The following is a 62322-nucleotide window of genomic DNA, read 5'->3' on the forward strand; positions in this document are numbered from 1 at the left end:
ACACCAGTTCCCCTTCCTCTTCTGCCATGAGTGGAAGCTTCCTGAAGCCCTCACTAGAAGCAGATGCTGGCACCATGCTTCTTCTACAGCCTTTAGAACTGTGAGCTACATAAATCTCTTTTCTTTATCAATTACCCAGTCTCAAACAACACAAACAGACTAAGACACCCCCAAACCCTGAGAGTATGAGTTGGTTTAGCTCACGTGGCTTGTGTTCATCAAGGATCAGCTGCATGTTTTCACAGCGTGGTCTACTGTCAGTTAACACCTTCCTGGTCTAAAAGGAACTGCCCACCTTCTTGGTCTCCCAGAACAGCTCCTCTCCTTGACACTCCGATGGCACCATTGTCCCCAGCACCTCCAAGACATCTTCTGGATGTGTGTGAAAGGAGCCCCTAATTTACAAACCCTTACCACGTGATTTCTCCTCCTTCCACTCTACCGCCTCTGCTAGCTTATTCTTCCTACTTCCTAAGTAGGTTCCATGGAGACTTTTATTAAAAGCTTTTCTGGCTTCCTGATCCCAACAGGATTAATCAAAATTTCTTACCCTGGCACCCAAGAACCCTGGTGTCGGTGCACAGACGTTGTTTGCAGCATCTGTACTCACTGCCACCCTGACTGATACTGAAGTCAACAGGATTTGGATTTCAAGCTGGACTTGGTCTCTCAGTGGCTATGTGGGCTTGGGCAGGTTACTCAGCCTCACTCTCATCAAAGACCTTGGGTGGCATAAGTGGGATTTCCTACATGTAGCCTGTATGTGTCAAACGATGAAGACCCTCCAGTGATCAAGGATCTTGCTTGTTGAACACAGATGTGGAACGTGGCTACACTGTGTAACAGTAATGGTAACACCTCTGGACTTAAGAAGGTGAACAAACGGGCTCCCCTCCCTTCCTTCTTCCATCTTCTCAGAGGTCAAGACAGGTACCCTCCTTTGTTTCTTCTCTGCTCGTGGAGATCAACAAAGTGTTTCTTCCTTTCTTATTGGTCACCCCTTTTGACCCATTGGAGCTATTTATTTCTTGGCACCCCCAAAATGACCATTACATGTAATAGGTGTTCTGTAAGACTTTCTAAATGAATTGTTGCATGAGACCACCCATTCGTTGTATAGAGAAAAGATCACTGAGAACGAACAGATCTTGGTTTAGGTTCAGATTTGCCCTATTCTGGCTGCATCACATTCAACAACTATATAACCTTGCTAAGCTTTAGTGCCCTAAATTTTCATGGGGTGCTCTGGTCAGTGTTCAATAGCCACACGTGGCTAGTGGCTATCATTCAGACAGATAAGATACAGAATATTCCCATCATTCGACCAGAAAGCCCTATTGGACAGTGCTCATAGATAAAACACTACAAGAAGCGTGGTGTGTCTGCCAATAATGTCATTAAATACTATTTATGGGAAATGCCTAGAACAGAAGCTACACAGACAACAGAAACACTGCATTTGGCAGAGGAGACAGCCACTGTCTCTAGATTACTCCAGTGTGTCCATGGAACTCGATTAGTAGGGATTCAGACAAACAACTGAAAGACCCCATTGCAATCATCTGGGCTCATTGAATGATAGGAAAGAAGAGGAAAAGGCTACCTTGGAAAGGTAGACCCACCTTACACAGGAGCCCCTAGTGTTCAGCCAAAGATACCAAGCAATTCTGAAAGATAATCCGAGGCTTCAGATGGGAAGTTATGGCTTTCAGGTTTTTTGTTTTGTTTTGTTTTTTGTTTTTTGTTTTTTGTTTTGAGACGGAGTCTCTCTCTGTTGCCCAGGCTGGAGTGCAGTGGCGTGATCTCGGCTCACTGCAAACTTCACCTCCCGGTCCGCGCCACTCTCCTGTCTCAGCCTTCCGAGTAGTATTTTTAGTAGAGGCGGGGTTTCACTGTGTTAGCCAGGATGGTCTCAATCTCCTGACCTCGTGATCTGCCCCCCTCGGCCTCCCAAAGTGCTGGGATTACAGGCGTGAGCCACCGCACCCAGCCGGCTCTCAGGTTTTTAAGCTTCTTAACTGATGTAAGAAATCGAGCCTCCAGTCAAAAAGGCAAAGGGAACTGCATGGTGTTTAGCTCAGGGAAAGAGATTGGGAGGCAATGTATAGGAGCTTATAGCTTATCCCAACGAGGGAATATTATCAGATGACTGTTGGACCTCCAATTTCCCCAGATCCTCTTCAATATATTTCTATAATGTGTTACTTTTTTTTTTTTTTTTTTTTTTGAGACGGAGTCTCGCTCTGTTGCCCAGGCTGGAGTGCAGTGGCGCAATCTCGGCTCACTGCAAGCTTCGCCTCCCGGGTTCACTCCATTCTCCTGCCTCAGCCTCTCTAAGTAGCTGGGACTACAGGCGTCCGCCACCACGCCTGGCTAATTTTTTTGTATTTTTAGTAGAGACGGAGTTTCACCATGGTCTCGATCTCCTGACCTCGTGATCCGCCCGCCTTGGCCTCCCAAAGTGCTGGGATTACAAGCGTGAGCCACCGCGCCCGGCCTATAATGTGTTACTTTTAACAAATGCCTTGGCTGGATTTGGCATTACCAGCCTTACCCTTAGTTCCTCGAGGGCAATACCCATGTCTATCTTTTCATTCTTCACAGCACAACCACAGTGCTCCTGTAGGACTTGAGATTCATGTCACTCCTTGCCTTAAAACCCTCCAAAGTGTTCCAGATCCCACTCACACACCCAGGATTGGCTACATAATTTGAGGTGCCCAGTGCAAAATGGATATGCAGGGCTCTTTGTTCAAAAATTATTAAGAATTTCAAGATGGGCCTGGCATGGTGGCTCACGCCTGTAATCCCAGCACTTTGGGAGGCCAGGGTGGGAGGATCACCTGAGGTTAGGAGTTTGAGACCAGCCCGGCCAACATGGCGAAACTCCGTCTCTGCTAAAAATACAGAAATTAGTCAGTGTGGTGGCACGTGCCTGTAATTCCAGCTACTCAGGAGGCTGAGGCAAGAGAATCGCTGGAACCCAAGAGCAAGAGGTTGTAGTGAGCCAAGATCGTGCCACTACACTCCAGTCTGAGCAACAGAGCTAGTCTCCATCTCAAAAATAAATAAATTAATACATAGAATTTCAAGATGGTGAGAATAAAGCACTAAAGCAAGCATAGACCCTTCTGAGTCTTACACCAATGAAGCTGGCCCTGCCCATATATAACTCCTATAGATAGCTACTCAAATTTTCAGGGTCTTTTAAAATGTGTTTCTCTCTATCTTGAACACCCATGGGGGCTCTCCCACTGCCATCGTGTTGCATATTGATTTCTCACCTTTCAGATAATTGCTTAAATGTCCCAACTTTGAAAAGCCTCCTGAGGCCCAAACACTCAAGTCCTTATAAATTCTCATAATTAACATAGTTCTTTGTATGATTATTGGTTGCCAATCTAATCCACTGACTGTAAGCTCCATGAGGACAGACACCATTTCTGTCTCACTCATCATATTATTTTCCTGGTCTCATAAAGCACTAGCACGTAGAGGGTGTTCAGTAAAAATTCATTTATTGAATCCGTGAATAAAAGGATGAATTGCAATTTTCTACAGACCATCTCTTCAAAGGATTGGCAGGGGGGACAGGAGGAGGATGACTCTGGAGGTTAGCATACCACAATTCCCAGTCCAAATCCAGTTTCCAGCCTAGTGTCACTCAGGACACCTGATTCAACCAGCCCGAGACAGGGAGACAGTAAATCTAAAGGTTTGGATCTATTTATGTATTATTGGACCATCCTATTGTTCCTACTGGGTCTCAGTGTATTCTTCTCACTTGCCACGGAATTTGACTTGCTTATATATTTTTCAGGGAGTTTTATTGATTACGAAAAAAGACTTCATTAGATTATGCCTCAAAGTCTTACGGGTTTCCAACCTCTATTTTGAAAGACATAGCAATGTCTTCCAAAAGGCCAAGCAATGCAGTCTTTACAACTAAAAACATAAGCATGTCTCATCTGACTGATAACAGTATTTAACTGAGGAGAGAGAGGCTATGACTGGGGGGGAGGTCAAAAAAGAGTTTAGCCTGATCTGTAATGTTTCATCATCTTACAAGGGTAATATATTTCTATGGTGTCCTACAATTTTATATAATATTAAGATATAAAATATAAGTCATTTGCTATACAGGTAATATGGACAGAGAAAAAAAGAAAAAAGTATATATAAATTAATATTATATATTTGCTTCACCTTCTTGGCCATAAAAAAATTAAAACTCAAATTCTTAAAAACAAGGATGCTGTACTCAAAAATATCCATATATATATATGGATATACAGATATAAATATATAGATATGGTTTAAATGTTAAAATAAGCAGCTACCTTGATTATATCCATCACATAACTGACGCTACAGAGCTTCTCATTCTCATCATGGGATGGATTTTGTTGACTAGTATAATTCTCTAGTTGTTTTGATCTCTTTACTCAGCCAGAGTATTTCACTAATGCCAATCTGGTTATTAAATTTTAATTTGATGTCTCTTCAACTCAAAATTACACTCTAACCGCGCAGCATTCTGTAAAATCATGCAAAGGTAAAGAATCAGAAGACTATGTGCCGTCAAGTCCTTTTGTATTATCCATTTGGAATTTGTAGTAAGGCCCATGTCTTCAGCTCATACGCCTCTTCCTCTGCTTGCCCAATTGACAGCTCAAATTTTGTGTTAGAGAATGTCAAGCTTCTTTTATTTTTTATGAATAGAATTAAGCTACACTAGAATGCTGCTTTTGTAGACACGGATGAACAGGCATTGCACTATGGGTTAGGTCATATTTCTTGATTTTTAACAACATATACTTTTAAAGTTAATTTTACAGGTCTAGGTCCCCCAGAATGACTCAATCTCCCATTTTCTATTGGACTGTACACTAGTGCCATAAATTAAAACCACATCATGTTACCTGTCCCAGCTGGTACATTCTTGCATCTCTGGGCCTCAGTTCATCTCAGGCCCAGTGTGGCCACCGACACTGCAATTTAAAGTATGAATAAAACAAACCTAAGCTCTAGGACTAAACTGGGGCTCCCGTCTCTACTGTTAGCCTTCTTAAGTTGGTTTGTAAGATAAGCATCTGAAGACATCATAGCATTATTTCAATCTCCAAGCCAGAGCTTTCTGTTTCCTACCAGGTTTTCAACAACCTCAACAGCAGGGTACAGCAGTTCTAGCCACACAGGGCACATTCCAGAGCAGAATAGAGGCTCCCGCTGTAGTCTGGGCACACGTTCTTCAGGCCTGCTTATTTGAGGTCTGCTCTCTGCTCCCCTAAAACTCCTTATTGTTTCTCCAACCCAGCAGCTGAAGTTCAGCTGCCACTGAACCTCACTGTTGTTTCTGTTATAGCAAAGTGATACTAGGAAAGCTGAATAACCTTCGCTTGTATCTCCTGGCTGGCCCCATAAGCATTTGAGCTTGCCATCCCCACTCTATAGCTTCTGAGGGTTTTAACACTAAAGCGCCTTGGGTTGTTTTGGCTCTCATAGTCTTAGAAATACCTGCACCTCTGGGCTGGCTATTCTGTGCTTAGAGGGCCTTGCTTTGTCTTGTTTCCTAAATAGGTAAAAACTTTTTTTTTTTTTTTTTTTGAGATGGAGTTTCTCTCTTGTTGCCCAGGCTGGAGTGTGATGGCACAATCTCCACTCACCACAACCTCCGCCTCCCAGGTTCAAGCGATTCTCCTGCCTCAGCCACCCGAGTAGCTGCAATTATAGGCATGCACCACCACACCTGGCTAATTTTGTATTTTTAATAGAGATGGGGTTTCTCCATGTTGGTCAGGCTTGTCTCAAACTCCCAACCTCAAGTGGTCCGCCCGCCTCGGCCTCCCAAGGTGCTAGGATTACAGGCATGAGCCACTGTGCCCAGCTGAAAACTATTTCATTTTAGCCTGCTATTTCTAGGGATGGGATGTGCTCAATTGCCCAGCCAGCACTACCTGCACTCTGGGGAACTAAACAGTCTGAATTTCAGAGTGGAAAATGACCATTCATGTCACCGTCCCTGCATTCAGCTGTTTCTTCTGGTTGGTGCATCAGTCAGGATAGGCTAGGTTAGGCTGCAGTAACAACTCCATAGTGTCCATGGCTTATGACTACACGACTATATTTCTTCCGCATGTTGAATGGCTGCAGTGGGTCAGCAAGTAAGTTCTGTTTATTGTGGTGGCTCAGGGAATATCTCAAATGTTCTTGGTTGTCATGTCAAAAGGAAGAAAACTTTGGACAATCTCACACTGGCAATTAAATATGCAAGTCTGAAGTGACTCACATCCCTTCTGCTCTGTCAAATGGATACTCATCCACAAGCGACTAAGGAGGTGGAAGGAATGCTGTAAATAGTTTAGTAGTCTAGGCCACTAATGGCTACCAGGGTTGGTTTTCAATGACAGAGTTCTGGAAATCAAATAATTGTACCTCACTCAATCTCTTCTAGCATCCTGTTGGCAATACCCATTGACATTGATGAGTTGTGGGACTAGCCTCCATATACCTTTTATCAAATTGTCAGGGAATGGTTTTCTCTATCTGAAAAAACAGAGTACATAGATACTCAGCTCTTATACTTAAATTCTACTTAAAGATAGAATCAAAGAAGTTTAGAGCTAAGACTTGGCAATACTATGGTAAAATTTATTGTACTGATGGTATTGATTATTTATAATAAAATATTACACCTTCATGAATATCGGTTGGGATATTAAAACATTGGTTTTAAAATAATTTTCCTTTAAAAACACAACTTTTGAGGATGTCTAATTCATTCTAAACAGCTTAGAAGAAGGCACTGTAGGATAATAGCAAAGAGCTTTGGAAGCAAGCTCATCTGAGTTTAACTCCTGATTCTGAAATGTGCCCCTGTTTGGCTTTGGGTTATTTTCCTTCCCTAAGTCTCAATTTTCCCATTTTAGAATATAAATAATTAAATGTATGTACCTTAGCCATGATGTTGAAATAATACACGTACAGTTCTTCTGCTCAGGAAAAGCTGGCTATCATTATCATTACATGTATCAATCTCAGGATAGGATCAATGACACAGAAGCTGGACCCCACTCATGTTTTAATTTTATACACATTTTCCAAAAGTAAAAATTTCTTAAATGCCTCTGTCCTCAGTTCTAATTCCAATAATACAATCATTTTACACATTTTTTGTTGTTGCTGAGAAGGGAACCACTGTCTGGGATTACTCTTCTCTCAGAGACCAATTAACAGTGTAGGATGGTAGTTAAGAGCTCACATCCTAGTATCGGCCAAGAGGACTCAGGAGATTGTCATGTTATATGATGGGATCATAGTAAGCACTCCACAAATGTTAGATGTCCTTCCTCTCCAGGAATTTGATTTCTGAGAATCCAGTGAAAACTTTAGTTGTCTATTGTCACGTAACAAATTACCTAAGAACTTAGTAGTTTAAGACAACAATCTATTATTTCTTGAGATTCTGTGGGTTGACTGAGCAGCCCTTCTCTCTTGCATGGGATCAGCTGGGGCACTAGGAGAGTGAGAAGATCCCAAATGGCCTCAATCACATGGCTACCAGTTGGTGCCTGCCTAGTCTGAGAGCTCATCTAGGGCTGTTGGCTGGGGAGCCTCTCCATGGGCTGCTTAAGCTTCCTCACAGCATGGTGCACTCAGGCTAGTCAGATTTCTTATATGGCAGCCAGCTTCCAAAAGCAGAAGCTTCCAGGCCTTCTTAAAGCCTAGACCTAGAATTGACACAGTGTTACTTCCGTTGCACTCTATTTGTCCGGAGAGTCCGCCTGTATTCAAGGAGGGAAGACGTCACAAGGACGTGAGTATTTGGAGGCATGGTTATTTTCCCACAGGTATTTCCCACCAATATCTATGATATCTACCTGAGGGAACTGGGAAATTTGGTCGCCCCTTCCCGCACTGCTGCAAAGCACCGATATGTTAATCTTTCAGACTGTGCTACAAGTGGTGCTCATGGGTGTTGTCTGTGGACCTGGCTTATTATTTTCCTCTCAGGTTGCCTGTCCTCCTCTCTCTTCAGGAGCCCCTGTCTTTGCTACACCCATGAAGAGCACCGGGGTTGAGAGATGAAGACAACCAGCTTGTTGCAAATAAATGGGTAGCCCTCAATACAGATATGGATTTTCATTATCAGAAAATACACAGTTTTGCTAAAGAGCAGGTTCTTGGGCGAGCAGGGCATCATTTTTATGGAAGTAGAGAAGGCGTTCTTATGTCTGAGTGACTGCAGGGCTAAAATGCCAAAGACGGGAATGTTGAAACTTAGTCCGAAGATTTCACGTCACCTTAAAAATTAACCTTTACTTTACAGGGAGGGAAAAAAGTAATTGCAAAATAAAAGTTATTTTTATGGTTCCCACAGCCCTATGCATACACAAGGGGATATTATTTAGAATAGCTATGAAAAGCTCCCTGTTCCCAATAAGCTCTCCCCTCACTCTACCATGATGCCATCTGAGGTGTTTAGGAGTCATGGTGATGTATTTAGGGGTCTTTCCTTGCTAAACGGAAAGCGTGGGCTGCAGAAAGGGTCTCCTTCTAGCTCCTAGCAAAATTAGCAAATGGGTAGGTCCTATGGGAATGAGCCAGAGGTCACAAGACAGATCCTTCTGATGTTGAAAGCCAAGGATCTATCTGAGCTGAGAAAGAATTCAGAGCTGTTTAGAGAGAGGGGTGAGGGAATGTATGCAGCCACTTCCCCATTCGGGATTCCCTGCAGATGGAACTGTCTCATTCTGTAGCCCAGGCTGGAGTGCAGTGGCATGATCACAGCTCACTACAGCCTTGACCTTCTGGGCACAAGTGATTCTCTCACCTCAGCCCCTCAAGTAGCTGGGACCACAGGTGTGTGCCACCATGCCTGGTTAATTTTTTTTATTTTGTAGAGAAATGGGGTCTCCCCATGTTGCCCAGGCTGGTCCTGAACTCTTGGCCTCAAGCAATCCTCCTGCCTCAGCCTCCCAAAATGCGGAAGTCCTAAGATTCTTACACAGGACCACGCTTCTGAGCCTTGGAGCTCTTGGACTTCAGCATGAGCCACAGCACCCGCTTCATATGGCACTATCTATTGACCTCTCAGGATCTGTCTCAACTCAACCTTCCCGATGAACATTCCCAGTGGTCTAGGATTGGCCCCCAAGGTGAATTGATTCACTATTCCTGGGGAAGAGATTGAGTATTGTTTATTTTCTCCATGAATGCGTGAATACTTATCAGACCATATATATTAATATAGAGCTCAGATAATATCAGAGCACTCTGCATAGAAGGCTGGTCTTGGCAGTTGGTGCCAATGGTGAATCCAGCCCTGCTGGGAACAGTTTCAGGGCCGGGGCTAGAAGATGGGAGGCTGCAAGGGAAGACTCAGGCACAATGATGAGCAGCAGCTTCACCTCCTCCTTTGTGCTTTGGGTTAGCCCTGCATACAAAGGGAAGGAATCCGCCCCTGTTTTTGGTGCAAAACAAAAATTATAACCTAAAATCAGACCCCACACTTCAGCTATTTACAGCATGAACTCAGGACTCAAAAGTGCCAGGTGAGGTGTTTATGACAACACTCTCTGGAGACATAAATGGAAATTACTAAAATTATAGGCGACTCGGTTATTTAGGGGCAATTACACACATTTCTAAATCTGAATGATGCTTGGGTAAGTGGAAGCCTTTGACATTCCAGCAGCCCTTCTTAAAGCCACATGATATTAAAGATAGTTTGGGCTTAAATAAATAAAGCCAGATCATGTGCCAGTATTTGTAGTGCTAAGATTCTTAAACAGGACTACATTTCTGAGCCTTGGAGCTCTTGGACTTCAGCATTAGAATATTTACCCTCCTGGAGTAGCTGCAACATTTTAGATGAGAAACCAAATGTTTATTTGTGGAATTTAGCCTTGCCCACGGTTTACCAAAATAACAAAAAAAACTTTCTATGTCTGAATTACATTTCCTTCCCATCACAGTCTTTTAATGCCAGGAATATATATGCCTCAGTAAAAGGACTATATAAGCATATATTCCTAAAAAAAATACAGTTCATGAAAGAAGTCAGAAAGGTTTTACCCCAAACACATAACAAATAAGAGATATGCTGAATTTATGTTTATTCCCACTATTGTCTAAAAGTCATAACTACCAACATTTGGTTACTCTCATTGCTAAAAATTTTAGTGGAATTTATATACCTTTGTTTCCATTAGAGGCAAAAACAGAAAAACTAAACCTACAATTTGATTTCTAAAATAATATACTGAGACCACAACACGACCCCAATACAAGCTTCTCATCTGAACGTCCACTCTTCTGGCATTCTGAGATGATTTGTGAAATTGACTAACCAAGGTCTTAAAACACTTTTAAGAAACAGAGAGAGAGAGAAGGAAATGGAGTTGGGGTTAATGGACAGTGGTTAAGGCAGAGCAAGGAGAACACAAGGATACAGAGAGAAATGCTAATAAGAGAGAGAGACACACAAGCGTGAGAAATAAGAGAGAAAAGAAAGAAAACCTTGCTCCCCTCCTGGTTCACCTTCCCATTTCAGAGCTCCCAGACCAAAAGGATTCAAAACTAGCATGCTTTCTACACCATCTAAACATACATTCCAGGTGATTAAATGCCACTTTTAAACATATAAAATAATTAGAATAAATTATAAATAAATTATCTTGGGATACAGAAGTGCTTTCTGAGCATAATTCCAAAGGCATAAATCATACAGAAAACATTGACACATTTTTACTTCTGTACTTTAAAAAACCATAAACAAAATGTAAAGGTAAATAACATACAAAGAATATATGGTCAGTACATAGGACAAAAGTGTCACAGATGAAGAAATACAGTGGGCGAAGTGCCTGGAGAAGTGGGCAGCGGGTGTTCAACTCCAGGTTCAGGGGCTAAGGGAACTGAGGAGTATCTCTGAGCATGGAAATGGCTTTATGAAAGCAATGCTCAAGTAATGAAAGTTTGAATTGGAGAGATGAGAGTGTAATAAAAAGAGACGTGCAGAACACATTATGAATTATGCATTATGAATCACAGCCAAGCTGGCCCTGCCTACTATTGTTCCAAATGCACTCTGTATTTCTCTACCTTTGTTTTTGATCAAATTACCCCAACTACCTCATACCCAGTGGCCTTTCCCCTTCTCACTGTGGATCCTTTAAAGCAAAACTCAGAAACCACCTACTTCATGATTCCTGACTGCCTCCGAGAGAATACAGTCCTCCTTTCCAGCCCATTCGGATTACACACAGAATGACAAGAATCACACCAGTTATCCTTTTTACCTTCTCTACTAGATTGATTATATTTCTTCATATCCTTCCCATAACCCAGACGCCTAGTAAATAGAAAATTAAGGTTTGGATGCAAACAAAAGGCTTTCTGAGACAGGAGGTTGGTACATTTCCATCAGCATAATCCTTTAATAAGTGACTATATTAGCACTTGGTTCAAATGCTGAGACAGCGCTCTGGCTCAGCCTTAACTTAGGGATATCAAAACCACACCCGGTGGGGTCCCCAGCAGAAGCCGACCAGCCGGAGGGTGTTGGGTAGCTCTTGCGCATGCTCATGCATTTTTCCTGGTCAATGTACAGGGAATTGGCCTTGACAGCCTGATCACACTCGAGGATGGCTTTGGTGTGGACCAGCCCCTGCAGGGTGTCCTCTGCATCCCTCAAGCGCTGCTGCAGGGTCTGGATGGTGTCGTCAACCTCGTGTACCTCGTTAACAAGGCTGCAGCATAAAGGAATCAGCATGGTTAGGTCAGCCTGTAGCTTACGCAACTCCAAGTACATCACATTGTAACCAGTGATGCAAAGCTCACATTTTCTTTACTTTAGGATATATTTATCAGCAAATGAGAGGTGCATGAAATTAATAAAATATAAAGAAATATAAAGAGAATGGTGACAATGAACCAATGGGAATGTAGATGTCCCAGGAGATAGAAAAGGATTTCATAATTATAGAAAAATATCCAGACCATTTTAAAATCATTATGCCAAGGCAATTCTATAGTTTCACAGAAATTCACAACTGGAAAACGAATTTAGAGAGGTCACCAAGCCCAACTTCCTTGTTTTACAGACTAGGAAATAGAGCCCAGGGGTTCATAAGCTGCCCTTTCCATCGACACGGGGCCCACATATGTTTGTAAGCTGTACCTGCTTATCCAGGAAGCTAAGAAGGAAATACAGAGATTCAGTGGCCATAATAAGAAACTGGGTCCCATTTCCTGGCCCCATTCCCCTCTCAGCAACTTGAGACAGAAGAGTAGAAGCAGAGACCCAGGAAGACCCATCTCATCATCCGCAGACACATCCTGGAATATGCTTGCAATTTCTCGGACCTCAAGGGCTTCACTCTTGCTGTCCCCTAAGCTCAGAATGCTCCTAACCCATTCTTCATCCTGCTAATTTATCCCATCTTCAAATCCTAGGTGAATTAACACTTCTTCCGGAAGTCCCTCCCTTAACCCGGAGACCATCTGCTGCCCAGTGCTGTGACTTCCAAGAGGACCAAGCCTTTTACGGCACTCAGGGTCTTGTGATTGTCTGCTTGCAACATATGCTGTCCTTGCCCGGGGCTGCATCTACAGCCGCTCCTGCAAAAATACAGGTGTGCAAAAATTACTGTTGGGTGAAGACCAACTTTCATGTCCTAGGTGAAACGGAGGACGTCTTGGGAGGCAGGGAATTGCCCAAAGGTCTGAATCCATGGGATCTACTAAGAACAAGACCCAGACCCAAGGCAATAAAAAGGAAGGAAAGGCAGGATGGAGCCTGGAGCGTTCGCTTCCAAGCCACTTCTAGGTGGCCTAAGAAGAGGAAGGCGCTGGTAAAGGCCCCCACGCGAGCTGATTGAAGCAACAGGCCATGGGAACATATCCACGCTGTGCAACACCTTTCATCTTACAAGCTCTACTATCTCCTGCTTTCCAATGGGGAGGGGAAGAATTAAAGTTTAAGTGCCAAAGTTTGGTTTTGTCTGGGGACGGTAAACACAAAATCTGAGAACTCATCAGAAAGCAAATTTCTTGTTATTGTTTAGGTCAAACTGAATTTAAAAAGAAAGCCTTTTTAAAGATCCCAGGGTATAAAATATCACTAGCAAAGAAACAGATCTTTGGCGAGGCTGCCGCAGATGGCTGGTATTGGGATTTTTGATGGTGGATTGTTTACAATCACACGGGGCCTGCCTCTTGTCTCCCACCCTCCCTGGCTTCAACAGGAACCCTGAACCCCAACGTAGGAAACAGAGCAGGATGACATATGTGTCTTTACTCCTTTCAGCCAAATACGAGTCTAGTGGAAATTTTATCTGGGAGGGAATGTTTGAAAATATACATGTCAAAACATCAATGCTAAAAAAGAAAAAAAAATCAAGAGATATAGAACGTAGGCAGTTAGAATACTTGTTTTCACACTGCTGCATGGACACAGCTAGGGAATAACATGCTTCCACTTCCCTCAGCGTTAATTAGAAATATGTTGTTCATCATCTTCAAGGCCCTATTTCACTCCCAGTTTCCTTGTTCTTGGCTGATTGCAGAGAGCTGTTCTGCTGAAGTCACTCTTTCTCTTTCTTTCTTTTTTTTGGAATTACAGAACCACAAAATGTCTTGCATTCAAATACAAATAAAGCTACCACAGTTTATATATATAAACTTATATATATATAAAATGATTATTTAAGCAGAGCAGAGCCTGGTCTGTCTGGCCTGCCACCAAAAATGCCAAGAATGTTTAGAATCACTTTTGAAATAACTCGTTTAGAACATTTTTAAATAAAAGTGAGTCTTCCAATGAAAACAGCAATTTTTCTCAGTCCCCACTCCCCTTAGTTTATGATCTTTATTTTTTCTAAATCTAGACCGCCGAAGGGCTGCTCTCAGAACCATCCATTTAAAAAGGAAAGTAATCCCCTCCCCCAATAATAATCCTAAAGATTTTTGGCAAGGATATTTTAACCAGAAAACTTGACAGAAACAAAAGTAGGTTTTGTTCAAAAGTCAGTAAAGGAGCAGAGGAAATAGACATACCATGAAGTCGGCAGGAAGTGAAAGAAGCAAATTCTGTTTAGCAGGAAAAGGAAAAAAAAAAAGAGTAAAAATCTTTCAGCTCCTCAGGAGAAGCTGTGAATGCCTCATTGTTTGATAATTCCAAAGTCCTATTAGACCACTACCCAAAACCCATTTTAAAAGCAACCCTGTGTTTGTCTAACAGCAGTATAAACAATTTATTTGTTCCCATCTCCACTTTTGATGACTCTGCAGAGATTTTTGGAGAATGAAACATCAGCTTAGCTTCTCCTAATAACGTTTACATAAAGTCAAAACTGGTGATCTAACTCTAATAGGCCAAGTGGGTGTGCGCTCACTGCTGGGTTCTTCTAAAGCAGAGAGGTGCCTCCAGCTGGCTGTCTAGGGGCCCATCTAGTCTCTGGAGTGGAGAGCTGCTTATCCTAAATAATGAGCTGTGCATGAAGAGGGGTTCTATGGAACCCACTTTGAAAAACATGCAGCCTGAGTGATCTCTTCTGTGGCTATGGCCTAGATAACAGCTCCACCAGGAGAAATACAACTCATCCTGGAAATGAAGATCATGTGCGTACAACCTAAAGCATGCTTCATGGCACTCAACACAGACAACATGCGTGCTATACACGTAAGGTGTTTCATCATAATGATCTCCTCTGTGACCTTCAGTTTCATCCTCTGTGTGAGAGAGAGGAGCATGCAGCATTTACTTTGCCAACTCTTCTCAAATGAGATCAGGTACCTGACAGGGGGATGGTAAATGCATTACATGATGTAAAAGACAGGAGAAAGAGAAGCAAATGGCTTGGTGGAATAGAACTCTGGGGTGAGACAGGCAAAGACTCAAACTGCAGCTCTCTCACCACTAAATGTGGCCTGGGCCAAGCCACTCACCCACTCCTGCCTCAGTTTCCTCACTTGTAATATGAAGGTAATGAATGAGATAGTATAAAGTGCTTAGGGCAGTGCCCAGCATCAAGTCAGGTTAAGAGATGGTAGCAGCTATTATTATCATTGCATTGATTATCGCCATCATTATCTTTACTATTATTATCATCATCAATGTTGGCCTCACAAGATCCCCCTTCCTTCCATTTCAGGAAATCCACTGTCTCAAACCACCACTTATTTCTTTATTTTATCCTTAGGATTAATCCTTCAAGATAAGAGAATTTTATCGTGGAAGCAGAGCGAGTGGCATCTCCCCACTGCACCAGAAAGGCTTCTGGAGTTCACGCACTGCCACTTGGCTCCTGCAGTTGCTATCAAGTTGATTTACTTCTGCATGGAGTATTTTAGGACCTAACAATAGCAATGATGAAACCCAGAAAGAAAAGGCAGACTCACAGGTATTGGGAAATTGGAAATGAAGCCAGATTGTGGCGGGGGTGGGGAGGGAATCTTGGCCAGTTCCTTACAAGTCCATCCCAAAATGAATCTTCAAAGTGAAAATAATAATAAAATCCATGTAGTGTTTAGTAGATAAACTGTGGGGTCAGATTCCTCCTGCTGTGTATATATAGGAGCTGTGCTCGATGAAGACCAGCTTGCTTTGATTTCTACTGAGAATGAAACACATTGAAATAAACCTAAATGAGATCCTCAGTCACAAAGACAGCAAATGAGTAGATAGGAGTCAGTGGAATTGGTACTGAAAGTCCCTTTTCTGTTGCATTCCCCATGCTGAGAAATACACAGAAAGTCACAAACTGCTGCTTATAAGACAGGAGTTCTGGAAACTCCGAAGACTCCAAGGACGTGAGAAGGAACCCAAACAGCACCCTGGCCTCCCTGAGTGAGTTAAAGGCTTAATAGCACTTTTTTTGTGTGTAGCGTTGATGTCCTTTCCTTTTTTAAGGATTTGTGGTAAAATACACATAACATAAAACTTTAACCAATCTTAAGTGTACAGATCAGTGGCATTAAGTACATTCACACTGTTGGTGCAACCATCACCGCCATCCATCTGCAGGACTGTTTCATCATCCCACACTGAAACTCTTCTGCATTCAACATCTCCCCATTACTACCATTCTCACAGAAGGCTCCTACATGATGTGTATGGCCAGAAAGCAGCTTTCTAAAGAGCCTGGCACCACAGTTGGTCTGGTGGCCCTCCGAGCGAGCCCCGAGCCGTCCCCTCCCACCTTAGCGTAGCTGAGCCATGTCTCGGCACAATTCAATATTCGGCCACCGTGTATGCTCGTCCAGTCTGGACTGAGCCACCTTCAGGAAGGCAGTCTTGTCCTTAATGGCCTTTTTGATGGATTCTATGGTCATTTCAGTCTGGAAAATCTCCTGCAGGGTCTGTGACAAAGAGAAGCAACCGCCTGAGGCTTTGGTGTGGTCCCTTCAACAACCCGCCTCCCACCTCTTGCCTGCCCACTCCATGTCCAGCACCTGCCTCGACCTCACTGATGAGGAGGTCCCTTCACCTAGACCCTCTATGCTTCCTAGTCCTGCCCCAGGGAACCCACATGTCTCACTGGAGCTGACATGCACCTGCTCTGGAGAGCGGGTGGCGCCTCTCTCCCCAACCCTAGGCTCAGCGACCTCATTCTGGTAGCTGGAAATCAGCCAGAGTGGGAGTATTTCAACCAAAGAAATTGGCAAATGCTACAAATCAGGGGCTCCCTGCAAGCAGCCCCCAATTGCTGTTGTTAATTACTGACCAGCACACATCTGTGTTCTGATAAAAGTGAGGCTTTGAGTGGCCCTGATCTCCCTCCTCACATCTATATATCTGTGCGTCTCTTCCCACTTCCTCTTCCTACCAACTTGAGCGTTGCTTTCCTCCTCACAGAGGATTTCCCTTGCAGCAAATCCGGCTTAAGTTTCAGGGTACCTCACTTGCGACAGAGGAGTACTGGCAGTTTTGTATTCCTGATTTTGTATTCATTTTTTCTTAAAGAGGCCACTACCCCAAATTGCATAAACATGGATCCCCCTTTGGTTCTCCCTCCTCTTTCTCTGTAAAGAGAGTCCCTGTCCTATGCTCTGAAAAGCCTCCCTTCTCCTCTCATCTTGATCTCTGCACTCCTATAGCTCCACATCCTCCCCATTACTGTCCCTCTTCCTGGGTTCCCTTCCGTGGCCTGGAGACACAACCAAGAATCATCTTTTTTTTTGAAACCCTATGTTTTTACCACCACTCTCCCATCCAGTCCCAACTGAGTCCTCTGCCAAATGTATTCAACCATGGCTGTGCCCACTCCCTTCACTTCCCACCCACCCAGTTTCCCGGTGGCCCCTGGATCCTGTCTCTGGCCCTAGCTGCTGTTATGAAACTTCAGTTTCAAAGCTGACATCGAGGCCTCTCTGACACCTCCCTCTCCTTGAGACCCTCGTCTTGTTTTCTCTGGCCAAGTGCTGTTCCAACTCCCTCCTTTCCAACTACTCCTCATTCCCTTCCAGTGCAAGGCTTTGTCCTTGGGTGATGTCTCTGCAATATCCTTTCTACACTACAGAGACCTCATGCAATCACAGATTTAGCACTTGTGTCATCCAGGCACTCTTCAGTCTGTCACTTGAGCTTTGACCTCTCTCCCAAGCTAAAAATCATTTCACTGTTTCTATCACTAAGGCCTTCTTCAGATACTATGTGCTCCATGAAACCATCTTGATCTCTTGCCAATGGAAACAACTGCCCCTTCTTGTAAACTGTGTTCACATTTCATCTGTGTTTCCAAGTTCTTTCTACACCTTTCTGGTGCAACTTCCCATTTTCTATGTGCATGTCTTGTCTCTAAGACATGAGATGTATGTACATCCCCGAGTGCCTAGAACAATACCTTGGGTGTACCTGTTAGGGCTGAATAGTGCCTCTTCCCCCAAAATTCCTGTGTTGAAGTACGAATCACCAGTGCCTTAGAAGGTGACCATATTTGGAGATAGTGTCTCTGTGGGGGGTGATTAAGTAAAATGAGGTCTTTAGAGTGGCCCTAATACAATACAACTTTGGTGTCTTTATAAGCAGAGGAAATTTGGACACAGACACACACAGAGGGAAGATGATGTGAAGACACAGGGAGAAGGTGGCCATCTACAAGCTGAGGAGAGAGGCCTCAGAGAAAACCGACCCTGCCGGCACCTTGATCTCAGACTTCCAGCCTCCGTTAATTAATTTCCTCTCTCTCCAGTGAGAAAATTAATTCCTACTGTGTAAGCCACACAGTCTGTGGTACTTTGAGTTAGGGCAGCCCTAGCAAACTAACTTATCAGTAAACGAAAATTTGTTGAAGAAGGAACTCTGTCACACCGGCCTTCTAAAAGGCCTTTAGAATGTCTTCTTACAATTGTCTGACCCCATTAACCTTCTCATCAGCGTCTTCTACAACCTGTCTTCAACCTACTTTTCCACGTTCCTCTTCCAGGACACAAACCATCTACACCAGCCACACACCAGACTCTTTACAGACCTCAACTCATCCTCTGATTTGCTGTCTCCAAGGCTTTCTTCAAGATGTGGCCCCACCTGGAATGTTCACTTCTCCCTCCAAACCCCCAAAACACTTTTGTATTTGTTATTTGATAATCATGATTTGCAATATTCTGTTTGTATTGTTTATGAGCTTTTCATATGCAAGTATTTCTTCTCTGTAATGTAAACTTCCTAAGAACAAAAACTACATTCGATGCTTCTCTCTGCCCTTCACAGCATGGAGCACACTGTCTGGCTCAACTAATATTTGTTGCCTAAAGCAGGCACCATGAGAAGGAAAGGCAAATCACTGCAGCCTGAGAAAATGTGATGCCCTCAACTGGGTAAAACCATCATAGGCAACATGGCTCACAGTGCAAGGTTCTTAAAAATGAGAAACAGCATTGCTTGCTTCAGCAGCACATATACTAAAATTGGAACGATACAGAGAAGGTCGGCATGGCCCCTGAGCAAGGACGACATGCAAATTCATGAACCGTTACATATTTTTTACTATAGGTAACAACAAGACATTATATAGTTTCAAATAGCTAGAGGGAGGATATTGAATGTTTCCAACACAAAGAAATGATCGGTGTTTGAGAGGATGGATATGCTCGCTCATTACCCTGACCTGATCACCATACATTAAATGCATCAAAACATCACCCTCCACCCATGAATATGTACAATTATTTTTTGTCAATTTTAAAAAATAAGACACAACAAACTATATGCAGCATAATCCACAGAAACAGTAAGAGCTCCAAGACTGATATTAAGGAAAGGAAGAGCTCCTTGTTTATCTTGAAACATATGAATTCTGCTGGACTCCTTCATTTTATAGTCATTGTAAAACTCTTAGGCTTACAGCACTTAAAATTTTTCAATATCAGAGACACTTTGAACTACCTAACAGTTTCCTGTATTTGGTTTTGTATTCCAGAAAAGGGGTCTGAAATAATTTAACAGAAAACATTTCTACCATATGTTCTAATAATGAATTCACTTCCTAGCTATATACAGTGATTCATTAAACTTTAATAATAATATTTTTGTTTCTATTAAAGACTAAGAACCTTTCATTACATAGTGCCTTCTTTGTGTTTCAAATACCAGTGGATTCCAATTTCATTTTGACACCTGGCTACCTGGCTGAAATAAATGGCATGCTTTGTGCTGTTTTAAATTTTTCTTGCTCTGTGTGGCCCGGCTGTCACATGCCTATGGTGCCTCTCTGGGAGTGGTAAGAGATTTGTGGTCCCAGAGCGCACCGCTCTGTCCAGGTCAGCTAAGGGGTACCACTGGCGGTTGATTTACCTTTGCCAAGTGCATCTGAATCTCATTCTTAGCATCTGCAGTCTCAGCAATGCGATTGGTGAAAGACAAGTTCACTTTGTTGAATTGATTCCACATCTCATTGGCAGTCACAACCAAGAGGTTTTCAATGTCATCTCTTAGCTTAGTGGAAGCTGACCGTTCACTCTGGAAGCGGAGAATATTGTCATCTGTAAATTTGGCCCAGGACTCAGGCAGTGAGACACTGAAAAAGAGAAGCAGAGGCAGACAACGGTGAGAGTGATGAATCAGCCTACAGGATCGCTAGGCCACTATTTATCCTGTGAGAGAGAAACCCCCAGGTCGCTGATCCTAGCTTCATTATATAAATGTAAATATCAGAATGAGGCTTATTTTAAGCTTTCCTTAAGTATTCCTTATTTTACTGCTAATCAGTTTTCTATATATCTAAAGCATAAGCTAGTTCTTCTGCCAGTTTCAGGGGCAAAAGGATTAATGAATGATGTGAATGTGCAGGTTCATTATAAATGTGTCACACATCACATCAATAAGCATATGACAAAATACTCAACCTCAGGGGTAATCAAAGAAGCATTAATGAAAACAGCCTACTAAGGAAATATTAGCAAAAGTAGACAGAATGATCATTTGCAGTGCTGGCGAGCATATTTAGGAAAAGTTTCTCTCGTATCCTGCAGATGAGAATGTTGAATTAGTACAACCTTCCTGGAGGGTAAAGAGGCAACACAAACCAAGAGCCTTTCATTCAAATGTGGAAAACCCAGAAATTCCACTTCTAGAAATGTATTATAAGGAAACAATGTACCCAAGGATATATGTGTGAGGATATTCCTTTCAGCCATATTTATGCTGATCCCTGAAAAACGAGAAACAACCTAAATGCTCAAAAGTTTAAAACAAAAAGGTTGATTATGGTACATTCAAAAAAGTAATCCATATACCAGGCAAATTCATGTTAAAGTAGAATATTTATTTTACAATGTTACTGAAAAATCAGACAGGCTATATTTCAACTGCGTGCATTGTATGGTATGTGAATTTCACCTCAATCAAGTTAACTTTTTTAAGGGAGTGGCTGGAAGAGACCATGGATCCTGCCCAAAATTGCATCCAGGGGCCTGGCAAAGAAACCACTGATGGGGTAAGCTGAACAAGCTGTGGTAGGAAAGGCATCAAGCTGTTTTCAGCCTGTATCCCACAGCATCCAGGGCATGCTATCCAATGGCAACGTGTGGCTTGTCTGTGTTTTTCTTTTTTTTTCTTTTTTTCTTTTTTGGAGACAGAGTCTCACTCTATCACCCAGGCTGGAGAGCAGTGGCACGATCTCAGCTCACTGCAACCTCTCCTCCCAAGTTCAAGCAATTCTCCTGCCTCAGCCTCCTCAGTAGCTGGGATTACAGGCACCCACCACCACGACTGGCTAATTTTTGTATTTTTAGTAGAGACGGGGTTTCACCATGTTGGCCAGGCTAGCCTCGAACTCCTGACCTCAACTGATCCTCCCACCTCAGCCTCCCAAAGTGCAAGGATTACAGATGGGAGCCACTGCACCTGGCCTTGTCTGTGTTTTTCTAGGACTTCTGCATCAGGCAGCGTTATTTTCATAGTTAGAAAATATAAACAACAAATATTCCTTTACAAAAGAATTCAGGATGCAATGATCAAGGCCTGACCACAGAACGTGCTTGCTTACTGGAGACTTGTCCAAAGCTGGGTGTGTTTCCCACCTTCAGATATCTTACCATGCTTTCCCTTCTAACCTGTAAGCTGTGTGCTTTCGAGAGGAGAAAGAGTTAAATGTCATCGAAATCACGGCAGTAGCATGTGCCTGACTTACGTTGCATCGACCCTCTCCACTCCGCGGAAGTAGCCAACACCATCTGACGTGTTGTGCAGGTGGTGGCATTTGTTGTCAATCTGGTAAGCCATCTGCTTGTCACTCAGGTCCTTCTCCAGCTCATGCTGGGACGCTCTGTCAGCCCTATAACACAGAGTCAGGAAGTGGAGCTTCACACTCAGGTGACAATGTCCTGCAAGGACACATGAGTGACCTTCCATATTGGGACCTCTCTCACTGTTGCTCTCACCATCTCTCCCTCTTCACACAATGTTCAATTTCTCAGTCAAAACGAGTACTCTCTGGACATGCCCATACATGTACGTCACTGGGACCCTAACTCCCACCTTGTCTACACTTCTTTCATAGGGTGGGATGGAAGTGGATAGAGCAGGTGAAGATAAACAGGGGCCCAGGATCTGCAGCCCCAGCTGGGGCCCGTCTTCCTAACACACACAAACTCTTCCAGACAGGACACGGGTTCAAATTAATCTGTCCACATCTGTGCCTTCCATTCCTTCCTTTTCCTTTTCCTCTTCTATATCTCAGCCCCCTTTTCCTCCATTATTTGAATATAAATCCCCAAGAAATCATGAGGTCTTTATAGCCGAGCCTCCTGCCATCCATTGGTAACCTTGGTTTGTAGTCGTGCAATGGCTAAGAAGTTTGCCGGGAGATAAAAACCAAGGATCAAAATTAACCTCCAGGGCAGGAGTGAGAGAGGGCTTCAGCAGAGATCGGGAACTAATGGTCCACCCAGGCTCACACACTCCAGCAACCACCCTGCTGGAAGGAAGAGGCCTCGGTGAGCTCTGAGATGTGTGGTCTTGCCTGCACTGCCAGGCAGACAGGGGACCCACAGCTTATTACCAAAGACAGACTCTGGGGGCAGGCATGGGTGACAGGTGAGCCACATGGAAGACTTCATTGGACAAATAATTACTGAGTGCCTCCTATGTGGCAGACACCATTCTGTGAGCCCGGGATGCATCAGTGGACAACACCAACATCTCTTCTCTAAGGAGCCGACATGCTTCTGGGAGGAGACAGCACATTCAGTGCATCGGCAATTTGTGTGGTTCGAAGAACAGTGCTAAAAACAAGGCAGGAAAAAGGAGACCAGGACTGTGGTTATGATTTTAAAGAGGATGGCCAGAATAGGTCTCAGTGACATTGAGCAAAGACATAAAAAAGGGGGAATCAGATCATGCAGGGCCCTAATGGACATGGGAATGAGTCAGGTTTTCCCTTGAGTAAAATTGGAGGCCATTGACTTACAATTTAAAAGGATCATTCTGGTGCTGGGCTGAGAACAGACTGCCGGGGGCAGGAAGACCCATTAGGGGGCCACTGCAGTTACTCAGGTGAGAGATGAAGGCGGCTTGGACCAAGAGGATGAAAGTGAAGGAAGCAAGAAGAAGTAATAGAACCAAGAAAATCTCCTACGAAATTGAACACCAGTGAGAAAAAAAAAAAGAGCTTGAGTCGTTGGAATAATGGAATTCTATCAACTAAGAGAGGGGGTTGGCTGGGGAGGGAGAAGCTAGGGGAGAAGATGGAAGTTCAGTTGACATAGTTAAACTTGAGTGTTCACTGAACATCTACATGGGAGACATGAAGGAGGTTGTTGGAATTTGAAAGAGACGTCTAGGCTGGAGATAAAAAGTAGGGAGCCACTGGCAGATAACTAGTATTTGAAAAGGTAGGACAGCTGAATGAGCTTGGGAATTTCTATATTCTCAGCACCTAAAAACGGTTTTGGTAAAGCAAAGCCGTTCACTCAGTAAAGGCTGCATTGAATGGAATGAGTCAATTCTAGCTGCAGGTTCCCTTCAACTTAGCCTGTGCTTTCGAGCAAATCACTTGACCTCTCAAAGCTGCTTTTCTTATTTGTAAAGTGTAAATGAGAGTAGCAGCATGCAAATGATCTGCACTTTGTGAATTCTAAGACAGTATACATGTGCGAAGGATGAAAATGAAAAAGCTCCCTTCCCTTGCCACTTCTGTGCTGAGGCTCTTGCCTTAGGTGATTATGTTGAAGTTCTAGAACTAGAAGGCCTTTCTCCTTTGATCTGGGACCAAGATGTCCCACAAGCTTCCTGTCTTAAGCTGAGACCCTGTTAGAGAAGGGGCTGAAATGTTCATGAAGCATCTGTTGTTACAGTTCACCTCTTGGGAGGTGGGGCTTGGGGAGGTGGAATAGAGACTTCACAGTCTTTTACTTCCCATCACCTCAAGTGAAAATCCCTTCTCGTGCACACTCTCAGGTCTTAGCTGGAACAGTGGTTGAAAACATATGCCTTGAGAGTGTGGAACGATGAACAGTGGGACTCACAGGAGGGGAGGGAGGAGGGTGGGATGTTGGAAGTTTGCTTAGTGGTTGCAATGTGCATTACTCCAGTGATAGATGCTCTGAAGGTCCTGATTTCACCACAGTGCAATAAATCAATGAAGCAAAATTGCACTTGTACCCCATGAATATATACACATTTTACAAAATTAAAATGTTAACAAAAGCCATATGCTTCAGCATCAGACAGCCCTGGTTCAAATGTCTTTGCTACTTGCTAAACCTGACCAGAGGCAAGTTATAAACTAATGGTAATAATACCCATCTTTCCAAGCTGTCGGGAAGATAATTATGTGCCTAGCAGATGCTAAGTGCTCAGTGTTAGGTCTCGTAATATTGTAACATGGGTGATTTTTATGACTTTAGAACTGGGGCTGCCTGAACACCCTCTGAGCTGGCCTCAGAGACGGCTTGGGCAGGCATTTAAGGCAGCATCCCATCACCACGTCTTACAGCCCAAGATGGGAAGACCTTGGCTGCCCTGTTAGTGCCTAATGAGATTCTATTTTCAGCTGAGATCCAAGCTGAGGGTTTCAGTGCTCCTTCTGAAACAAGTGTAGCTGATAAACTCTCTTCCAGTCATCTGCCCTGGACAGAGCACAGTGGCCCCTCACAAATCCCGGAGAAGCCATCCCAGGAAGTGAGGTAGGCATTATGCCCACTGTGTATTAAAGGAAAGCCAATCTCCTTAAAGGATCGACAACAAAGATTCCGAACAGGTACATACACACAGCACTTTCTGCAAAGGTCTGCAATGCAGCCAGTATTCAGGCAATTTGTAACAGGGATTTATATGAGATGAGGCTGTTCCACGGTAGAACAATCTAGGCCAAGAACACAAAAGATGGGCAGCAAATTCCAGACTATGAAATAAAATCTGAATTAGGAACTAGAACCAATGCTTTGAACCACACTAAACATGTTTCTAAAATTCCTAGGGAGCAGAAACCACGTACAGTCATTCTTAACTACTCTTTTGCTTCTCCTCACCAATTTCCAAATTAAAAAACCCTTCCAGTCACAGCTCGAGAGAATCTCAGCATACAAACCTCGCCAACCTTCGTGGTGTTCAGATCCTGACGCATGGGGTGGGCAAATTAAGTGAGCAGCACGGACGCTTTTATAACACACATAATCATCTCTCTTATTGGGTGGCATATTCGACACCACTTCCTTCTGTGGCCATAAGCAAATGGCACTGATCGTTCTACTTAATGTTTGCCAACAGTCTTGGCCAATACTTTTCCTATGCTGACAGCTGTGATCATTGCCTGAGACCTTCTTTATTATTATTCTTCCCCCTCCTCATTCCTCATCCCACCCCCAACCATAAATATTAAGTACCTACTATCTGCAAGAAAAGAGAGCCCATCCCCTGGAGGAATGTATATTCTAGTGAGGAATAGGATGGGTTAACAATTACAATGCTGTGGGATGCAGGGAGCATTGCAAGGGTGTAATCATTGCAGAGGTCAGATCTTTTTTTTGTTTTCTTTTTTTTCTGAGACAGAGTCTCGCTCCGTCGCCCAGGCTGGAGTGCAGTGGCACGATCTCGGCTCACTGCAAGCTCCGCCTGCTGGGTTCACGCCATTCTCCTGCCTCAGCCTCCCGAGTAGCTGGGACTACAGGCGCCCGCCACCACGCCCGGCTAATTTTTTGGTATTTTTAGTAGAGACGGGGTTTCATCGTGTTAGCCAGGGTGGTCTCAATCTCCTGACATCGTGATCCGCCTGCCTCGGCCTTCCAAAGTGCTGGGATTACAGGCGTGAGCCACTATGCCCCGTCGCAGGAGGCCGGATCTTTAAGGAGGTATGGAAAATAAACATCCAAGTAAACCACCACTCATTACCTTTTCAAATGTTAGAGCTGAACAAGTGTAAGTCAATTTCTTATGTTAAAAAATGCCAGTCTTTTGAGTTAAAAGAAATCTTAGTTACACTCAAGTGAGGGCAAAAATCCTTCCCACAGCATCTCAGAATTATTTATTTAAATAAAAATTTAAAGCAAGTACTCCATGTACTTATTTTTTAAAAATATATATTTTTTGAGACAGTGTCTTTCTCTGTTGCCCAGGGTGGAGTGCAGTAGCACAGTCAGAGCTCATCACTGCAGCCTCAAACTCTTGGGCTTAAGCAATCCTCCCACCTCAACCTCCCAAGTAGCTAGGACCACAGGCACCCGCCACCATGCCTGGCTAATTTTTATTTTTTAACTTTAGAGATGAGGTCTCGTTATATTGCCCAGGCTGGCCTTGAACTCCTGGGCTCAAGCGATTTTCCTGCCTTAACTTCCCAAAGTGTCTATTTGTATTATTTTAAAAAATGTTTATGGGTACATAGTGGGTATATACATTTGTGGGGTACATGTGATTTTGATACAGGCATACAACGTGGAAGAATCACATCAGAGTAGCTGGGGTATCAAATAATCATCTTAATTTTTGAATAAAAATATGTGTATATGCCTGTGTGTGTGTGTTTGTCCTTATAAGAAATTTGAATGAGAGGCATGAAAGTATAGTTCAATGATAGATTTAGAATTGTATAGAGACATAAAGCACTTCCGCAAGTTGGGCAATAGCCTTATCCAAATGTAGCTTCGTTGTTTCTTGACAACACAGAATAGTATCAACTTCCTACTCAATTGGAAAAAAAACACATTAATGTTTTCATTATTGAATATAACACTTAAAATCAGCAATGTAACAAAACATCAATGAAGGAAAATTTTGTTTCTTATAATACTGTGAAGTTAAACAAGAAAACCATTTTGCTTCCAGTTATTTCTCTACATGCTCCGTGATACTGCAATCTAGATATCAGACTAAGATGCAGCCTTTATAGGTCGGTCCATGGGGAAATTATATTATGGAACAAGTGGGGACACGGTTAAAATTTTAGGATTTTTCTCTCTTTTTATCCCTGTCCTTAATTAAAACAGTAAAAAAAAAAAAATTCTGGTAATATACAAGGTCAAATTTAAATGCACGGCTTCATCTATAATAGCTATTCTTCCAAGACAAAGTAAGTCAGGGAGGAAAAAACACAGCCAAAAGAAGCTTCTCTCTGGCAGTACACGTATCCTCCAGATGACAGTGCTTGGGTCCAAACATGGAGGCTGACTTCCACCCTGGGAGGTCGCCCTCCCGTCCTGCTTGTGTACTGCAGCCCAGGGCCTGTCCTTGTACAAACACCTGTGCTAGCCAGGCCTCTCTACTGGACCACACACGTTGCTTTTGATGCTGCTAGGATGTATCCACTAGCCCATAACATGTCAGAGACTATTAAATCAACATTTATTTCCCCCTTGAAATTTCTATGCACATTAGAAAATGTAGGAACTCAGAATAGCACCAAGATATTTAAAAAGTGCACATCGTTACTGTTATTTTCTCAGCCAAAAAGTTGTCATACTATGCATACTGTTTTGGGACATTTTAAACTTGAACATTTTCCCGTGGTATTAAAAAATACTGTGATGAATGACCTTGATCAATATTTAGACACCATGGAAGAGTATGCCTTTTTCCAAGGTTTTGACAAGTACAGCCAAATTGCCCTTCAGAAAAGTGGTCCCCATTTACAACAACAAATGAACATGTGTTTTCTTGTCTTGCCCAGCAAGTGGCCACTGTCGCTCCTTTCCATCTTCACCAATGTGATGGAACCACACCCCCACCGCCCCACCAAAAGCAGCAAACCTGCCTAAATTTGCAAGCCGATATTATGAGTATTCATTTGTTCACCATTTGCATTTTTTGCTTGTGTCAACTGCCTGTTCACATGCTTGTCCGCTTTTTCTGTCATTTATTTTTTCTTTTTCATTTGTGAGGGTTATAAACATGTTTAAAATTCAATCTTTTGTATTATATATGTCACAATTTTTTTTATCAATTTGCCTTTGCTTTTATAAATGTGTGTGGTGCTTTTGATATAGATGTTTCTGATTTCTATGATGTCAGATCTATCAAATATGTCTCCTTTTGGTTTCTGCCTTTGTTACTTAGATAATAAAGGCCTTCACCACTCCAGTATGAAGTATTACTCACCTATGTAGTGTTCTTCTTTTATTGTTTAATCGTTTAACATAAAAATATCAAATATGTCTCGAGTGATCACCCTACTGTCTGGTTGTTTGGTATCTGAATTAATGGAATAAAGGAAGAGCTAAATTCCCTTCACACATTGACACCAACCTTCTCCCTGCCTTGATAAGCAGGCAAGATTTCCCAGCCTCACAGTAGGTTGCGCATCAGTGTTAGTATTTTTGTGTTCTGTTTTTATCTTTCTCAGTGCCTCGTGTGTATGTGTACCTGTGTGTACTTTGATGAGATTTTAACAAAAGATGCATGGAGTCCTGCTTAGAAAGGACCATTTAAAACCCCAAATTGTGTTTTTATCCTTTGTGTACATAAAGCACAGAGTGGAAATTCTTAGGACTTTTAGTGGGAAAAAAAATGCATTTAATGAGACTCTTGCTGTAAAAAATTCCTATAACAATACTTTTTTTTTTTTTTTGAGACGGAGTCTTGCTCTGTCTCCCAGGCCGGAGTGCAGTGGCGCGATCTTGGCTCACTGCAAGCTCCACCCCCCCGAGGTTCACGCCATTCTCCTGCCTCAGCTTCCTGAGTAGCTGGGACTACAGGCGCCCGCCACCACACCTGGCTAATTTTTTGTATTTTTAGTAGAGATGGGGTTTCACCATGTTATCCAGGATGGTCTTGATCTCCTGACCTCGTGATCCACCTGCCTCGGCCTCCCAAAGTGCTGAGATCACAGGCGTGAGCCACCGTGCCCGGCCAACAATAATTTTTATATGTGAATTTAAATAATGTCATATGATGAATGTCAGATGGTTGGGGGCAGAAGGGTTCATGAGAATACAAGAAGCCCAAAGCCAAAGGCCTCTGGGACTGTCCCCAATGCCATCTTTTCCATCCATCTGTCCCCATACAGGGAGGTGGCCTTGAAATACCACAGTACAGCAATAGAAAGACAAAGTATTCCCTCACCTGCCCATGGGAAGAAAGTTTGCAAGAAGGTGGTGGACACACACAGAAAGCAGAAGCGTAGGAAGAGCCTTCATCTAACTAGATTTCTGGCTGCTGCCTCACACCTAAGGAAGTGAACTGCACATTTAAGAGCCTGGAAAATGGGTCCAACATTTCCAGATCCCGGACTTAGGGAGAAATTACAGGCCCCATGAGTTACAGGGTCACACTGACTTCATTGAGATTCTCAGATTGCAGTGACCAAAGTGATTAAAATGCAGTTTCATTTGCGGGGCTTCGGATGAAAACAAAACATGGAATCATGTCCAGTTGCTTGAAGAACCTTGAATGCATCCTACTATTTGAGCGGCTGAAATGTTCATGAAGCATCTATTGTTACAGTTCACCTCTTGGGAGGTGGGGCTTGGGGAGGTGGAATAGAGACTTCACGGCCTTTTACTTCCCATCACCTCAAGTGAAGCTCCCTTCTTGCGCACACTCTCAGGTCTTGGCTGGAACAGTGGTTGAAAACATATGTCTTGAGAGTGTGGAACGATGAACAGTGGGACTCAAAGGAGGGGACGGAGGAGGGTGGGATGTTGGGAGGTTGCTTGGTGGTTAAATGTGCATTGCTCCAGTGATAGATGCTCTGAAGGTCCTGATTTCACCACAGTGCAATATATCAATGAAGGGAAATTGCACTTGTACCCCATGAATATATACACATTTTTTACAAAATTAAAATGTTAACAAAAGCCACAAGCTTCGGCGTCAGACAGCCCTGGTTCAAATATCTTTGCTACTTGCTAAACCTGACCAGAGGCAAGTTATAAACTAATGGTAATAATACCCATCTTTCCAGGCTATTGGGTAGATAATTATGTGCCTAGTAGATGCTGAGTGCTCAGTTAAGTATTAGGTCTCGTAATACTGTAACATGGGTGATTTTCATGACTTTAGAACTGAATCCTCATGTAAGATGTGGGCTCTGCTGTACTCTCAGCTGAGGAATATGCACCACATCACAGAAACACTGAGTTTCAGCCACAAATGCGGATGAGTGCTGACCCTGCGCCGTGGCCTGAATTGTGGATATAAAATCATTACTTGGATGTCCTTGTTAAACTGAGACCCTGCTCCCACAAGTTGAGGCTTTATATGTGGTTCTATTTACCTGTGTTAATTGAGTCTTTTTAAGTTTTGGGCAAGTGGGTAAACCGCCTGTCTAACAGGTGAATGGGCTACTGAAATCAAATCTTCAAAGTCAAGCTGCAAGCCTGAATTGAATCTAGCTAATAAGCGAATACCACCTATAGGTGCAGATATTTCGTTTCCACATACAATGTTTTTAATGATAGATTCACCAAATATTCTTGTCTTCTCACTTATCCTTGAGTTTAGTGAGCAGAGGCATTTCCTTTCATTAGAGATCTGCATTCTCAGTATTTGTTTCTGAGTTCAGCCAAGATGACCCGTCAGCTACCCTTTCTGGCATGGCTGCTTGTGAGAAGCTTCTGGTCCCACAACCTGCTTAGAGGCAGAAACCTAGGTGAGGAGTGTAGTTCTTATTGCTGGAGGTCAGAGCCCACCCAGATCCTCTTTCCATGCTGGTTGCAGAGTTTCTATTCAATCCTGTCCTTAGAGGAGAACCCCCTTGGGCTGGACTGGGCTGAAATGCTGAAATGTCTCTCCAGCAGCAGGTCTGACATCTCTGGAACTCATTGGTTGCATTCTCAACAAACCTCTGAGGCTGGAGTATTTTTGCTTTCTGCTTCTGCAACACGGAGGAAGGAAAAGCCTCTTGTGGGAAGGAAGCTGGCCAGCTGGGGCCAGGCCCAGAGCCTCAGCCTGAGTTCTGAGCAGCTGTCTCAGTCCCCATCCCAGAGCCAGACCAGGGCAGGCTGCAGGGTAGATGACTTTGCAGATTCATTTGGCTCTGAAGTCCAAGGAGTCAGCATGGTCTGAGAGTGCTAAGATAGTACCACGATTGACTCCTCAACAGAAGCCATTCTGTAAAAAGTTATCAACTATCACTGACTGAATGTAATAATCAACAGAATTCAAAGAATTCATAAGAAAATATTTCGTTGCATCCATGTTTTTCAAAAGTAGGCCTTTTAAGGTTACTTCTTTCCTTTGCTAATACACAATTAATTACTCTAAAAATTAAGACCTATTTTGGTAAAAAATAAAACATATGCCAATATCACTACCTTGAATAAGCCACAGAATACATTCACTACTTGAATTAATTGGCAATGACCGAAGCACCTCCCTCAATTCGTGAACGATTACTCTAATTGCACATTCAGTTTTTTGAGACAAAGCCACCCCTGTCAGTTTTTTGAGATAAAGCCCCCCACTGCTACTGACCTAGAAACTGGAAACCTCTAATGCAGTGGTTCATGTTTTTAAGAAACAGCTTTGTTGAGATAGAATTCATAGACCATATATTCACTTGTTTAAAGTGTGCAGTTTGATGGCTTTTAGTATATTCACAGAGTTGTATAATCAGCACCGGAACCAAATTTAAAACATTTCCATTACCTTCCAAAGAAATCATGTGCCCATTAGCTGTCACCCACAATTTCCAATCCCCCAAGCCTCCTTTCATAATAAGCAACCACAAATCTACTTATAGTCTCCATAGATTTCCCTATTCTGGAAATTTCATATAAATGGAATTACCGTATGTGGTCCTTTGTGATGGCTCCTTTCATGTAGCGTAATGTTTTCAATATTCATCCATGTTATAGCAACAGATCAGCACATCATTCCTTTTTTTGGCAGAATAACCTATTGCACAGCTATCCTACATTTTTCTTTTCCATTCATCGGTTGACAGACATTTGGGTTGTTTCTACTTTTTGGCTGCTATGAATAATGTTGTTATAAATATCCATGCACAAATTTTTGTTTGGGCATATGTTTTCTTTTCTCCTGGGCTGACGCTTGGGAGTAGAACTACTGGATCCTATGGATCATACAGGGTCATTCATGCTTAACCATTTTCCAAAGGATCTGCATCATTTTACACTCCCACCAGCAATGTATGAGGGTTCTAATTCCTCCACATTCCAGCCAACTTGTTATTTTCTGTATTTTTTATTATAACTATCCTAGTGGGTATGAAGTCATATTTCATTGTGAGGTCCTTTGCCCATTTTTAATTGGGTTGATTTTTTTTAATTGTGAGAGTTATTTATATATTCGAGATACAACTCTTTTCACTTTGTTGCTAGTGTTCTTCAAAATACCACATTTTTAATTTTGATGATGTCCAGTTTATCAGCTTTTCCTTGTGTTGTTTGTGCTTTTGATATCACATCTAAAAAACTGTTGCCTATTCCAGTGTCATGAATATTCATGCCTATGTTCTTTGCTAAAAGTCTTACAGTTTTAGCTCTTAGGTATAGGTCTTTGATCCCTTTTGACTTAACTATTTTGTATGTTGTGATTTGGAATCCAACTTCATTCTTTCACATGTGGATATCCAATTGTCCAAATGCCATTTGTTGAAGACACTTTTCCCATTGCATTGCCTTGGCACCGGTTGTCAAAGATCAATAGATGGTAAATGTGACGGTTTATTTCTCAACTTTCAAATTGTGTCTATTGTTATGCAGGTACTACACTGTCTTACATATTGCAGCTTTATAGTAAGTGTTGAAATCAGGAGGTGGGAGTCCTCCAACTTTCTTCTTTTTCAATATTATTTTGGCTATTCACTATCCCTTGAATTTCTATATGAATTTTAGGATCAGTTCACCAATTTTTACAAAGAAGTCAGCTGGGAATTTGATAGGAATTGTGTTGAGTCTATGAATCAAGTTGAGAAATACTGCCATCTTAACATGAACATCCATGTTTATGAATGTTCCCATCCATAGACACGATATGCCCATTTATTTAGATCATCTTTAATTTCTTTCAGCAATATTTTGAATTTCTGAGGCACTCGTTCTTAACTCTGCCTAGTCATTAAGATTACCTGGGGGATATTTTAAAAAGATCAATGCCTAGTCCCCACTGCAGATTTGAATCAGCATCTCTGGGTGTGGGATCCAGCCATTGATATTTTTAAAACCTTTGCCAGGTGATTCTAATGTGTAGCCAGGTTTGAGAGCCACTACTCAAGTAATGGAAACACTAACTGTAGCTAAGTACCAAAAAACTCTGTTGGAAATATCGTAGTGTGTTTGTGGGCAAGCTGATGAAGTTAAGCTGTTAGAACTGCCTTGTAATTTATTTCATACAGAACGTCTCAGGATTAGTGAGAACAAAAGGCCACGGGAGAGACGATGGTAAATTCCTATCCAGTTAGGATGACAAAGTAGATGACAGATTATTTTAAGACTTGTGAGATTCATCAAAGGCTGGGAAAGAAGAACCAGAAGAGTGGAGACCCATCACTGCAAAACTATTTCATTCAGAATGTTCTCCTTCTAACCACTCCTGTCCGGCAATAGGGACAGTGACTTTTACAGTAGATTACAAAACCTCTCCGTAGTGGCCAAAGCTTTCCTGAGTATATTATTTCAACTCAGGGTTCTCTCAGAGAACCAGAGAGTAAAGGAAAGGAAAGAGCAAAGAAAAAAAGTCTGCTTGTCGTCTTTAATGTCATGGGTCACTAAGAAAATTTAAGCGATGTTAAAGCAGGGTGTTGATGCCGTGTGGGGATAAAATTACTCTGAGGACTCGGCTGCTACCTTGTCATACTTACCTTCCTATCAAGGACTCAATTCTCACCAAGGACCAATTAAAAAAAGGCAAAGAGGTGGGACCCTGCAAAGCTTGTGCAGGGACAGAGAAGATGGATTCACCGCAGCAGAAATTCTGTGAAATCAGGCAGGGAAATGAAGCTGAGAAATGAGGAGGGAGTCAGACAAGAGAGGCCTTAGTGGATTTTTCTCCTGCAGAAATTAGGAAGTCAAGGAAGAGTTCGTAGCAGAGGAAAGAAACTCATGAGAATGCATAGGTTAGATCCAAGGGAAACTTGGGGAAGGAAAGGTGCTTTGGAATTTCTTATTAACCAGGTGTTTTTTTTTAAAGAGCTGGAAATGGATTAAAGGAGTTTGGGAGACAACGGGCAGCAAGCCATGGTGATGAAGGAACACTGGTACCATCAATAGAAAGGGACAGGCAATAGGCTAAGCAGGCTTTATGAGTGTGAACCAGAAAAAAAAAAGTTACCAAGCTAAAAAATGTTTGGCAAGTGCTTAGGAATGAAGAACTAATGCTCTATAAAGTGCCTGGGCTGAAAAAAGAGATTGGGAAGGGCTCCAGGTACATGATACCTGAAATCCTAAGAAATGCTGGAGATCTGTGGTAACAAGTCTAAGAAGTGAAGATCAGAGAAATTAGAACTAAACCAGATTTAATTGGTGGAAGGTGGAAGAGAGATTAGTGGGAGAATCAGCGGAGTAGTGCAGATGCAACTGTAAGTTTCTGGATGGCAATTTGGCTACACATCAAAAGCTTTCAAATGCATAGAACCTTTGGCACATCAATTACACTTCCCAAAATATATTCTAAGGAAATAATCAGAAGTACCTACAGTTATCAATAATAATATTTTTGTATACTGCAGTGCTATTAAAATAGGAAAACAAAGGAGTGGGATAGGGAAGCAACCTAACTATATAAGAGAGGATTGATTGAAAAAAAAAAAAAAGATAGCACTTTTCACTGTAGAACACTGCGTAACCATTAAAAATCATGTCTTAAAAGAATATCTAGGCTGGGAGCAGTGGCTCATGTCTGTAATCCCAGCACTTTGGGAGGCTGAGGCAGGCAGATCATGAGGTCGGGAGTTCAAGACCAGCCTGGCCAACATGGCGAAATCCCATCTCTACTAAAAATACATAAATTAGCCAGGCATGGTGGCAGGTGCCTGTAATCCCAGCTATTGGGGAGGCTGAGGCAGGATAATCGCTTGAACCTAGGAGGTGGAGGTTGCAGTGAGCCGAGATTGTGCCATTGCACTCCAGCCTGGGCGATAAGAGCAAGACTCCATCTCAAAAAAAAAAAAAAAAAGTATCTAATGATATGGTAAAAATTACCCCAGTATAATTTTAAATGAGTATACACTATTCAAATTTATAAATACAATGATTTGAATCTTGGAGACATATCTGAGCATCATTGTGTGCGTTAGGTGGTGCCTATCTAAGAATGATTAATAAAAAGATGCAACGGAATGGTAGAAAAAAAAGCATGATTAATAAAAAGACTGAAATATTCCAAAATTAATAGTGATTTCTGTCTAATAAAGCTTCAAGTGATTTTTATCTTTATTTACTCTTGTTTGCATTTTCATATTCTCATTGAATATGTATTATAACCGAGAAAAACATGTCTTTGCTAAATGCTATCAACATCTGATACGATAATGCTTTACTTATAAGTCATTTTATGTAACATCCTTTTTTGCTTCTACATATTCAACACACATTTACAACTAAGCTGCCTGTGACTGATGCATTTCCCCCATATTTACGGTCAGCAGTTGTTTTTCAACTTCATCATGAACTAGATCGATTCCCATTCTCTTTTCTCGTTGAAATAGACATTCTTGGGCTACCTACAGGTACACAGATAATGGAAAGCACTAATAAAAACTGACAATCCATGACTAGCAGCTCTAATAATTTGTTTCAAAAATAAGTCAATAGATGCTCCCAGTACCAACTTTTCCAGCCCTTTTGTGAAAATCTAGCCTGAAACAGACTGTAACAACTAAATGAATCTCTGCTGCTAGTTAAAAGGTAAAGAGGTAGCTCTTCAAAATAGTTTGAAAGTATTCCTAACTTGGAAAGTTGACAAAATGAAGCAGATGGCATTTACTTGATCCCCACAAATTAGCATTTGAGGGCATTAGTTGGCATTACTTTCTTCAGGTGAGATAGTTCAATAAGATGAGACACAAGTCTTCAAGATATTATTTCTAAATATTTTCTACTGAGAATAGGAAGAAATGAATGATTATCTTTAAAAATGCCAAAATATTTGTGTTGCCAAAAGTCCCAGTGATTATTTTTAAAGTGTCATTCATTGTTTTCCCAATTATCAAAATAATATGCTTTTACTCACTAAAGAGAAAAAATATAGAAAAGTAGAAAATATGATTTAGCCATACTCCTATTACTACTTTGTCCGTTTTAACAAGATAGAGGTTATAATGTTCTTACAAGTTTATATTATGCTTTTTAGTATTGACATTAAATAGTAGACCCAAATCATGAAATATTCTTTGAGATAAAGTATGTTAGTGGCTCTAATGGAAAACAGCTTAAATTTCTAACAATAAATTATGTATGAAAGAACATTATGTAGCAGTTAAAATGCTTTTCTCAAAGACTATTCCATAACATAGGACTCCCAAATAATATTAAATTTTTAAAAGCATAAAATATAATGGTACGTATATTATAATCCAGATATACTATCAGTGAACAAAATCTTTGAGTGAATCTCTAATTGTTTAATAGTATCACTCACCAGAAGAAGAATTAATGGGTAGAGGGGTACTGATTATTTTAATATATATTACCAAACTGCGTTCCAGGAAATTTCTACCAATCCATAGCCCCACCAGTAATATATGAAAGTGCCCATTTTCTGCTCTTATGCCAGCTCTAAATGTTATGCATTTTCATTATTGCAAGTTTGATAGGCCAAAGGTAGTTATTTCATTGATTTAATTTGTATTTTGTCATTAAGCTTTAACATTTTTTCTTATATTTGTTGATCACCTGTATTTTCTCTTTGGAGGCTTATCTGTTCATGTGACTAATTTTAAAAAGGACCCTCTAATACTGTGTTGACAATAAATTTTTGAAAAATGGTGCTAGCTGCACTCATCAAAATGTATACTTCTAAAATAATTTGTATAATTTGCACACCTTCAAATGTGGAAAGTCTTCTTTCAATGGAGGAGGGTGGAATGGGGTTGGAGGGCCCATCGCATAGCCTGAGGGTTAGAGGTGATCTGAGGCCGGGCGTGGTGGCTCAAGCCTGTAATCCTAGCACTTTGGGAGGCCGAGGTGGGCGGATCACGAGGTCAGGAATTCGAGACCATCCTGGCCAACATAGTGAAACCCTGTCTCTACTAAAAATACAAAAAAAAAAAAAAATTAGCAGGGGGTGGTGGCGGGCGCCTGTAGTTGCAGCTACTCGGGAGGCTGCGCCAGGAGAATGGTGTGAAACCATTCGGGAGGCGGAGATTGCAGTGAGCCGAGATGGTGCCACTGCATTCCAGCCTGGGGGACAGAGCCAGACTCTGTCTCAAAAAAAAAAAAAAAAAGAGGTGATCTGAGCCCATTCAGAGGCCTGGTCAGAGGCTAGTAACCAACTGAAATGCTCCGTACATTACTATAGCAACTGGCCTAATCTCAGCCCCATTTTTCTATTTAATCAAGCAAATTCCATGTCCTAAGATGGTCTCATTTGATGATGTCACTACATCATGAAAGGGAATCATAACATATACACAGGAGGCGTTTCATGATACAGACTAAAAAACTAAAGTTTTTGGTCTCAAATATTGTTTATTTTAATTTAGTGACAGCAGTGATGAAGCAGCCTATTTAAGAGAGAAGATGGTCATATGGTTTGGAGCTGTGTCCCTGCACAAATCTCAAGTCAAATTGTAACCCCCAATGTTGGGGGTGGGGCCTGGTGGGAGGTGATTTGATCATGGGGGTAGATCCTTCATGAATGGTTTAGCACCCATCCCCTCGGTGCTGTTCTCAGGATAGTGAATGAGTTCTCTGGAGATCTGGTTGTTTAAAAGCGTGTGGTACCTTCCCCCCTTCTTTCTTGCCCCTGGACCCTTCATTTAAGATACCTGCTCTTCCCTTGCCTTCTGCCATGATTGGAAGCTTCCTGAGGGCTCCCCAGAAGCAGAAGCCACTATGCTTCCTCTACAGCCTGTAGAACCAGGCGCCAATTAAACCTCTTTTCTTTATAAATTACTGAGTCTCAGGTATTTCTTTATAGCAATGTGAGAATGGCGGAATACAGATGGCATGTTCACCTTAAAACATTGTGTGTCCTAATGGTGTCTCTTTAATTGGCCTTCTTTGCTTTGCATTCAGAATTATCTCTTAAAGTGGTTGTTCTTAAAATGTATAATGCATTAAAAAAAATAGGCAGTGGTTTTGCCATTGCTGAAGCCAGTCACAGATTTATTGATAGGGGCTTGGCTTCAACAGATGAAGTAGAACATAAGTCAATACATAAATAACCACAGTAACTCAACCAGTGGGTTATAATCATAAAAATTCAGTGCATTCTAACATAAGGTCTTACCTGAAGAGGGGCTTCAGTCTCCATCAAAGCCCGCTCCAGTCTTTTCTTCACATCAGTAAGTGCATTTGTCCCTCCAATCATTTCATCCAACTCATGAATGATTTCAGATTTCCAAAACCCTATGTCATTGACACGTTCTCCCAGATTTTGGGCTGTGTCTGCCTGGGTTTTTCTTGTTTGTTGATATTTGTCTTGAATCAGGCGAGATGTATCCACTCTTAGTTTCTCCGAATTATGTCGGGAAGTGTTGGACTCTTGATAGTTGGTTAAATTGGACCTGTACCAGTCATCCGGTGTGTATCTTGGGAAGAAAGTGGTTCTGTTGGAAACAAAGGGAAGCGTGGTATTCTCGGACACCCTCTATGATATGGTGCAGTACGGGGCCACGCTTGGGGAATTGGAGGTGACTTTGTATTATGTGCTCAGTCTCCAAGGAAGGCTCAGGCTACGGGGTCAAATTGGAGTGGGGAAAGTGGTCCCTGTAGCTTGAGGCCGTGGTACTGATGGCTGGTAGAAAGTTGGTTGGTGTTGGTCTAGGGTGGGCGTAAGTTGCCGTTAAAGTACAATCTACACGTTCCATGATGCCAAAACACTATTTGTAAATCTCTCCTGTTAAAAAATAAAAAGTAAGACAGTCACATAAAATAATCTCTGGTGAAACATACAGATAAAAGGCCACATCTGACTTAGTATCAGTTGCAGAGGCCCCGAACACATTAGATGCTTGTTCTCATTTGTTATCCACATTCACCATTGATAATATATTCCAACAAAGTTTTTTTTTTAATCTCTATGTCTCTAGAATGTATTAAGATCACATTTTTATTAGCCATTTGAACTTTTGAATTTTTGTGAAAATTATGACAGTAATATTGTCTTGTAACAAATTCAGATTAGGAGCCTAAACTATGCATCTTAATGGATAGGGATTCAAAATAGATTTCTCACTTGAAGTCAGGAGTTCGAGACCAGCGTAGCCAACAAGACGAAATGTCATCTCTATTAAAAATACAAAAATTAGCCAGCCGATGTGGCAGGCGCCTGTAATCCCAACTACTCAGGAGGCTGAGGCAGGAGAATCGCTTGAACCTGATGGCGGGGGTGGGGGCAGATAGATTGCAGTGAGCTGAGATCGCACCACTGCACTCCAGCCTGGGCTACAGAGAGACTCCGTCTAAAAAATAAATAAATAAATAGATTTCTGTCTCAAACCATGATAGACTAATAAAAACTAGACTTAGCCTCTTATATCTAAAAATCTAGACAAGAAACTACTGATTTCAGACATTGGACAATGGACAGCACAGGACTCTGAGCCATGAGAAAAGAGAAACTAGGTGAGCCCACCTATTTACTAGCTATGTGACACTGGGCAAATTACTTAACCTCTCTGTACCTCAGTTGCTTCACTTAGAAATAATAGGGAATAATAATAGCACTTCCTTCTTTGGACTATTGTGAACAGTGGTAGCAGCGGGCGGTTGCTTGGCAACTCCCCACCCCTGCCCCCACAAGTCATCCTAAATAAACACTCCATCTGGATAACAATGGTGTAGTTGATATGCAAACGCAGCTCGAGGCAAGTACCTGGATCTCCTTTCCTGGCAACCTGCAACCTGTAAGCACCTCCAACGTATAACAGAAATCCTAGGGAAGCCATGGGGTTATGAGGGCTAAGACAATGCTAAGTATTTAGAAGGCTTAGCACAGTGTAGGACACATAGAAAGTGTGCAGTAGAGCTTAACTTTTTAAACTGCTACCTCAGAGAAGTAGATAAAGTAAAAGAAAAATATCCTTCCTCCCTGCAAAGGTGAACTCCTCAGAAGTAGCCACTAAATAGTTCATTAATAGTTGTATCTTTCCAGATTTTTCCTATTCATATACCAACATATGTATTATTTATATTTTATATACCTCTACCGATATACCATCTGTACCTATATATAAAGCTTTTTAATACAAAAGCTGAATTATCCTAATCATTGCATATATCATTGTAGATCATGTTTTTTTTTTTAACCTAAGTATATTTTCTGGGCCACTCCCCCGGTTAGAACACACAGATCTACTTCATTCTTTTTACCAGTTCCATTATCTGAAACTTTTGGTCATTATTATTCCAGAAAGCCAAGGATGCCACAGACCATTACATATCTTTTAGCATTTAAATGTCATTCTGTTTTGGGGTTAATGTCTATAGACTTTTTTACTAAAAAGCAAAAATACAATCAGATCCAATTCTATGTACTGCTCAGAAAAACAAAAATTCTTTAGTGACTACTTAAATAGCTATGTCTTGAGGACTTTGGTACCTAAGTACAAAATAATCTATCTGTAGAATTGCGTTCAAGTCAAAATCCACACAGATTACATGATAAAATAGCTGCCCATGGCCCTGTGCTTATAGAACCCTGGTTCTCTTTCTGCTAAATTCTTCCTTCCTACAGCCCCCAAACATGTTATACTGGCCAAACTTACAGACTGATGGTGAAAACAAAAGCCTTAGTTACCACTTGCAGTTCTTTGCTTCAATTTGAAACTTAAACATTACTTTTTGAAAAAGGAAATTTAAAGTACTGAGGCCTTAGGGTTCTTAAAGTTGTCTTTAGTACCAACCCCTTCCCCATGTCAGATCAATAAATAATCTGGTTTACTTCTAGCAAGAAAATTCAAGTGGTGATGGACCACTCCTACTGCAAGCTCCGCCTCCCAGGTTCACGCCATTCTCCTGCCTCAGCCTCCCAAGTAGCTGGGACTACAGGCACCCGCCACCACGCCTGGCTATTTTTTTTTTTTTTTTGTATTATTTAGTAGAGACGGGGTTTCACCGTGTTAGCCAGGATGGTCTCGATCTCCTGACCTCGTGATCTGCTCGCCTCTGCCTCCCAAAGTGCTGGGATTACAGGCGTGAGCCACCGCACCCAGCCAGTCAATTCTTAAGAAAGCATATGCAGCACATACTAAGATCATTAACTGATGCTATAAATATCTCATATTCGCAAAGAAACTGAGCAAATTCTTTGGAAAAATGACTGAAAATAGCTTTGGAAAAATCCCCTAAACTAGGCAATTGCTTATTAAACATTTAATCATGATGTTTTGGTTTGAATATTCCCCTCTAAAACTCAGGTTGAAATTTAATTACCATTGTGCAGTATTAAGAGGTGAGACTTTTAAGAGGTGATTATAAGGGGTCTGACCTCATGAATGGAATAATGCCATTATTGTGGGAGTGGATTAGTTATCACAGAAGTGGGCTCCTGATAAAATGATAAATTCACCCCCGTTGTCTCTGTCTCTTTAATTCACTTGTCCTTCTGCCATATTATGATGCAGCAAGAAGACCCTCATCAGATGTAGCCCCTGGCTCTTGGACTTCCTAGCCTCCAGAACTGTGAGCCCAATAAATCTCTGCCTTTATAAATCACCCAGTCTCTGGTATTCTGTTATAGTAGCAGAAAACTAAGACATGTGCCCAAACAGAATTTTAAGAAATGAGACATGGGCTACAAAGTCAAATACAATGTTTGACTAGGTGCACTTAATTTACGGTCAACAGTTATTTACATACTGAAAAAAATGCTATAATAGTCTTCTATAAATATTAACATACTAAATATAGAATCAATCACACAGAGATTTTAAGAACCGGAAAGCTCCATTTGCAATCCAAAAGTTGGCTTCATATTGGGTAAACATTTTATTAGCATATTTAAGCAAGACTTGAAGATCATAAATATTTTAAAGTACAAAAATCTACAGACCATTTTCTGCAGAAGACACAAGTTTACATGACTTGCCCCGCACCCTGCCTTAGATCAGGGGCAAGCATAGGCTTGAAGGGCTCACGTACAAACCCCTTTAGTTCCTTTGTAGCCACTTAATTACAGTTCCAAATTGGAGCGGAAATAAAACAGTGCTGCCAATACACTAACAAATACCAGAAGTAGAAGAAATCATATCAGACATCAATGTTTAATTTCTCTTTATGTATATATTACATAAGAATACAGGAAAACTTCATCTCTTCAAAAAAAAAGTTTGGTTAAGGAACTCTATTCAATGATGGTATATAAATTATCACACATTGGAGACATACATGGTGGTATCCAGTAAAGTTGAAATGGCAAATTACCTGTGACTCAGCAATTCAATTTCTTGGTATGTACCTAGAGAAATTCAAATATGTTTACGATTAGAATGTACAAGAATTCCTTTCTAATATTTTTAAAGGGAGCAAACTAAAAGTCCATCAACAGGAGGATGCATACTTAATATGTGGTAAATTCATACAAGAATCACCACACAACAGTTCAAATGAATGACCTGGAACATGTACAGCAAAACCATTCTATCAACTTAAAAAGTAACAGTAGGCCGGGCGCGGTGGCTCATGCCTGTAATCCCAGCACTTTGGGAGGATCAGGAGGTCAGGAGTTCGAGACCAGCCTGACCAACTTGTGAAACGCTGTCTCTACTAAAAATACCAAAAAATAAAAATAAAAAATTGGCCAGTTGTGGTGGCAGGCACCTGTAATCCCAGCTACTCAGGAGGCTGAGGCAGGAGAATCGCTCCAATCCGGGAGGCGGAGGTTCCAGTGAGCTGAGATCACGCTATTGCACTCCAGCCTGGGCGACAAGAGCAAGACTCCGTCTCCAAAAAAAGTATACATTGGTTTGGGATAAGCATATGAGTAGGAAAAGTATAAAAATATGCAGAATATAAGTAAATGATAAATTCTGTTGGTTAATAGGGATAGGGAAGGAGAGAGGGGAATGGGATTTCCAAGGGTTACATAAAAGACCTCAATTGTGCCTGTAATCGATTTTTTGTTGGTTTAAGTTTGGACTGGGTACATGGATTCACTCCTGGGTTCACTCTACTTATTGTGTGAAGTATTTTATTTTAAAGAAGAAAAAAGTGGAATATTTTGTCAGTTACCTCAAAACATTTTCGCCTATTAGTAAAACTATATATTTTTCCACAATAATCAAACAAATAATTTTACCCACTTCCAAGATGTTTATTTCTCTACAATACCATATACATCCAGGAGAAAACATAAAGGGGTTTGGTCTAAACTGCCCAAACACAAGTGAAAGCTTTGCAGCCAGAGCTAAACAGAAACGGCTTTGGGCGGTGAGAGAACAGCTTTGATCTGAATTTCAGGAGCTCTGTCTACAAGACCAGGTGATTGAACTCTCCTCCCCGCGGCTGCAGATCTGAAGGCTCGGCTATTGAAGCAGAGGGGACGAGGAACAGCGTGCGGGGCCGCTAGCACCGCAGTGGAAAGGCACAGCGCTGCTAACGGGTAATAATTAGAAATAAGAAATTAAACGAATTAGCACAGTGCCGGGGGTTCAGATGCCCCTTCCGTGGTTCCACATTTAGAAATAACTTCTCAACCCTTGAAAAGCATCAGAAAGGTAAATTACGAGGAAATAGACGTCTGGGTGGGAGGTGCCTGTGGATTTGTACGGTTTTCATTTGGAAAGAAAAGTGAAGATAGCGGGGAGGAATTGCAGGGTGTCCGCGACCTCCCGCGATCCTGAGGCCAGAAATTGGAATCCTGGTTGGCGAAGGGGGATCCTTTGGGGTCGTTTTAGAGGCAGGCTGACCCCAGACCACTCGCCTGTCGGCGGATGCCCGGCGTGGGGCAGTTAGGGGCGGTGGGAGGAAGGGGTCGCAGCCTACCACCTGCAGCCCTCGACTGGGGCCCAGACCAGTACGGCCTTGGCCCCGCCTTTCCTATCTGTGACATCGCAGCGCCTGAGGCCGCCCTGGCCGGCTCATCGGAGCTGATTGGCCAGTTATAGGAGAGGCGGGAGCTGATAGGCCAGGAGGGAAAACCTTCGGGCGGCGGTTACTATGGTCGCGCTCACGCTTAGTAACCGAGGCTTTCCGCCCTCCGGGAGACCTGCTTGGTTTGGGAGGTGAAAGGAGTGAAGAGTAGCCCAAGAGAGAGGCCTCGGTGATTTCCCCGCCTCTCCCGTGAAGCCTGATTCGGAACTCTTCCAGCTGCGAATAACTTGGCCGATTCTAAGGCACATCAGGGCTGCCTGGAACCTTAACAACTGCCTAGGTGTTGACAAGCCCCCACCTTTCCTGACAAGCCTCTCTTCTCTCCAGCAGAGCTTCTCCTGTGACAGAATTATCTAGTGTTCCTTCCCTCCTTCCTCACTCTAAGAAAATGGTTTGGGCTTTCCCTCTCTCTCTTCAGCAAATACTTCCGTAAACAGCAGCCCTTACTGTTTCTTCCAGGTGCTGGCCCACATTTTTACATACATACATCATTGCTCATCCATGCAACCTCTTTCCAACCCTGTAAGAGGGGTTTATATTGTACAGATGAAGAAACTGAAGTTCGAGAAGTTAATTGACTTAGACAATGTGACTCAGTGGCAGAGCTAACACTAAAACTCAAATCGGTCAAACTTCAAGGCATCTTTCCATGAGGCAGCAGTCTAACCGTGTGAGCAGCAAGAGGATTCACTGAGTTACTTTGGTAACTAGTCATGCTAAAGAAAATAAAGCCCTCCGTTAATTATTTTTGGCTTTTCTGGGAATCACTGTGTGGCACTCCACCCCAGGCTGAGGCTGAGGGACTTGCCAGGATCAGGCAGGCTGCTCGGCCCCTAAGAGACCTCAGTGAAGTGACTTCAAGTTGGGGGCTGGTCCTCAGCTTTGCCATTTCAGACTCTTGGTTATGCCAGTGTCCTGGGTTTATTAGAGGCTGACTCAGGCCAACCGAACTCATGGGAACCTTATCTAGAAAAGTTGGAATGCTGCGCCAAGTGTTTACATTAAGCGGCATCACCCCTCTAACTGTGGAGATCAGCCCAGGGTATTTTCCCCAAGGAGGAAAACCACAGAAAACACCCAGTGCTCAGAGGCTGCTCATTTGCCTGGACACAAGACTAGACAAGGCTCCTATACCCCACACCGGGGCACTGCAAATCCTGACTAGTTTTCCCACTATGTTCCTTATCAGCAACTTTTTCTACATTCGGCCTAAGAAACATTTCACTCTGAGCTGTCTTTTTTTACTTTTTTCTTATGCATAGTGTTCTGCATTTTGTATTTTCAGTATTCAGGACGGGCTTTGCAGATGCCTAGAATCTGCAGACAACACAGCAAATGATGCCATGTTTGTTCTTTGGGCCAAAAGACTGGCAACTGTTCTAAAGTAGATCTAATTGCCTGCAAACTCTTTAAAGATGATGAGCAGTCTTTGTGCTTTGCACACATCAAGATGCCCAATAGCATTGCTAATTGAAGATGAAATTCATTCAATGTCTGATTTAAAAATAAACAGGTGAAATTATAGCCGAGTTTGATCTTTTCAATGACACATTGAATCAGTGAATTTCAAAAACCTCCTGATTAAAATTTCAGGTTAAATTGATCAACTCTGTTCTCCACAGAAAAGATCGAATGATGTTTTGGAAATAATTTAGATACCCTCTCAAAAAAAATTGTTTCATGATTATCAAGTATTTTCCGGAAGTAAGAGGTTAATGCTCACCCTTCAGTTTTACGGTACGATAGAGACCTCCTACAATGCTTATAAAAAAAAATAAAGCAAAGCCACTAGGATTCAGCTATTCAACCTTACTTTCTCAGCAGCTCCACAAGTTCAGGAATGTGTGTTTCAGTTCATCTCTGTATCCCCAGCATGGGGCTTCCTACCTGCCATGAAAGAAGGACTCAGTCAATGCTTGTTAAATGAAAGCATGAAGTGTGATGTTTAGTGGGGTAGGAAACTATCAAAGATACAGAAGTGGAGAAGCAATAAAGCAGACTTTGCCTATTTTATAACTTTGCCTTAGTCACTTTCATAACTTGAAGTCATTTTTTAACTTCCTTAGCTGCTACATTTTCACTCTATTTAGAGCCGCCAAACCTCCTCTCCAGTCTTTCTGAGTCTTCCTATCACTCAACCATCACCCTTCATCAAGATGCTATCAGCCCCTTTCAGCTGTCTGTCCTTATCAGAAATCAAGTGTGGGCCTAGTCCACCCCTGGACTTCCACCCCCGTTCCCATCCTCACAGTGACTCACGTCCACAGCCTGCTTTCTCCATTTCTCCTCCAACACTAAAGTTAATCATTGCATTCTTCCTATTCCCCTGACCTCACCCCATGCCTCTCTCCCCCTCACTCACTGCATACTAGCTACACTGGCTTTTTTTGTTTGTTTGTTTATTTTTGAGATGGAGTTTCACTCTTGTTGCCCATGCTGGAGTGCAATGGTTGTACGATCTCTGCTCACTTTAAATTCTGCCTCCCAGGTTCAAGCGATTCTCCTGCCTCAGCCTCCCGAGTAGCTGGGATTACAGGCATGCACCACCACGCCCAGCTAATTTTGTATTTTTAGTGGAGACGGGGTTTCACCATGTTGGTCAGGCTGGTCTTGAACTCCCAACCTCAGGTAATCTGCCTGCTTTGGCATCCCAAAGTGCTGGGATTACAGGTGTGAGCCACCGCACCCAGCCTACACTGGCTGTTATTCAGGTTTCTTCATGCTCTAAGCTCTTTGCCACCTCAGGGCCTTTGCACATGCCTTTGTGTCATTCCAGTTTCCAGTTATTTATTTTGTGTGATTATTTCATTAACATCTAAGGTCCCTTCCAGAATATGAGTGTCAACAGGGGAGGGGCGGGGAGGGAAGGAAGCAGGGCTGTTTTGTTCACCACTGAAAACTCAGCAGTTCAGCTGGTGGTGCTGAGGAGGGCAGAGTACTGTGAGGAGGCCCACTGCACCTCTGACAGCTCCTAAGGGGGATTAAAACAAAAGCACAAAACCAAAAACATCTCTCCCACAGCTGAGCTCACAATTCAACAGAGGGATTAGAAGCCAGACTTTCTGGTTCCAAACCCTGATGTGGATGATGAGAGGAAAGCTCCCGGCTCTGTCACAGCTGCTCCAGTGTTCCCCAAACCCAAATGTTCTGACAGGAGCCCCCTATACATTTATTTGATGTCCTTGCTACGTGTCTGGCCCTTTGCCAAGTGCTGGAACGGAAACAAAGTGGGGTCACGACCCCAGTGGCTCCACCACAGCACTGCTGGTGAGATGGGGAGCAAGTTCATTCAGGGATGAATCTTATAATTATCCTCTTCCAACCTTTGCTGGTTCCTCAGAGTTTGAAAAAGGAGGTCTCAACTCAGATCAGCATCCAGAGCTCTCCACGATCTGGTCCTAGCCTGGCAGTGCAGCCCCGTGTCCTGCTTCCTTCCCTCCCCGCCCCTCCCCTGTTGACACTCATATTCTGGAAGGGACCTTAGATGTTAATGAAATAATCACACGTGAGTGAACACATAACCCTGCCTCTAACATCCTGTGATTTTTCTGATCCCTGACTTGCTCATGATGTTCCCTGTACCTAGCATCTTCTTCCTCCTTAATATTGCCCCAAATTTATAGAATCTACTCATGTTTTTATGTCAATGTCAAATGCTACCTCCAAAATAATGTTTGCCTGTCAAAATTAATTTATTTTCCCTGTGTATATTTGTGTAGCGTGTACAATCCACTTGACGTTATACTTATTTACTGATGTTTCTGACTCCACAGACTGAGCAGTCCTTGCATCTGCACACAGAAACACACACCCCACCATTGCTCTGCACTAATACAAATCATAGTTACTATTTATTAAATCCTCACTTTGTGCCGTATATCATATATTATGCTAGCTTTACATACAGTATTTCATTTATGGCTCCTAATACCACAATGGGCTAGGCCATTATCATTTCCGTTGTCGAAATGAAGTGGAGATGCCAGTGGAGAGGTTAGGTAGCTTGACCAGTGCCACACAGACAACAAGAGGAAGAGCTGCACTTTGAATGCAGTTATTTCTGGCTTTCAATTCTGTGCTCCTCACCTCTGTACTAGAAGTGCAAAGTACCAACCATGAATAAGTAGCTTTTAATGATTATGCCATGCCAGGAACCACTCATTCCATCCATGAACTCCTCCAACTTTTTCAACAGCCCTGAGAGGCAGGTATTACTTCACTAGCACCTAGTCAATAAATACTAATGGCTTGTTGAATTACTTTGTGTGAGACTGACAACAGCAGATAAAGCCAGTACTGAGACAGAGGTCCCCTGTTAGGAGGTCCTAAAGTCAACTTTTGTAGGGATGAAAACCTTTAAAAAGGCAATCAGAATAATGACACTCTCCAGACAGGAGAGTGAGTGGTCCACAGAGTGGCCACAGAGCAGGTGGCTGGTCCAAGAGAGTTTCAACAAACCCCGCCCCCACCCCCCCCCCCCGACTCCCGCCCCGCCTCCGCCCAAGATTCTAGGACTGGAGTCCTTACAGGCGATGTTTGCTGTTAGCACAAAGTCCAATGGAACCACAAGAGTACTGGCTGAGACGGCTGAAGGTGGTCACAACTACTTTGTGAGATCCCTTAAAGATCTGCAAGATTATAATAGGGCAATGGAAAAACTTCTGCTCATTCTGGATGGCAGAGCAGGAGACAGTGAATGGGAAGCTTGTTAGACACGCAAGTGGATGAGAAAGCAAGCAGGGAGTGCCAGCACAGTCTGCTTCCATCAGAAGAGGGGCGGCACTCGGGGCTGAAATGGAGTCAGCGAGTTCCATTCTTCAGCTCTGTAGCACACAAAAAAGAAAATTCTTACTGCATTAGATTGGTGTTTCCGGAAGTGTGTTCCCTGAACTATTAAATCAATCGCTAATAAAATAATAGTTCCATCATCAAATAAATTTGTGAATTTCTAACACAAAAAAGTTAAATACGTTTCTTTAACACAAGAATCCTCAAAGTCTGTAATGTGTCAATTTGTGTTTTCCCATGGAATTCTAACCACAGAGTTTTTAAAACTCAGAACATTTTAACATCCCCCAGGACACTCATGGAACACAGTTTGGGGAACCTGCTTTAGCATAATGCAGCAATTCCAAATTTTAGCATTAACGTGCCCCAAAAATATATTTCAGTCAGAAAAAGAAAAATTTTTGCCCATATCTAGCTTATTTCAGACATTCTCTAAAGCAATATAGAAATAACTGACTTATCTGTGTATTCAGTATAGAAAACTCCATTGTGATTTGATGACAGTTTCCTTATTAAGCATCTTGTCTAGAAGTGTGTGTGTGTGTGTGTGTGTGTGTGTGCATGAAGATGATTCATGGAAAATTAAAGAAAAAAAGAGTAAGAGAGGTGAAAGAGGTATAGTTGTCCTTTGGTATCCTCTGGGAATTGGTTCCAGGACTGCATAAATATCAAATTCTCAGATGCTCAAATCCCTTATATAAAAATAGCATAGTATTTGCACATAACCCACATATATCCTCCTATACACTTTAAATCACCTCTAAATTACTTATAATACTTAATACAATGTAAATGCCCTGTAAATAGTTGTTATACTTTATTTTTTTATTTGTATTATTTTTTATTGTTGGATTGTTGTCTTTTTTAAAAAAAAATATTTTCTATCCACAGTTGGTGAATCCAAGGATGTGGAATCTATAGATATGGAGGGCTGATGGTATATGGGGATGTGAGTCAGGAGTGGAAGAGGAGGGCTGATGGTATACGAGGATGTAAGGAGTGGAAGGGGAGGGCTGATGGTATATGGGGGTGTGAGTGAGGAGTGGAAGGGGAGGGCTGATGGTATATGGGGTGTGAGTGAGGAGTGGAAGGGGAGGGCTGATGGTATATGTGGGTGTGAGTGAGGAGTGGAAGGGGAGGGCTGATGGTATATGGGGGTGTGAGTGAGGAGTGGAAGGGGAGGGCTGATGGTATATGGGGGTGTGAGTGAGGAGTGGAAGGGGAGGGCTGATGGTATATGGGGGTGTGAGTGAGGAGTGGAAGGGGAATATTAGGAAGTGGAAAAAGAAAACACTGCCTTTATTGCCAAACTGTCTCTAACCTGCTTATTTCTTCTAAAACCTTTTAAGTCCATACTTGCATTTATAGCTATTTAAACAGAGAAACTGGAAATGTTTGCATTGTAGGAGAGGTAACAGAAATGTCTTCCATCTCAATTTTATAGTAATACAGTTTCTAGACGTGTTTTTTATCACTGTTGTTGCAAATCACTTAGAAGAAAGTGGTATTTTACTCAAATTTGCATAATCAAAATCAATGGTATTATTTTCCTTGATTTCTCCGCTGGGAATCCGTACTTTTGGAAACAGCAATGTCAATCTATGAACTAGATATGGGATCTGAACGGACTTAACATGCAGAATATGACATTAATATTTACATAAAAGGGCTTCATGGAAGATAGGTTGGAACCTCAACTGGGTGTGTAATGCATTCATTGAGAATTTTTATCACTTACAATGACAAGGTGATACCAGTTGTCACAGCTGTGTTTTGCTTATGTTACTAAGCTATTAAAAGGGGTGTGTATCACTGTCAGCTTTTTGAATTGAATAGACTTTTTCAGAGCATGAAATTGCAGGGCACGCCTTGCTGGGAATGCTTCCAGAGAGCCAAGATGTGTAAACTCAGTCAGGGTTATTCTTATCTGAAAATCTATCCCGTGTTTAGTAGATGGAAGTGCTATGAGTCAAGAGGTTAAGCGATATGCCCAAGGTCACAGTCACATTTTTGCTCATGATCAGTCTCCTGACCAAGTAGAAAGTGGTGGGTTTCCACAGTGCTCTCTTTATGCTTCTCTGAGAGCCATTATGTTATTGTTGTATGTTTTCACAGATTGCCACTCCTGTTAGACTATGAGTCCCATGAGAATAAGGACAGTGTTTTTCCAGGCTTCATCACAGGAACCATTTTTGAAGCACCTGCTCTGTGCAAGCCTCATATACCTCATTTATATCTCTCAGAGTAACCCCATGAGATTTATAACAGTATTTCTCTTTTACAGAGACTTAGAGGTTAGGTAACTTGACCAAGGCCACATTAGCTAGAAGGTGATATAGCTGGAATTCAACCTAGGATGTCTGACCCCAAAGCCTGTGATCTTTCCCCTACCTCAAATGGCTGTACATTTTTCCTGTGCATTTTCCTTGTTGGTCCTTAGCACTGACTGACCATCGGGCTTGGCCTGTGGTGCACTTCTGCGATGTGTTTATTGAATGAATGCATGGATGGATGAGAATCATAACTTGGGAAATGATGACCAGCTTTCCTCCTGGAACTTACTGGTGGTATGGTATGGGGCAAATCCCCAGATCAACTGGATCTCTCCATAAGAAGATAATAACAATGCCTCACTAGTCCAAAGGGAAGATAATGAATCAGATGCTCTATTGAAGTCTTTTCCAGAAAATAGACTAAAGCTGGGATGCTCACTTGTGAATGGTTCTTGGAGAGCCCATCAGGCATGGCACCTATTTCTATAGGAACTGGCTGCTTCTCTTTTTGTCCTGGGAGAAATATAACTCAAGGGAAAAGAAATCAAGGTTGGAGTTATCAGGTGAGGTGTGTTATGAGTTATCAACAACTTCCCCAGCAGCCAAGATGGCTAGACAATCAGTCTTTGTGGCTGAAGACTTTCTTATACATCTGGGACTACCCTGAACTTTAACCTTAAAGTTTCACTTAGGAGGTCCTGGTATTATTCACCGACAGTCCTATGTCATAAATTAATCACCATCAACAACAAAAATGACTCATATTAAGCATTATAGGGAGATCCTTATAACCTAAAGAAGCAGATAGAGACACAGATGGGATACTTATAGTGGGGAAAAATGCTTGGTTTAATGTTGTTAAGTCATTAAATGGTAACTGTTGGCTTATGGATAGTGTTGTGTTATAGACTGTATTTTGTACTATGTATTTAAAAAACAGGGAACTATACCAAGGCTACCTAAAAAGATCTGACATTTTAAGATATGAGGGCATTTATAATATGCTCTCTATGATTCTGTAGAAACCGTGTATTATTAAAGCAACATTGACTACTACTAACAGAAGGACACAAACTGGTCTAAGGAGGCTGATTTTTTTATCAGAAGTCCATGGTGTTTCACCCAGATAAGCCAATAGGACCTTTATTAGTTTAGAAAAATTACCTTTTGAGCTCAGCTACTACCACTAGTAAGATGTTAGAATTTTCTCAAGAAGAAGACAGAGCATGTCAAACAGAATCAGAGAGTCAACATCTCTAATTTACCATCAGTCATGCAATCATTGAACATTTTTAAACTCTCAGTAGCATGCGAGACAATGAATTATGAAATGTGAGTGACAGTGGTGTACTGGAACTGGGTCATACTGGCTTGCAAGATTATTGTTAAATTTTCAAGAATTTTGCAAGCTCATTAAGCACAGCCATTATTAAAAACCACATTATATAAATTTACTGTTTAGTAAATTATATTAAAACAATGTCAACAGATACCCAAAATTTATCACCTTCTAATTATTTCACAATATTTTGCTATTTTATGTCTTGAAGTTTATTTTCATCTATTGTATCTTTATAATGGCAACACTTTATCATGATGTCCTACTGAGCATCTCTTCCCAACTCTGACATCAGCAACATTGGTAGCTTGAAAATGACTACAGTGGGAGTATTTACATCATGGAAATGATCAGCAGCCACAAAGCAAGCCTTGATTTATACTTTTATTGATTGTCTAGACTCAGGAAAGTGATAGAAAGTATAATGCACATTAAAGTATCTCCTGTTTGTAGCCGTGAAATTGTGATAGGCACACACACACACACACACACAAAATTGAAGCTACATTCTCCCACTATTTGAAAATAATTATCTGATTCAGCAAAGAAGTCATTCGTGTCATTAAAGTTTCCATATACATCTTCAGTTTTGTCTTGTTAATGTAAACGGAGCTGTCAACCAACATTCATGTTGGGCTCCTCTTATTCATTAATTGCAACTACAGGTTGGTGAGAAATACAAGAGTTTGGCAAAAATCAACAAAATAATCCTGTAAAAACCAACTGGCTATATGGAATTTATAATACAGAGTATTTGTATATTTATTACTATTTATAAATTATATGCTAAGAGTTTAATATCATTAAAATATAATAAACATTATGTGCAGATACATACATTTTTCCCCAGAGATTCAGCTGTGAAATGTTTGCATCACTGTGAATGGGCCCCTGTTTCTGTCCTTCAGCGGTTAACATTTGGTGGGACGTGGGCAAAAGTCCTAGAGTGCAGGCTCTGGTGTGGTCAAAGCCATCAGAAAGAAACCCAGTCTCTTGGGAACTCAGAAGAGGAAAAAGCACTGCCAGCCAGGAAAGCCTGAAAGTTTTCATTTACGGGCTATAGAGAAAATTGTGTAGATCTTTAAACTGACAAGAGTTTGTGGAAACAAAAGCGAAGTTGGATATAGATAGATGTGCTGTATTTTTATAAAATATTTGAAATGTCATTTCTCAGTGATTTAATAAGAAAGTTAATTTATTTTTGTTGACATTGTTGGAAATAGTTTATCTTTTGTTTATAAACTAGAAACAGCCAGAGTCTGGCATGTGTTAACTTGAGTCTGATTTGTGCTGGTCTTTGTCTAATTTACGTTTGCTTCAGTCAGCCAGTTATGAGGCTGCCAGGCTGTGGAGATGAAGGTGGCAGATAGCGGGCTGAGTCTTCCACAACCTGACCGCAAGCTTCCAACACGGCTTGTCAGGCTATATAGGGAAGAATCTATTCAGCTTAGTGTGTCCGTGCAGACTGTGGGCCCCTGGGGAAGGAAGCCTGTCTAGCTATCTCTTTACGAAGCTATAGCAGACGCTGTCCACGCTTCAACCCATGTCTCCTCGGACCCTTTGATCATTTTCCTGAGCACAGACTCCCCATACGCTTATTCCTACATCTCCTTGAAGATGAACTGTCCTCAGGCTGCCAGAATCTACTTTGCTTATGCAAGAAAGCCTGGAAGTGCCTGGGAACTTGTGCCTCAGGCCAATCCATAACCAAAGACTAATGAGTTCCGGGGTATAAATACCCCAGATGCTCTTCTCCTGAGGCGTGACCCTCTGAGGCATGACCCACCCTGTTTCCAGAGCTCCTTCTGTGGAAATGAACCAAAGTTACCCGCCTGGGACTTTGCTGGATACCACATTCCTGCATCTCCCAACTTCCCTTCTATAATAGATCCTACTTCCCCATTTCTTTCCCAGTTTTCCCCAGTAGAACATTTCTTGATAAATCACTTTCACACTAATCCTTGGAGTCTTCTTCTGGTGAACCTGACCTAAGACAGTGGCCGTGTTTCATGCGGTGTGTTCCCCACCCCCATTTATTTGCCATGAATGTTTGGACCACAGGTAAACACCCAGCTCAAAGGTGGCCCCTCTGTGGACTGGCCAGTGGATTGAGGTGGCGTAGCTCAAGAGCCAACCTAGGCAGATCCTCTCTCTCGTGGGGATTGATATTGAGTCATATAGAGAGTGGCTGAGTCATCATATTTGATATTGCAAAACTCTGGCTGAGATTCACGACTTGGTCTGCCAAGAAGCAATGAGATAACCCTCATTGGAACCTTCTTGCATTCTGAAGGACTTTGCCATTTGCAAACATGCTCCCATTTCCATGGCATTTCTTAATTCTATGTGATTCCTTCCTATAATCCTCATTACTCAAGGTAATGGGATGTCTCTGGTCCTCAAAAAGCCTAAAATACAAGCTAGGAATCACCTCATTGAGGGACCCAATTTTCTGGCCATGTATTGCTGAATTATTTAGGGAAAAGGCCATGAAAATTATCAAAGAGGCCATAATGATTTGAGTAGAAGAAACATGGAGCCAAATTAGCATTCAAATAAGTTGGATAATGAAGATAGGAGAAATCTATCTGAGATATGAAAAAGCTGAAAGGAAGCAGACTAGGGTTCTTACCTGAGGTAGAAAAAGCAGCTGAACCTCCTTTTGTCTTCCATGTCTTCTGTCTTCCCCTCGTTTGCAGCAGCCAAGATGGGGCTATCAAGTTGGGGAGGAGATGGTAGAAACAATGAGGGAAGAGGCTATATACTAGGAGTGTTGGAACCCTTGAGTTTACAGTCGCCCTTTAAGTCTTTCAATGTCTTTTACTCAAGAAAGCACTTTAGTTCTACTGATGGAAGAATCAGGCTAAACCAGAAACTGAGGCATGCCGTCTAGGGCTTGTTCTCTATCTAGATTAAAAAGGAGCTTTTGAGGCAGCCCAGATCACTAGGGGCAAAAAAGAGACAGGGATTCAGGGCAGATATTTTGTTCAGAAATGCAGGTCGTACAATCTTTGGGGTATCAGGCCAGTTGGGTATGGAGATGAGAGGTACCAACTCTACAATTCTCCATATTGAAAATGGAAGGTCAATATTTTATAGCCACAAGCAAATGCAAACAAATACGATTCATGTTTGCCTGGAATCAACATCACCTCCTCCTCTCCCACTCCGCACTTCTCTGAAATACTCATAAAAATCCTAAGTGCTCCTCAAAAGCCAATAATTAGCTCATCAGAGTCACACTACACAGACATATCTCCTCTGCTAGTACATTCCCTAGTGCAGGACAAGACACATCAAAATTGCCCAGAGAGCTTTTAAAATGTAGATTTCAGGGTCTCATTCCAAGAGGAACTGATTCAGTAAGCCAAGGGTGGGGTCTGGGAACCCATACAAACTTTGTTACAAATGAGCAGTTTACTTGGATTTGAGCAATGATACTAGATCTTAAATTTTATACAGATGATCTTACTGTATGTTAATCTTAAGGATTTTTAAAGCAAAGAAACTATCTTTACTGATTTCCTTTGTTTGAGGTGGATATTTCTATGTGTTCATAAACTATATTATAAACAGTTGCCAATTTTTGGCTAGTGAGATTTTAAAAGTAGTTATTTATAGGTCTAATTTAAGTTTAAATGTTTTAAAGTCTCTAAGAGGAAGCCTCAAATCTCTCCTGTTTCTCCATCATCTGCTCTATGAAGCACACGTTGTCTTTGAGAAGAGGTTTCAGATAATGGAATTGAAGTTAGTCAAATCACAGAAAGTGAAACCTAGACGGATTTTAATAGCTCCCCAGTTCAGCCCCCTCATTAGATGAGAAAATTGAGGCCAAAAAGTTTAACTGATTTGCCCAAAGTCAGCCAAGTGCTTGAGACAAGTGTCTCCAACATCGTTTGGTCTCTCCCTTATACCCAGGAGGCCTGGTGTGAATATTCTCATTGGAATTTTATTTCTGGTGCCATTCTGCAAACAGCACTTTCTGGCCAAATTGAGCAGATGTGAGTGTGCTATCCCTGAAATCACCCCATCTAGGCAGCTCCATCTCCCATCTGCTACAAAGGATCTATCCACCACTGCCTATAGCCTTCCTTAAGGAAGAACCTTCAAAATTCGAAGTTAAAAAAAAAAAAAGCAAATTTCATCATGCCTCAAAATACTGTAATGTTTCTCACTTACCTAAATCTCTGGGGCCTGCTAACACATATCTGCTGAGCATATCTACCTAGACATTCTCTTTATATATACATATATAAAAGGTATTTATATAAATACTGTAGGTATTTATATATACATATATACACATATACACACACTTACACACCTACATATCTACATGTATATCTCTACTTCCCTGTAAATTATTTGTCTGAGTCCAAAGTAAGAGTCATAAACTCCACACTGTATTAGTTTTTCTTATCTTATCCAGCACAACCACCTTTGGATTGTCATTCAACTGAAAAATAAACAGAAAACACAGTGGGCACTGTGATGATCTGTAGGCAATCTTATGCCATCTCTCCATGTCCAGGGCCAAGCGGATTACTCATAGCTGCCCACAAGCCAAGTGCCATTCCCCTTGCTTCTACCCCACCCTTCAAAGTCACCGATGCTCTGAGGATGCTAGGCATGTCATTGATGTGAATTCCAAAAGGGATCATCTACTGCTTAGCCCCTGTAGAAATCTAGTACTGCAGAGGCCCAGGCATGATAGTGGCTGCCCCCGTGAGACAGTGTCTGAGGTGCATGTGCACTCTGCCCTCTGTCATGTGTCAGAGCCCCAGCTTCCATGCTTTGGGCAGGCGACAAGTGTGTTGACTTATGGATGCCCCAGTTGTTCAGTAGCCAGGTCAAGGTCAACTCTTTGCTCCCAGTTTTGAACAGCTTCTTTTCTGTATAACCCAACCTGCCAATTAAATGCTTCCTTTTGTCCATGTGCCGTGGTGTGGAAAGGGCTGGGAAGTGCTGCTCAGGATGTGCATCTGCTAAGCATTCCTGAGGGCCACAGTCACCTGCTGTAGCAGCTCCCCAATCCCCCATCTGGGGTCCCCACTGCAGTGAGGGAGCTGTGTGCTCCAGCAGGACAAGAGTGGCAGGAGACGTTTTTCTATCTAAGGTGGCTCCCATGGCACAAAGGAAAGAACACAGGCTCAGGAATGAGACAGACCTGCTGCACTGGTAGCCTCGGTTTTGCCCCCTACTCGTGCAAGACATTGAACAAGCCATTTTAACCTCTCTGAGGCGGCTCCAAAATGGCCAAATAGGAGCAGCTCCCGTCTACAGCTCCCAACGTGAGAGACGCAGAAGACTGGTGATTTCTGCAGTTCCAGTTGAGCTTTGAAGAGAGTAGTGGTTCTCCCAGCATGGAGTTTGAGATCTGAGAAAGGACAGACTGCCTCCTCAAGTGGGTCCCTGACCCCAGAGTAGCCTATCTGGGAGGCACCCCCCAGTAGGGGCAGACTCACACCTCACACAGCCGGGTACCCCTCTGAGACGAAACTTCCAGAGGAACGATCAGACAGCAACATTTGCTGTTCAGCAATATTCGCTGTTCTGCAGCCTCCGCTGCTAACACCCAGTAAAACATGGTCGGGAGTGGACCTCCAGCAAACTCCAACAGACCTGCACCTGAGGGTTTTGACTGTTAGAATGAAAACTAACAAACAGAAAGGACATCCACACCAAAACCCCATCTGTACATCACCATCATCAAAGACCAAAGGTAGATAAAACCACAAAGATAGGGAAAAAACAGAGCAGAAAAACTGAAAATTCTAAAAATCAGAACACCTCTCCTCCTTCAAAGGAACACAGCTCCTCACCAGCAACGGAAGAAAGCTGGACGGAGAATGACTTTGACGAGTTGAGAGAAGTAGGCTTCAGACGATCAAACTTCTCTGAGCTAAAGGAGGACGTTCAAACCCATCGCAAAGAAGTTAAAAACCTCGAAAAAAGATCAGACAAATGGCTAACTGAATAACCAATGGAGAGAAGGCCTTAAATGACCTGATGGAGCTGAAAACCATGGCACAAGAACTACGTGATGAAAGCACAAGCTTCAGTAGCCGATTTAATCAGCTGGAAGAAAGAGTACCAGTGATTGAAGATCAAATGAATGAAATGAAGTGAAAAGAGAAGTTTAGAGAAAAAAGAATAAAAAGAAATGAACAAACCCTTCAAGAAATATGGGACTATGTGAAAAGACCAAATCTACATCTGACTGGTGTACCTGAAAGTGACAGGGAGAATGGAACTAAGTTGGAAAACACTCTGCAGGATATTATCCAGGAGAACTTCCCCAACCTAGCAAGGCAGGCCAACATTCAAATTCAGGAAATACAGAGAACGCCACAAAGATACTCCTCGAGAAGAGCAACTCCAAGACACATAATTGTCAGATTCACCAAAGTTGAAATGAAGGAAAAAATGTTAAGGGCAGCCGGAGAGAAAGGTCAGGTTACCCACAAAGGGAAGCCCATCAGACTAACAGCTGATCTCTCGGCAGAAACTCTACAAGCCAGAAGAGAGTGGGGGCTAATATTCAACATTCTTAAAGAAAAGAATTTTCAACCCAGAATTTCATATCCAGCCAAACTAAGCTTCATAAGTGAAGGAGAAATAAAATCCTTTACAGACAAACAAATGCTGAGAGATTGTGTCACCACCAGGCCTGCCCTACAAGAGCTTTTGAAGGAAGCACTAAACATGGAAAGGAATAACCGGTACCAGCCACTGCAAAAACATGCCAAATTGTAAAGACCATCGAGGCTAGGAAGAAACTGCATCAACTAATGAGCAAAATAACCAGCTAACATCATAATGACAGGATCAAATTCACACATAACAATATTAACCTTAAATGTAAATGGGCTAAATGCTCCAATTAAAAGACACAGACTGGCAAACTGGATAATGAGTCAAGACCCATCAGTGTGCTGTATTCAGGAAACCAATCTCACATGCAGAGACACACATAGGCTCAAAATAAAGAGATGGAGGAAGATCTACCAAGCAAATGGAAAACCAAAAAAGGCAGGGGTTGCAACCCTAGTCTCTGATAAAACAGACTTTAAACCAACAAAGATCAAAAGAGACAAAGAAGGGCATTACGTAAGAGTAAAGGGATCAATTCAACAAGAAGAGCTAACTATCCTAAATATATATGCACCCAATACAGAAGCACCCAGATTCATAAAGCAAGTCCTTAGAGACCAACAAAGAGACTTAGACTCCCACACAATAATAATGGGAGACTTTAACACCCCACTGTCAACATTAGACAGATCCATGAGACAGAAAGTTAACAAGGATATCCAGGAATTGAATTCAGCTCTGCACCAACTGGACCTAATAGACATCTACAGAACTCTCCACCCCAAATCAACAGAATATACATTCTTCTCAGCACCACATTGCACTTATTCCAAAATTGACCACATAGTTGGAAGTAAAGCACTCCTCAGCAAAGGTAAAAGAACAGAAATTATAACAAACTGCCTCTCAAACCACAGTGCAATCAAACTAGAACTCAGGATTAAGAAACTCATCCAAAACTGCTCAACTACATGGAAACTGAACAACCTGCTCCTGAATGACTACTGGGTACATAAGAAAATGAAGGCAGAAATAAAGATGTTCTTTGAAACCAATGAGAACAAAGACATAACATACCAGAATCTCTGGGACACATTTAAAGCAGTGTGTAGAGGGAAATTTATAGCACTAAATGCTTACAAGAGAAAGCAGGAAAGATCTAAAATTAACACCCTAACATTGCAATTAAAAGAACGAGAGAAGCAAGAGCAAACATATTCAAAAGCTAGCAGAAGGCAAGAAATAACTAAGATCAGAGCAGAACTGAAGGAGATAGAGACAAGAGCCCTTCAAAAAATCAATGAATCCAGGAGCTGGTTTTTTGAAAAGATCAACAAAATTGATGGACCACTAGCAAGACTAATAAAGAAGAAAAGAGAGAAGAATCAAATGGACGCATAAAAAATGATAAAGGGGATATCACCACCGATCCCACAGAAATACAAACTACCATCAGAGAATACTATAAACACCTCTACGCAAATAAACTAGAAAATCTAGAAGAAATGGATAAATTCCTCGACACATACACGCTCCCACGACTAAACCAGGAAGAAGTTAAATCTCTGAATAGACCAATAACAGGCTCTGAAATTGAGGCAATAATTAATAGCTTACCAACCAAAAAAAGTCCAGGACCAGATGGATTCACAGCCGAACACTACCAGAGGTACAAGGAGGAGCTGGTACCATTCCTTCTGAAACTACTCCAATCAATAGAAAAAGAGGGAATCCTCTGTAACTCATTTTATGAGGACAGCATCATCCTGATACCAAAGCCTGGCAGAGACACAACAAAAAAAGAGAATTTTAGACCAATATCCCTGACGAACATTGATGCAAAAATCCTCAATAAAATACTGGCAAACCGAATCCAGCAGCACATCAAAAAGCTTATCCACCATGATCAAGTGGGCTTCATCCCTGGGATGCAAGGCTGGTTCAACATACACAAATAAATAAACATAATCCAGCATATAAAAAGAACCAAAGACAAAAACCACATGATTATCTCAATAGATGCAGAAAAGGCCTTTGACAAAATTCGACAGCTCTCCATGCTAAAAACTCTCAATAAATTAGGTATTGATGGGACATATCTCAAAATAGTAAGAGCTATTTATGACAAACCCACAGCCAATATCATACTGAAAGGGCAAAAACTGGAAGCATTCCCTTGGAAAACTGGCACAAGACAGGGATGCCCTCTCTCACCATTCCTATTCAACATAGTGTTGGAAGTTCTGGCTGGGGCAATCATGCAGGAGAAAGAAATAAAGGGTATTCAATTAGGAAAACAGGAAGTCAAATTGTCCCTGTCTGCAGATGACGTGATTGCATATCTAGAAAACCCCATCGTCTCAGCCCAAAATCTCCTTAAGCTGATAAGCAACTTCAGCAAAGTCTCAGGATACAAAATCAATGTGCAAAAATCACAAGCATTCTTATACACCAATAACAGACAAACAGAGAGCCAAATCATGAGTGAACTCCTATTCGCAATTGCTTCAAAGAAAATAAAATACCTAGGAATCCAACTTACAAGGGATGTGAAGAATCTCTTTAAGGAGAACTACAAACCACTGCTCAACGAAATAAAAGAGGATACAGACAAATGGAAGAATATTCCATGCTCATGGATAGGAAGAATCAATATCATGAAAATGGCCATACTGCCCAAGGTAATTTATAGATTCAATGCCATCCTCATCAAGCTACCAATGACTTTCTTCACAGAATTGGAAAAAACTACTTTAAAGTTCATATGGAGCCAAAAAAGAGCCCGCATTGCCAAGTCAATCCTAAGCCAAAAGAACAAAGCTGGAGGCATCACGCTACCTGACTTCAAACTGTACTACAAGGCTACAGTAACCAAAACAGCATGGTACTGGTACCAAAACAGAGATATAGACCAATGGACCAGAGCAGAGCCCTCAGAAATAATGCCGCATATCTACAACTATCTGATCTTTGACAAACCTGACAAAAACAAGAAATGGGGAAAGGATTCCCTATTTAATAAATGGTGCTGGGAAAACTGGCTAGCCATATGTAGAAAGCTGAAACTGGATCCCTTCCTTACACCTTATACAAAAATTAATTCAAGATGGATTAAGGACTTAAATGTTAGGCCTAAAACCATAAAAACCCTAGCAGAAAACCTAGACAATACCATTCAGGACATAAGCATGGGCAAGGACTTCATGTCTAAAACACCAAAAGCAATGGCAACAAAAG

At 41.9% G+C, this 62322-nt stretch overlaps 1 protein-coding gene and 1 non-coding gene across 8 annotated transcripts; one reads left to right on the forward strand and one right to left on the reverse strand.

Moving 5' to 3' along the window:
* Window positions 1–11413: 11413 nt before the first annotated feature.
* On the reverse strand, window positions 11414–45975 carry LOC129469370 (tektin-3). Of its 7 annotated transcripts, none has more exons than XM_063629389.1 (10): window positions 45905–45975; window positions 42424–42457; window positions 38288–38896; window positions 35428–35558; window positions 21636–21779; window positions 19799–20021; window positions 16211–16365; window positions 14062–14094; window positions 12505–12624; window positions 11414–11753 (listed from the first exon to the last, which is right to left on the reverse strand). In XM_063629389.1, coding segments are annotated over exons 4-10 (990 nt in total). In that variant the 5' UTR covers window positions 35430–35558; window positions 38288–38896; window positions 42424–42457; window positions 45905–45975; the 3' UTR covers window positions 11414–11440. The 7 variants fall into 7 exon arrangements, with proteins under 7 accessions (XP_063485459.1, XP_063485464.1, XP_063485462.1 ...); XM_063629394.1 differs by having other exon boundaries at window positions 38288–38606; window positions 45905–45965; XM_063629392.1 differs by lacking the exon at window positions 45905–45975 and adding an exon at window positions 43725–43966 and having other exon boundaries at window positions 38288–38606.
* LOC129470792 (U6 spliceosomal RNA) lies at window positions 18887–18989 on the forward strand. Its single transcript, XR_008653322.1, has one exon. It is a non-coding gene; the product is annotated as a U6 spliceosomal RNA (small nuclear RNA).
* Window positions 45976–62322: the final 16347 nt, after the last annotated feature.

Source organism: Symphalangus syndactylus, chromosome 20 (assembly GCF_028878055.3).
Source record: "Symphalangus syndactylus isolate Jambi chromosome 20, NHGRI_mSymSyn1-v2.1_pri, whole genome shotgun sequence".
Taxonomy (NCBI): domain Eukaryota; kingdom Metazoa; phylum Chordata; class Mammalia; order Primates; family Hylobatidae; genus Symphalangus; species Symphalangus syndactylus.

Bases quoted from the DNA above. Each gene is read 5' to 3' on its own strand.
- LOC129469370 (XM_063629388.1), bottom strand. From the start codon at position 21,856: ATGGAAGGTCACTCATGTGTCCTTGCAGGACATTGTCACCTGAGTGTG. The intron at 20,022-21,635 runs GTAAGTCAGGCA...TCTCTTTTTCAG, and splicing joins GTGGAGAGGGTCGATGCAAC to TGTCTCACTGCCTGAGTCCT. The intron at 12,625-14,061 runs GTATGTCTATTT...GTATTTTTGCAG, and splicing joins CACTTCCTGCCGACTTCATG to GAGCGGCTGTAGATGCAGCC.